Source organism: Benincasa hispida, chromosome 12 (genome assembly GCF_027475165.1).
Source record: "Benincasa hispida cultivar pf3 chromosome 12, pf3_genome.v1.1, whole genome shotgun sequence".
Lineage (NCBI taxonomy): Eukaryota > Viridiplantae > Streptophyta > Magnoliopsida > Cucurbitales > Cucurbitaceae > Benincasa > Benincasa hispida.
In genome coordinates, this window is record NC_143489.1 from 2637201 (window position 1) to 2709289 (window position 72089).

Sequence of the window (72089 nt, forward strand, 5' to 3'; positions counted from 1 at the left end):
ATTAAAATATATAAGAGTTTTTTTTTTTTTAATCTTTTGACATCAGCAGGGAAAAAGGAAAAAATAACTTTTTAGTTTAGTGAAAAATCACAAACAAATAAGTTGAACCTTATATTAGCAAAAGAAAACAAAAGATTGAAGGAAAAAAGAGAGCGTTAGCTTGTAATTAATTATAATATTAATTTTACGACTAAACAAAATTATAATATCGTTTTTTTTTTGTTAATTTTCTAATTATTTTTAAAGCTAAATTATAAGAAAAAAGTGCCCTTGATTTTTGTACTTTGCGTTAAAAATACACTTAACTTTCAAAAGTTTCAAAAATACTCTTAAAACTTTAAAAAATTAAAAAAAATATCAGTTAAAAAATACTTTTGCCATTAGTTTTGGATGGAAATCGTTAAAGTTTGTTTGAAAAATATCTCTAAACTTTTGAAAGTTAAGATACTTTTAACTTAAAAAAAAGTTCATAAATACCTTCACCGTTAATATATAAACAGAACGCTTTAATATCTCGTTACAAAAATAACTCTAGAATTTAAAAAAAAAAGTTTAAAAATAATTCTATTGTTAATATGGTGTTTGAAGTTTTCTCAAGTTAAACAAGAATCAATTTTAAAACAAGCTATATAGATTTCCTATTTTTTTTCATATAAATACTCATTTTTCTCTTAATTTGACTTACACCAATTTTTTCATCGACCAAACTAAAAATCAAAATTTTAAGTTAAAACATAAAATCTCACATAATTTCAAAATAAAAATCTTCCTTTAAAACATTAAAAAATGATAATTAGTCAAATAAAAAAAAATTGACTATTAACATACAATCAGCTACCAATGTACAACTTTGTTAAAACTTTTAAATCTCAAAATTTCTTTGTGCTTCCTTTATTCTCTTTCTTTTTATTATAGTCCATGTACCTTAATTGAACTGTGTAGTTGTATTTATTTATTTATTTTGGATAAAAAAAAATGTCATACAATTAACAAAAAGGGGAGTACAAGGGTATTCAAGAAGGGAGAGAAGAAAAAATATGGAAAATAGAAAAGTAAGACAGTATTGACGATTTATGTTCATATAATCGTAAGAATATTTTTGAACTTCTTTTTTAGTTTAAGGGTAATTCTAAAGATTTTGAAAGTTTAGAGGTGTTTTTGAATAAAACACTAACAGTTTCCATATAAAACTAACGATAAAAAGATATTTTTAAACTCATTTTGGAAGTCTAATGATATTTTTTGAATTTTTGAAAATTGAAGGGTGTTTTTTTTTTTTGCCCAAAGTACAAAGTTTAAAGTATTGTACGTAATTTAGCATAATTTTAATATTGGTTCGTCTCATTTGTCGGGTTTAAAAAGAATTTACATAGACGGAGAAAAAATAAAATACATGTAAATGAACTAATTCATAATGATTCTAGTGTTGGATAAAACTCCTTTTGATCTATATTAATAATATTTATCCCTAAGATCACTCACGCTAAATATTGTCGAAAATAAATAACATATCGGATTTCATTATAAGATTGATGGTAAATTATCTTCTTCAACCAAAACTTTGTATGCCTATGTGAGATCTCTCCTTAGATGGGATTATAGAGAGGCTGAGTGTGTATTTTCTTTGATATATTAGGGACCATAATCCTAAAGTCTCTTTATATTCTAGTTCAATTATGATTTCCATTAACCCCTACTTAACTAGAATTAAGCTTCCTACCAATTAAGTCCATACGCATTTAGGAATTTAGGGTCTTAATCAAATAGAGTTCAAACTAATAAAATAACCCAATGTGATAAAATATTAACACACATACATAGTCCCTACTTAGATCATGCTAGTTATAATAAAACAGGTCTAACATCGAGACATCATTTCAAATTATTTTCTAAACTTTAAATATGATGGAGTAATTAAAATTGATGTATAAAGGGTCAAATTTCAAAACGTTTAGTGATAATAAAATTGATATATGCATGATATATGATTAAAACATTTTATGGTAAGTGTTTTATAGTACGTGAATTGAATTAAATGAAAGAAGAAACGTACCCTAGACAATTTTGATGTAGAAAGGAAAAAAGAAAATCATGAGTATTAAATTTTAATGTAGTGTTTGTTAACCTCTCGCTTTTGATTTGATTTCTTTTTCATAGAAATTTCTTTTTTTAATTCAATTTACCCACGACATAAAAAACTAACTAATTTGGTGGGTTTTTAATTATGTTAAAAACTTGAGATAAATACTGTTATTGGTTAGCGTTTTCAACAAGAGAAGTGCACTATTGATGTTGACATAAAAATTAATTAAGTGATAAAATTACTTAAAAATATTTATAAATAATAGCAATGTGATAGATTGTAATAGACTAATATCTGTGTCTATCATTGAAAGACATAGATATTAATCAGTCTATGGCATCTATATATTAAAATTTTTGTTATATTTATAAATACTTTGTTTCATTTTCCTATATTTGAAAACAACCTTTAATGAAAGTATTATTACTGTCGACAATTTTAGAACGCAACTAACTATAGTATTGATATTTTTTCCTTCTGTGTTGTCGATAATTTTATCTCTTATTGAAAATTATAATTCTTCCTTTGTTGTCGAGTTTGACAAAACATTGTGATTGTGATAGAATGTTAACCATTTTATATTTTGATAAATTTATTGGTGAATGAATGCATTTGAAATCAAATTTTTAAGCAATCACCCTAAAAAATTTAAATAAACCACTATATCCTGTGAATACTACAATAGTAAGATTTTCATATTGATTAGTTGAATAAAACTATATTTAATACAATTTAATATAACAATTGTTTCTTCTAATATTTGAATATACCGTTTAGAGTAAATAAAATATATATATTGAAATTGAAAAAATGCAGCAAAATCGAGCATAGCTCAATTATTCGAGTGTTAGAGAACCTGAGCACCCTAAGATTCATGATTCAAATCTCTCTACCTATTATTGTAAAAAAAAGAAATCGAAAACAAATACTTTGTTTTTTAAAAAAAGATGTCTGTCTAACCAATTTATAAATTATATCAATAAAAAATGTATGGACATTTTATTCGTGTGATTGTTTTCTTTTTTAATAATTATAGCTAAGTTGCAACAATATGGTTTAATTTTACTAAACATATATTTGGTATGTTTTTTCATGTTTAAATTTAAAATTTAGTATAGTGTCATGTTACGACTGAATTTTCTCAAAGGATATTTGGCAATCTCAAACTTAAGCCGGTTTAAATAATATTTTGATTCATATATTTTTTGTTTTGGTTCATTTTATAGTCTTTAGACTTTCAAAAAACTTATTTTAGTACCTAGACTTAGGGGTGTTTATTCGACAAGTTTTCCAAAGAAATTTAATTTTCCAAATTCGAACATTGTCTCTATATTAATTTGTGGTATGTAAAGGTATAATCTCTAATATATATTCCTACGTTACAATAAATTTAGGTCTTCCAAATCTTCTTACAAGTTTAGTTCTGAAGTCCTCAGGAGCTTTGGGCCTTAGTCTTTCAAGTTTTTGGTCTTCAGATCTTTAGGGCTTGGGAGCTTTAGTCTTCAAAGTGTGAGAGCTTAAGAGCTTTGGTCTTTCGAGCTTGAGAACTTTGGAGCTTGAGAACTTGGGAGCTTCAGACTTCAATTCTGTAGAACTTAAATCTTCAGAACCGTGAATGATATTGATATACAATATGAAGCACATGTATTTGTTTGGATTGCCGAAGTAGTTGGAATTTGATTTCCTTTTATTATTTCAACAAGTGCATCCTCGGTCTCCTATGGGAGTGACAACAGATCATTTATGCTGAAAGAAGGTAGTTTCTCTAGCTTGGTTGTCGCTTCTGCAGATCTTGAAGGGGTTCCATCAACTTCAGTCGTACTGATGACGTGACATGAAATTGTTTCAACTGAAAACTCTTTAGAAAAAAGTCTTTCAAGGTTATTGGTTGTCAAGGTCAAGGAATCTCTTCGCTTTCTTCAATAACTAAAAGAAGTCTTCTCGTATTCTTCCTTGCTTTTATTTTTTGAGACTTAGTCTTCCTTTTATAGTCTCGATACATATGAGATTCTTTCTGAACAAAATTTTGTTCGCGCCTCTTCCAACGAGTTACTAATGTCCATCCCTCATCTGCATCTTTCACCTTTTCCTCTTTTTTCCAGGAGTCAACTTTCTGGAAGTCGGTCTTTCGTGAGGGCTTCGGTGAAGAATATATAATGACAGGCTCAAGAGATCCAAATTGGATCAAACTCCCTATCGTAGGTAGTTGAATATCAAGATGAATCATTACTACAATGTGATTTGTTTGTGCCATGTTGTCGAGGTCTAGCTTAATTTTCTTCTCTTGAGCTAACTTCAAAATTAACTCCTTTAGTACAAAACACTTTTCTACTGCATGACTTACAACTCGATGATACTTGCAGTAATTGGGATCATTTACTCTCCCCACTGCAAGTCGTTTACACTCAGAAAGCTCAATGAGTTAATTCTCCAGTAGTTGCTCTAACATATCAAGCAGATCTGAGTCTGTCTCTCTTTCAACATCCCTATCTTGGCATTTTTTGGTATTTTTCTCCTTGGAGATGAACTTCAAAGGGGTCGTATTGATGATCATGACTTCTTTAGTGGCACCCTTCAATAACTTCTGGATGCTCTTCACTTATTTCTTTTCTTTTTTTTTACCTCTAAGACTAGTAAATTGTTGCTTCCTCTATTAGCAATGCTTAACTCCATATAATGAGCTCAGGTTGCCAACTTTTCAAAGGTGCGGGGTTTTATCCCTTGTAGAATATACAGAAGTCCCTAGGGCATTCCTTGAGAGCACATTTCCACTGTTGACAGTTTAGTTAATCTATCTTTGCAATAAAGACTTAATGCTCTCCAATGATTGATGTAATCAATGACTGACTTGCCTTTTCGTTGTTTGGTGGTCGTGAGCTCTATCATGCTGATGATACATCTCGTGCTGTAAAAGTAGTTGAGGAATTCTCTTTCAAGTTGCTTCAAACTCTTAATAGTTTCATGTTCAAGGTTGGTGTACCAGTAAAAGGCATTTCCCTCCAGAGTTCAAACGAACTATTTGACCATCAAATCTCCTTAAGTACCAGCATTTTCACATATTTCGATGAAATAAGCAACATGTTGTTTTGGGTTGTCCTTCCCGTCAAACTGTTGGAATTTGGGTGGCTGGTACCCACTTCGCATTCTTAAATTTTTTATCCTCTTCATATATGGATTAGAATATAAGAGGGAAGTCTGAGTAGGTCCACCATATTGAGCCTTGACGGAGTTGGTAATCATCTCCTTGCATTACTGAATAGACAACAAAGTAATTGACGTTGAATTTTGGACCGTCTTGCAGAACAGTCCTCCCCTTGTCATCATTCCTGGCTACGGGTGTATGACTTGATTTAGTTACATCATGACTCTTGATGTGATTCTTGAGGGATGAAATTTCATAATCCCTTTCTTCAACATCCTTCATCAGCATGTTAACTTTCATTTTAAGTTCGACCATCCTTTTTCCACTTGTTCCCACGTCAGCCATCATGACTGACATTATATTTGGGTATGATGCTTCTTCACTTGATTGTTCAGAAGGTGGAGTATGCTTATTAATTGCAAGGTTTTCTTAATTAATGACAACTCCACCTTGCGATTGTTTTGAAATTTGTTCCCATATAATCCTCAAAATCTCAAAGGAAGGCAACTCTTCAGATTGTTGAATCCCCTTAGAGCAGCTACAAGTAATTGGTGTGTTGTGGACATCGCTTGAAGTTTTGGGAGCGCTGTTTTTGGATGCCATGACTTCTTTAGGTAGATTGTGTTGTAGAGAAAGAGATGAAAGGTAGAAAGGGTCCCACCGGGTGTGCTAAACTGTTCGACAAGTTTTTCAGAGAAATTTAATTCGCCGGATTCGAACTTTGTATGTATTAATTTTTGGTATGTAAAGGTAGAATCTCTAATTATATTCCTTTGATTCTTTCTCACTAATGTTACAATAAGTTTAGGTCTTCCAAATCTTCTTATAAATTTAGTTCTGAAGTCTTTAGGAGTTCCTTAGTCTTCCAAGTCTTTGGTCTCTAGATCTTTAGGGCTTGGGAGCTTTAGTCTTCAAAACTTGAGAGCTTAAGAGCTTTGGTATTTCGAGCATGAGAACTTTGCAGCTTGGGACTTTGGAGCTTGAGAACTCGAGAGCTTCAGATTTCAATTCTACAGAACTTCAATCTTTAGAGCTTCTGATCTTCAGAACTCTCTGCCCCTCCCCCCTCCAAATGAAAGGGCAAGGTCTTTACTTATAGAGGATTTCCATGGGCTTTAGGTGGGGCTTTAGCCCTATTTGGCTTTGGGCTTTTGGGCTTGGGCTCAACTACTTTTTGGGTCTAAACCAAAGTTTGGTTTGAGCCTAATTACTTTTCTTTGGCCAAAATTTTCCATTGTGGGCTTGAATTGAGTCAAATTTTGGACCTGAGCAATTTTAAATACTTGGTTCGATCCAATTTATGATTCAAAGCCCAATCAGTTATCACCCAGCCAAATTAATCTGGTCTTAGGCTTTATCACCTTTGAAGTTGATGGGCTCATTATTGTGATCAAATGACAAGATTGTTGACACGTGACATTTATGATTGGACGAAATTTCTTATCCAATAGTGTTAAAAAGAAACTGATGACCCGAAAGATCTAATCAACTCAACCCAACCCGTAAGATTTAGATTGAGTTATCTACTCATTTGGGTTGAGTTGGATTTAAATGAGTAAAAATTTTATATGTTGGGTTGGTTCTTGGATTCACCTAAAATAACCCAAAACAATCTGAATCAACCCGAGCTTATTATTAATTTTAAAAATTATGTTTCTTTTACTTATGATACAATTATATATATACATATGTTTATTTAAATTTCATTTAATTTCATGGTTTTTTTAAAATTATTCTTCAACAACTACTCCTAAATTTAATTTTTAGCACAATGGAAAAAAAACTTTAATCATCTAAATTGAAATTGAGTTATTAATCTTAATTCAATATATTAAAATAATCCAATAAAATATTTACATATTAACATTTTATTTATTTTTAGAACAAAATTTAAATAAATGACCCGAACTAATGGGGTTGATGCCCTAAATCTTGTGAGTCCTTGTAATTATAATGAACAAAAAATTTGGTAATTTAATAAAATATGAGATATTTTATTCGACATTTAGTAGCATTAACCCACAAATTAGTAAACTAACATCCAATCTTTTGTAGCTTAAACATGTATGTAGAGACATTAGGTAGATTATGTTTAAGTAATAACCTAAATGGTCTATAGTAGATGGATAAAGCTGGGTACTTTATCCTGGTGGTACTATGAATACGACCCGTTTTATAAATGTTACAATTGTTATAAACTGCTACAAATGATCTGATCCTGATCATTCATGTAGAGACATGTGAGCAGAGGTATTCTATACAAAGGAGTTTGTATAAGACCGGATCACGAAATGAATAGTCTCATTATATAACACCGTTAATAATAGAGACTTACATTTCACTAGGATGACCATAGGTGATATGACCTGAATTCTGAGTGAGTTGTGAACTTCTGCCTATGAAGGCAGTCATTTGATTTGTATTAGTGAGAGTGGCCAGATCATTGACTCAATAAGCTTATCATTTTGGGGATTCATCTGATTGAGGGGCTAGAATACAACTACATAAGACAGAATTACTTATTTTCCAATGTTTGGGTAAGTAGATAAATTGCTTCCTTAAGGGCTGATTCTGAGGCTTGAACAATGTGATGCCACACTCTCTCTTACCCTGAGAGAGGTTTAGTCAAAGTTGGACTTTGAATTATTGTTCATGAGAAAGATTAGTGGTACTGAAGAAGTTAGATGTTGTTGGGATTCGTGTTCTAATTCTCCCGTAGTCTCGTTGTTTGTAATGATACACATTGTTTTAGGAATAAAATAACTATTATTTCATTCTAGCATTTATTCATATACAGTAAACAAAGCTCCATGGTTATCTTATGTAAACTTAAGCATGTATATGTGATATACAAGTGGATCATGCCTTAAGTGATAACTTGAATAAGTCTGTAGTATAAGGATTAAGGTGGGATACCTGATCCTGGTGACACTACGGATACGATCCACTTTGTAGAGGTTTGCAAGTATTGCAAACTACTACAGATGGTAGATCCTGACCATTCATGTAGAGACGTGCGAGCGGAGGTGTCCTATACAAAGAGTTTGTATAAGACCAGACCACAAGATGACTAGACTCTGTATATAATGTCGTTGATACTAGAGACTTATATCTCACCTAAACGACCATAGTTGACACGACCTTAATCCTGAGTGTTTTGGGAACTCCTTCCTTTGAGGGCGGTCCTTTGATTAGTATGGGTGAGAGTGACCAGATTGCCTACTCAACATGCCTACCTTTTTGGGTACTTGTTTGATTTAGGAGCTAGAAACTCAATATACAAGATTGAATTCACTCCTTCCCCAAAGTAGGGAAAAGTAGAGAGATTACTTCCTTAAGGGCTGATTTTGAGGCTTGAACATAGTGGCCACAGCTTCTCTTTGGAAGAGAGGACTCAGTCATAGTAGGACTATGACTTATGTTCATTAAAGGGATCAGTGGTACTTAAAGAGTTAGATGTAACTACAGGGGCATAACAGTTATTGGCCGAGTTGTACTTACGAGTGATCTGTGAAGGGTTGTCGCACTGTTGATTGGTTAAGATGGACACGTAATATATCCGTGGTAAGGAGAGTTCAGCTGTCGGTCTTTAGTGGAGTGCCTGACAGTTAACGGATGGTGGATCCCGTAACTAAAGAGTTTAGCAAGCTATTCACGTACCGTTGGAGCTTCGAGTTCAGCTGTCGGTCTTTAGTGGAGTGTCTGGTAGTTAACGGATGGTGGATCCCGTGACTAGAGAGTTTAGCAAGTTATTCACGTACCATTGGAGCTTCGAGCTACAGGTCCATAAGGTCCCCTTGGTAGCTCAATGGATTCAGTTGAGGATCAGTTCTTGGTGTTGATTTGAAATATTCAAATTGACAAGGGGTAATTCGATTATATATGATATGATCGATATGATGTATGAGATACATCTAGTGGAGGATTAATGTAAATGAGATTTACATTAAGTACCATGGAATAGAAAAAGAATTATGATTTATATGTTTCATGAGATGAAATATTAAAACTATAGGTTATAAATATAGTATAGTAAGTTAGTTATCATTTATATTTATAATAATATTAATTATTGGATAACTAACTCTTTTTCTCTAATAACCAATTAAGTGGGAGGTTATTGATGGTTTCATGGTAACCGTGAGATAAAAGGAAAAATGTTTTTCTAATTTTAGTAATATTGAAAATTGTTGATTTAAGATTTCCTCTCTCAGAAATATTCTCATGGATGTTGTCAAGTAAATTGGATTTACTAAGCGACAGCTTGGAGTTAGCTAAACGATCGTGAGTGTTATTAGGTGATAGACACTCAACTAAGTGATGAGCTAAATGATCGCATAGCTTTTGCTAGACGATCGCTTAGCTTTTTCTAAACGATTGAAAATCGACCTATATGATAGGTTCTTTCCATCTCCCACTTGTTCAATCGTTTACACGATTGTGTTTCCTCTGGCTTTTTGCCTCAAACCAAGTCCACACAGAGCCCATCCTTTGGATTTTTACACCAAGAATATCAAGGTAGCCTTCTTGCTGGTGTCATACTCAACTTGACACTGTCGAGATTCTGTGGAGGCCATTCATGTTATTGAGGTGTTCGTGACTGAGGTGATCACTGAGTTCGAGTGTGCAGTGATCGTGTAGTGTAGTGATCGTGTTGGATGAGCATTCGAGTGTTGCTGTGATTGAACGTTTGGGATCAAGGAGCATTGTGATGAGTTGACAAAAGTGCGTTACTCTTGTCCTTGATCATTTGTAGAATATGCAAGAATTTTTGTATTTAAATGCATAATCGTATGTTTCTGTTTGATTAATTGTAAAGTTCATATATGATTGTAATTTGGAATGATCTCTCCGCTGCTCATGGAAATCCTCGTGTTCGATTTCCTTCAATTGGCATCAGAGCTAGGTTATTCTGATATTCCAAATTTCAATTTAGTTTTGAACTTCTTTTACAATCTTTGTGGGTTTCTGCATTTTTGTTTAATTTTTAAATGCTTTTGTGGATGGAGTTGTTGAATGTTTTCGGGTTTAATTCCCTTTGTTTAAAGCTTTCTTCAATTACAAGTGTTAATTTGTAAAGGCCCCTGTTTTTTTTGGCATAATTAACTTGCAATTGAGTCTGTAATTCAAAGGGTTTGAGTTAGTCGAGTCGTTCGTGATGAAATTTCGAAGCATGGAGATGCGGTTCTCAACGAAGAAGAAGACCAAGTGTTGGTCGTATCGTGTAGCCTAAGGTAAATGATCATTGGGATTTATTTAAGTGATCATGTAATATTTACTAAATGATCGTTTAGCTTGCTAAACGATGGGGTAAATCGTTTACTCTATCGCGTAGCATTGGTTGCCTGATTGCATAGATGCTGGAGGTAGACGATTGTAATGGGAGCATATGATGCTCATCGTTTAGTAAAAGGCACGCGCTAAACGATCGTGTAGTTAGCAAGCCTCATGGCTCAGTTACTACCTACACAATCGCACGGTATACGATACTAAGGCTTTCGCTAAGCGGTCATTTAGGCGATGGTGCTTTACCGCATCGTAATCATTAGACGATGGCGTAAGGCGTGCACTGTGCGGAGCGCGCTACGCGATCGCGTACCTTGGGCTTCATTGCTTAGTAAAAGGTACACGATCGTTTCGCTCTGGGAGCATTGGTAAACATTGGAGGGAAGCGTTAGTTCTTTTGTGTAGATGATCGTAGGGAGTTTAGTATACAATGGTTGTATTGGATCGATATGACAACCCTAGAGGGGGTGAATAAGGTTTAATTAAACGTTTTTTTTTCTAAATTAACCCAATTAAACTAATTAATACACTTTTTATAAACAATAAGAAAAATTCAATTTATGCAACAAATAAGATGACAAAAATATGATAATTTAATTCTATCAAATTTTAGCAAATAAATAAGAAAAAATGTGATAATTTAATTCTATCAAATTTTAGCAAATAAATAAGAATAAACTAAAACATACAATAAATTGCTTAAATTAATTGCAAAAAAAAAAAAAAAAAAAAAAAAGAGTTAAAGAAGAAGACACCGTCATTTTTATAGTGGTTCGGTCAAAATCGATCTATTCCACTCCTCAAGTGCCTCTTGGGAATTTGAATAAAATCTTTCCGACTCTTTCCACGGATTAGAGCCCAACATTACACCACCGCTTCTTTTACGGGTTCAAGAGCAAACCCAATCCTTTCCACGGTTTAAGGATCAAACCGTTATAAATGTTGGAATTTTTGAAGAACACAATATAACTCTCACTAGAGTGGATTTACATGTTTAAGCACTCAACAAGTTTATCTTCACAATACAATAACACTCTCTCAAGAATAAGATGAAAAGAAAAAAAATTGGGAACTTAGAGAGAGCAACAATGGAACTTTTGAGTTTTAGAGGATTATGAAATGTAAAATTTGTTGGTTTAAAATTTGGAGAAGAAGATGGTTTATATAGAGATGGAAAAATTTTTAGAACCACAATTAATTTGGACCATTGGATTTTGGAAAAGAAAAAATCAATGATGGAGGTTTTAAACTAAACTAGTCGTTATATACAAACAAAATATAATATTAAATTCCTTTTCTTTTCAAAATTAATCCAAAAAATAAAAAACTAGGCGTTAGACACAAACATAAAATAATATTAAATTTATTTTCCTTTTAAATTTCTTTTTAATTTCAATTTTGTTATTTTAAATCAATCAAAAAATCAAAAGTCCATCATATGTTAATCTCTTAATGATCCATCATTCAACCAATATGCTGCCACGTGTCTACATGCAAATGGTCTGGTTATGCCACGTTATCCACCACAGTATTTTCTCTATAGATTTGTTTCGGTCATATTGTCTTCGTTTTAGCTCCGATTTGAGTGATTCAAGAGGTGTTGGAATCGTTGTTCCGAACCCTACGCTATGGACATATTAAAACACTAAGATTTTCAGTAATTAAAAATTAAGTTTGTTATCATCAAAACATTGATTAATTAATTAATTAAAATTAAGGGCCAAAAAGCCAACAATCTCCCCCTTTTCGATGATGAAACACCATTAAAGAAAAATAGCTTGAAATACATGTAAACCATATGTAGCACATAATAAAATTCAACATATCACCATAAAGATCATTCTTGAAATTCACTCAAAGAAAAAAATAAATTCTCCCCCTAATTAATACAATCAAAATCATAATAAATTTATAGCATATTTTTCTTAAACTTCTCTCCCCTTTGGAATCATTAAAAAGAATAATTAAGAAAAATTTAGAACTACATAAATGTTTCCTTTAAAAACATGAACATAACTTTAGCACAACTCCCCCTAAGAATATTAACACATGCTTTCCATATCTCCCCCTATCAAAATGCCTTCTAAAAGATTTAACAAGTAAAATTATAAAATCAAGAGGCATCACATCGAATAATACCGAGCTCAAGCCTATTTTTGCAAAAATTTTCTTCATTCAAAGGCTTGGTAAAAATATCCGCTAATTGATTATTAGAGTCTACAAATTCAAGAGTAATATTATCATTTTGCACATACTCTCTAATAAAGTGATGCCTAATATCAATATGCTTAATCCTAGAATGATGTATAGGATTTTTAGTCAAATTAATAGCACTAGTATTATCACAAAATATAGGCACATTATCAAACTTTAATCCAAAATCACAAAGAGTTTGTTTCATCCAAAGAATTTGAGCACAACAACTAGCAACTACAATATATTCCGCTTCGGTAGTGGATAAGGCAACCGAATTTTGCTTTTTACTAAACCAAGAAACTAAGGAACTACCAAGAAATTGACAAGTCCCACTAGTACTCTTAAGGTCAAGTAAACTACCCGCAAAATCCGCATTGGAATATCCTACCAAATTAAATTCAACATTTCTAGGATACCATAAGCCTAAATTAATAGTACCAAGAAAATATTTAAAAATTCTTTTAACGGCATGTAAATGTGATTCCTTAGGACAAGATTGAAATCTAGCACAAAGACATACACTAAACATAATATGGGGTTTAATAGCAGTTAAATAAAGTAAAGATCCAATCATACCTCTATAAGTTTTTATATCCACACACTTACCTTTTTCATCCTTGTCAAGCTTAGTGGATGTGCTTATAGGAGTTTTTGCAATTTTACCTTCATTGAATTTGAACATTTTGAGCAAATCCCTTGTGTATTTTTCTTGACTTATGAAAATACCATCCTTGAGTTGTTTGATTTGGAGTCCAAGGAAGAAGTTAAGTTCTCCCATCATACTCATCTCAAATTCACTATGCATACACTTATAAATTCTTCACACAAAGATGGATTGGTAGAACCAAAAATAGGATCATCCACATATATTTGTACTAAAAGAATATCATTTTCTTTACTCTTAATAAAAAGAGTAGTATCAATTTTACCCATTTTAAATCTATTCTCAAGCAAGAATTACTAAGTCTATCATACCAAGCTCTTGGAGCTTGTTTTAAGCCATAAAGAGCCTTTTTCAACTTATAGACATGATTAGAAAATCAAAACTTTCAAACCTCGGAGGTTATTCTACATAAACTTCCTCCATGATATAACCATTTAAAAATGCAGTTTTCACATCCATTTGATACAAAATGAAATTCTTATAAGAAGCAAAAGTAAGCAACATTCTAATAGCTTCTAATCTAGTAACGAGTGCAAAAGTTTCTTCATAATCTATTCCTTCCTCTTGACAATAACCGAGCTACAAGTCTAGCTTTATTTCTAATGATATTTCCATTTTCATCCATTTTATTTCTAAAGACCCATTTAGTTCCAATTATAGAAGCATGAGAGGGCCTAGAGACTAACTCCCAAACTTTATTCCTTTCAAATTGATTTAATTCTTCTTGCATAGCTAAAATCCAAAATTCATCATTTTCGACATCTTTAAATTTTTTTTATTCAATTTGAGAAACAAAAGCAAGATTATTAAACATATTAAGAGAGGAACGAGATTTCACACCTTTTTCGGGATCACCAAGAATTAATTCTTTGGGATGGGAAGGAGCATACCTCCACTCTTTAGGCATGGATGAAGAACCAATTTCGTTCTTTTCGATTAAGCTCACCTCTTGCTTACTTGAAACAATTTCCTTGCCTTTGTCACTAACAAGTAAATCTCCAAAATTTTCTTCTAAAACATCACTATAAATAGGCTCATTAGAAATAACATTGCAAGATTCATCAAATACTACATGCATAAATTCCTCAATTACTAAAGTTCTTTTATTGAAAACTCTATAAGCTTTACTAGTAGAGGAATAGCCAAGGAAAATACCAACATTCGTCTTAGAATCAAATTTTTCAAGTTTTTCTTTATTATTCAAAATAAAACATTTGCAACCAAAAACTTTGAAATACCCAATATTTGGAATTTTGTTTTGCCAAAATTCATAAGGAGTTTTATCCAAAGAAGGTCTAATTAAAACTCTATTTAAAACATAACAAGCGGTGTTAACAGCTTCCGCCCAAAAGTATGTAGGTAAACCATATTCATGCAACATTGATCTAGCAAATTCTTGCAAATTACGATTTTTTTTTTCAACTACACCGTTTTGTTGAGGAGTTCTTGGAGCGGAGAAATTATGAGAAAAACCATTTTCTTCACAAAAAGTTTCAAAAGCATTGCTATCAAATTCTCCTCCATGATCACTCTTTATCCTTTTCAAATTTAAATTTGGGAAGACCTCTAACCAAAGAATTCTTGGAAATATTTGAAATTAAGTGCATGCTAGCATGTCCTAGTCTTCTATGCCATAACCAAGAATCATTATGCAAAGCCGATAAACATTTATCATTAATAGGACAATCATTCAAATCAATAGTATAAACATTTTCATCTCTATTTCCAACAAATATAACTTTTTTATCACTAGCATTTTCAATGATGCAATTTTTTTTATCAAACACAACTCTAAAACCTTTATCACACAATTGACTAATACTAAGTAAATCATGCTTCAAACCATCAACCAAAAGTACATTTTCATTAAAATAGAAGATTCATTACCTATACTACTTTTACCAATTATTTTACCTTTCTTGTTGTCACCAAAGGATACAAGGTCTCCATCCTTTTTTGAGAGAGAGACAAACTTGGATGGGTCTCCCGTCATGTGCCTCGAGCAACCACTATCCAAGTACCACTTGTTTTTCTTAGAGGCTTTCAAACAAACCTACAAACACAAATGTTCAAGTTTGATTCTTTGGTACCTACACTTGTTTGGGTCCTAGATGGTTAGCATTGACAAACTTGGGAATCCATTTCATTTTTACATAGACATTTAAGGCATTGGATTTAGACAAGTAACAAGAATAAGTTGTATGTCCAAACTTGCCACATGAGAAACAAACAACATTATGCAAAGATTTATCTCTTACAACAAATTTATGCACTCTACTTTTCTTGGAGAAATTATTCCTTGGAGCATTGTGAAACTTTGCCCTTTGAGAAAAATTTCTTCTTGGAGAAGTAGTATGAGCATATTTCAATTTAAAACACTTAGGTCTAATATGGCCTTCAACACCACAATATTGACATATAGGCACAAAGTTAGATTTAACATGCTTAGACACAACCTTAGGCATATAAAGCTTAGGCATATTATGAGATGTTTTAACAAAGATAGTTTTAGAACTTGAAGGAGTAGAACATTCATCAATATAGCCTAAACCTCTTTTATCATCAAAAGGCTTGCCTACTTCAATTATCTTGTCTAATCTTTGAGCACCTATTGTCAACTTTTTAATAGATTATTTAGCCTTATCAAGTTCTTGCAAAACACTAAATTCCTTTTCTTTGAGTAATTTAATCAAATTATCTTTTTCACAACTATCATGCTCAGAAATTTAACTTTGTCAAGTAAGGCATTTTTCTCATCACAATCAAAAGCATGCTTATCACAAGAGATATTCATTTCATCAATATACATAGCGTCATGCTCATTCTCTTTTAAGCAAGTAATTTCTTCAAGTAAAGACTTATTTTTACTAGATAAAACATTGTATTTCTTTTTAAGCACAATATACTTAGAACTAAGTTTTTCTAAATCATTTTGCATATTTTCAAAAGCTTCGAACAATTCATTATAAGAAAGAGGTTCTAGAGTTACCTCATCATTTTGTTTATCCTCTTTGTCACTATGAGCCATGAAGAAAAAATTGACCACTTCTTCATTATCACTCTCACTTTCGCTTTCATCACTATCTTCCCAAGTAGCTTTCATTGCTTTCTTCTTGGATTTCTTGGATGATTTGAGAAAAGGACAATCGGTTCTAATATGACCCGGCTTCTTGCATTCATAGCATATTACCTCATCCCTTTTGTTCTTTTCACCTTTTGACTCTTTTTGGTTGGAGAGATGCTTCTTGAATTGCTTCTTTCTCTTGATGAAGTTCTTATACTTACATGAAAGATAGGCAACATCATCTTCATCAAGGTCATTTTCATCTTGGGAGTCAACTTCTAAAGAGATGGTCTTTAAAGCTATACTCTTTTCTTTCTTTTTCTTCTCATACTCCATGTTTTTCTTGATATTTATCTCATGTGTCAACAACGAGCCCATGAGTTCATCAATGGAGAGAGATTTGAGATCCTTTGCCTCTTGAATGGCGGTGACTTTAGGCTCTCATTGTTTAGGCAAAGACCACAATAGCTTCTTTATCTTCTCAAGATTTGAGTACTTTTTCCCAAGTCTTTCTAAAGCATTGAAAATGTTAGTAAATCTAATAAACATATCGAAAATAGTTTCATTTTCATCAATTTTAAACATTTCATATTGATGAACAAACATGTCAATCTTTGTTTCTTTTACTTGACTAGTTCCTTCATGAGTAATTTCTAATTTATCCCATATCTCTTTAGTGGTTTTGCAAATAGATACTCTATTATATTCAACTTCATTCAAAGTACAAAATAAGCAATTAATAGCTTTGGCATTTAAAGAGCATGCTTTCTTTTCATTTATTGACCATTCTTCCTTAGGTTTTATAGTGCTAACACCATCAACATCTTTTGTTGGAATTTTAAAACCTTCCTCAACAATATCCCATAAATCATAATCAATAGAAAGTAAGAAAAATCTCATTCTATTTTTCCAATAACTATAATTAGTACCATTAAAGAAAGGAGGCTTTGTAATAGATTGACTATCGGTAAAAGGGATAAAACCTAAAGTTGTCATAGCTCAAAAATAATTAAGTTTATCAAGAAATAAATATTTCAAGAAGAGCAACCCACTCTGATACCAATTGTTGGATCAATATGGCAACCCTAGAGGAGGGTGAATAGGGTTTAATTAAACACTTTTTTTTTTCTAAATTAACCCAATTAAACTAATTAATACAATTTTTATAAATAATAAGAAAAATTCAATTTATGCAACAAATAAGATGACAAAAATGTGATAATTTAATTCTATCAAATTTTAACAAATAAATAAGAACAAACTAAAACATACAATAAATTGCTTAAATTAATTGCAAAAATAAAAGGAAAGAGTTAGAGAAGAAGACACCGTAATTTTTATAGTGGTTCGGTCAAACTCGACCTACTCCACTCCCCAAGCGCCTCTTGGTAATTTGAATAAAATCTTTCCGACTCTTTCCACGGATAGAGCCCAACCGTTACACCACCGCTCCTTTTACGGGTTCAAGAGCAAACCCGATCCTTTCCACGGTTTAGGTCAAACCGTTACAAATGTTGGAATTTTTGAAGAACACAATACAACTCTCACTAGAGTGGATTTATAAATTTAAGCACTCAATAAGTTTATCCTCACAATACAATAACACTCTCTCAAGAATAAGATGAAAAGAAAAAAATTTGGAAACTTAGAGCAACAATGGAACTTTTGAGTTTTGGAGGATTATGAAATGTAAAATTTGTTGTTTAAAATTTGGAGAGAAAGATGGTTTATATAGAGATGGATAAATTTTTAGAAACCACAATTAATTTGGACCATTGAATTTTGGAAAAGAAAAATCAATGGCGGAGATTTTAAACTAAACTAGTCGTTATATACAAACAAAATATAATATTAAATTCCTTTTCTTTTGAAATTCATTTTCTTTTTAAAATTAATCCAAAAAATAAAAAAACATACCATGTGTCAAAAACTAGCCATTTTCTTTTCAAATTCATTCTCTTGAAAGTCAATCCAAAAATAAAAAACATACCATGTGTAAAATCTAGCCGTTAGACACAAATATAAAATAATATTAAATTTATTTTTCTTTTAAATTTCTTTTAAATTTTAATTTTTTATTTTAAATCAATCCAAAAATCAAAAGTCTATCATATGTTAATCTCTTAATGATCTACCATTCAACCAATATGCTGCCACATGTCTACATGCAAATGGTCTGGTTATGCCACGTCATCCACCATGGTATTTTCTTTATAAACTTGTTTCGGTCATATCGTCTTCGTTTTAGCTCTGATTTGAGTGATTCAAGAGGTGTTGGAATCATTGTTCCGAGCTCTACGCTATGGACATATTAAAACACTAATATTTTCAGTAATTAAAAATTAAGTTTGTTATCATCAAAACATTAAATTAATTAATTTGAGATTAAGGGCCAAAAAACCAACAAGTTAGAGGCGCATTGCTTCACTCAAGCGGTTCAAGATCCAATTTTCCTGTTTAAACTGAAGACTCCTTGTTTTTGTAATAGTTAGCTTTAATTTTTGTGGTTTTAAGGCAATTTTACCCCGTTCATCAACATTTGTTTATTATACATGTAATGTATAGTGCTTATATGACAAACTGTTTGACATATAATTTAAAACCCACCTTAGGTTGTGCACTTATTCATGCATCATGTATTATAAATGTTATAATCTAGCATGAAGAAATTACGTGAAAGCATGCACGTGCATCATGAAATATAAAAGTTATATTGTGCATGCAGTGAGCATTATCATGCATCATCCTTTTATTATAAATGTTATAGTCTAAGGGTGAATGGAAACATGTTGTGCTTGTTTCATTGTTGTTTTGTATAAGTGTTATATAAAAGAAGTAGCAATGAGTGAACAATGCATTGAGCATGACACTTAGGCTGTTTATAATTGTTATGAATGCCTTGCATGTGTTAGCTTTGCATTGTGGTTTTGGTTATTTCATTTATAAGTGTTATAAAGGAAATTAGAACTAAAATCAATAAGAAAGAGTTGCATGCAGACTAGGGTGAACTCAAGTTTTTTAAAAGGGTTTTAAAATTGGATTGAGATAGACCTAAGTTCATATGGTTCTAAAGAGTTTACTAACCTAGATTAATTTTTTAAAATCGGTCTAATAGGATTAAATTGGTTGGCATAAAAGATTAAATTTGTTTTAAATCTATCTATAAGGGACCTTTTGTCTAAGGTGGGTTCTGACTAGGCCGGGGTTCTTAAGTTGATGGAAACGTAACACCCCTACCTGGGAACCTACCTGGAAAGGTGAATTAGATAGATTTTCAACAAGCATGCGACAATTTTGGTCAAAGACCGCGTTAAAAAGTTTAATGGATGATGATCAAAAAGTTGTTTAACTATCAAAGGTAAAAATTACTCTTGGACAAACCTAAAGTCACTTAGTTAAAATCCTTTGCCGTGTTTTTTCTAAGTAAGCTAAACCCTAGGTTATAAAATACTCAATGGGAGGAAGAGATGTATCTGATATGTCTATGATTCCACTCACATTTCTCCCTGTATGTTCACACCATGAGATTCATGCTTGGCCTCGTGGTGCCCTGGGAGCATCCTCCTTCAGATGTTGTTTGCATGAGTCAATATCAAGGTGGACGGAGAGAGTGTTTATAGTAAGTGGGTGAAGGGTGTGTATCAACACGTCCTATGGTCTCTGTCATTGGTTGACACCGTGAGATCATTTTGTATTCCCTCATGGCACCCTGAGAGTGTCCACCTTCGGATGGATTTTGTGCAGTTGGTCAAAATAAAGATGAACTCCAGAAATGGATAGAATCGCTTTAGGTTTTACCCAAATCGGATTTTTCCCTTTGGATTGGCTCCTTGGGACGGATCTCTAGGGCCTAAAATGGTGGGTCACACATATGGTAATTGTTATATAAGTTAATGATCTCTTGACCAAATCAATGATGGCTAGTCTTTATAGGAGCAAAAGTTGTTCTGGTATTAATGACTGGTTGAAAACTTCTCAATTCAGCGGAGGGATAATTGACCTCTCTTCGGCAGCTTTTGTCCTAAACCTTTGAAGCGTCATTGCGAAACTAGATGTCACACGAGGTTCATATTAGTTTTGCTAAAATCTTATTAGATGTTGTTTGTTTTACAAAGAGTATTTGTTTAAAACCTAACATAGGTCAATGTATTTTTCTTTCAATAACTCGTTAGTATTTTCGTTTAGTGCTTTTAATATGATCGAATACATACAGTGGAAAGAATCGTGTGAAACGTATTTTGTGGCAAACAACCTCGAATTTGTCATTGTTGAAGAGTGTTCTCAAGTCCAGACCCTTGATACACCGCGAAGTGTTCGTAATGCATATGAGGTGTGGATTAAGGCTAATTCGTTGGCCTAACTTCATATTTTGGCTAACATATCTGTTGTTTTGGCTAAAAGGGTTGAGAACATGGTCGTTGCACGCGAGATCATGAACTCATTGCAAGATATGTTTGAACGTTAGTTGTTACTTTTCAAGCATAAAGGGATAGAAGACAAAACCAATAGTGTCAGTTATTCTGACACAGATCCCACTACTCTCCAAAAGAGAAGGAAAGACAGTAAACTGATTTATTGGTCTTAGAGACGTGTTTGGTAGAGAATGATGATTCTGCCTAGATCTTAGATTCGAGTGCTACCAATCATGTCAATTCATCTTACCAAGGATTCAGTTCCCGACAAATGTTGCCACAGAGAGAGATGACTCTACGAGTCGGTACTGGTGAGGTTGTTTCAGCTGTTGCTATAGGCAGGCTGAAGTTATTTGTTGATAACAAATGTTATCTATTACTGGATAATGTTTTCATAGTTCCTCATATTAAGAGGAACTTAATCTCGGTTTCTTGTCTCATTGAACAAGGTATACCATCTCTTTTTCTGAGAATAAAGTGTTTATTTTCAAGAATGGAACGGAGATTGGTTATGGTTCAATGGAAAATAACTTATATGTGCTAAGGCCGTTAGTCATAAAAGCCTTGTTTAACACTGAAATGTTCAGTACGACAACAACAACTAAAAGACCAAAGGTTTCTCCTAAAGAAAATGCACATCTTTGGCATCTAAGGTTAGGTTACATCAACCTTAATAGGATTGAGAAGTTGGTGAAAAGTGGACTTTTAAAGAGTTTAGAAGAAAACTCCTTGTCGGTATGTGAATCATGCCTCGAAGGCAAGATGACCAAACGACCTTTTACTGGAAAAGGTTACAGAGCCAAGGAAGCCTTGGAGCTTGTACATTCAGACCTCTGTGGTCCGATGAATGTTAGAGCTCGGGGTAGGTGTGAATATTTCATCTCTTTCATAAATGATTATTCAAGGTTCGGGCATCTCTACCTAATGCAACATAATTTTGAAGCCCTTAACAAGTTCAAGGAGTATAAGGCTAAAGTTGAAAACTTGTTAGGTAAGAAGATAAAAAAACTATGATCTGATCGTGGTGGAGAGTATTTGACCCTCCAATTCCATAACTATATGATAGAACATGAGATTGCATCCCAACTCTCGGCCTCTGGTACACCTCAGCAGAATGGTGTATCAGAAAGGAGAAACAAAACCTTGTTGATCATGGTTTATTCTATGATGAGTTATGCTCGTCTTCCAGACTCGTTTTGGGGTTTTGTAGTGGAGATTGCATGCTATATTCTAAACAACGTTTCATCGAAAAGTGTTTCTGAAACACCTTTTGAGTTATGGAGAGGCCGTAAAGGTAGTTTATGCCATTTCAGGATTTGGGGCTGTCCAACACATGTGCTTGTGACTAACCCAAAGAAATTGGAACTGCGTTTGAAGGTTTGCCTCTTTGTAGGCTACCCCAAGGAAACAAGAGGTGGATACTTCTATGATCTGAGTGAAAACAAAGTGTTTGTTTCTACAAATGCTATCTTCTTGGAAGAAGACCACATCCGAGATCATAATCCACGGAGTAAGCTCATTTTGCGAGAGATTTCTAGTGAGACTTAGACTATTGAAGGTTCAACAAGAGTTGTTGAATAGGCTTACAGATCAACAAAAGTTATTGAGGTCGGAACATCTAGTCAAGCAGCTCAAGAGTTGAGACTGCCTTGACGTGTGGGAGGGTTATGAACCCAGTGGATCGCTACATGGGTTTAACTGAAGCCCAAAACGTCATTTTGAATGATGGGGTCGAGGATCCGTTGTCTTTTACGAAAATAATAGAGGATGTTGACAAAGATGAATGGGTTAAAGCCATGAACCAAGAAATGGAGTCTATGTACTTCAATAACGTCTGGGAGCTTATTGATCCACTGATGGGGTGAGACCTATTGGGTGTAAGTGGATCTGTAAGCGAAAGAAAGGTGTAGACGGAAAAGTGTAAACCTTTAAGGCTCGACTCGTGGCAAAAAATTATACTTAGGTTGAGGGAGTTGACTATGAGAAAAAATTTTCACCTGTTGTCATGCTCAAGTCTATCAGGATTCTCCTGTCCATAGCCACATTTTATGATTATAAAATATGAAAAATGGACGTCAAGACTACCTTTCTTAATGATAATCTTGAAGAGACCATCTATATAACTCAATCAGAGGGGTTCACAGTTCTAGATTAAGAGCAAAAAGTTTGCAAGCTTAATAGGTCCATTTATGGGCTGAAACAAGCATCTAGATCTTGGAACATCAGATTTGACACCGTAGTCACGTCATTTGGCTTTGATCAGAATGTTAATGAGCCTCGTGTATACAAAAAGATCATCAACAGCTCCGTAGCTTTACTGGTACTGTATGTGGATGATATCCTACTCATTGGGAATGATGAAGTGTATCTAACTAACATTAAGAAATGGCTAGCTGCCCAGTTCCAAATGAAAGATTTAGGTGAGGCACAGTATATTCTAGGGATCCAGATCATTCGAGATCCTAAGAACAAACGGTTTGTCCTGACTCAGTCATCGTACATCGATCTTGTTGATCAGGTATAAGATGCAGGATTCCAAGAGTTGTTTGTTACCCTTTTGGCATGGAATCATTTTTTCTAAGGATTAATATCATAAGACACCTAAATAAGTTGAGGAGATGAGACAGATTCCCTATGGTTCAGCTGTAGGAAGCTTAATGTATACAATATTGTGTACCAGACCCGACATTTGCTATGCAGTAGGGATTGTCAGTCGGTATCAGTCCAATCCAGGATTTAATCATTGGATGATGATCAAGACGATCCTCAAGTATCTTCGGAGAACGAGGGACTACATGCTCGTATATAGAGATAAGGATCCGATCCTTACAGGATACATGAACTTTGACTTTCAGATCGATAAAAATTCTCACAAATCGACATCGAAGTTAGTTTTTCACTGAATGGAGGGGTTGTAGTGTGGTGAAGCATCAAGCAAGGATGCATCGTGAACTCCACTATGAAAGCTGAATACGTAGCTACTTGTGAAGCAGCTAAGGACGCTGTTTGGCTGAGGAAATTACTTTTAGATTTGGAAGTTGTTCCAAATATGGATTTGCCTATCACTCTTTATTGTGATAACAACGGGGCATTTGATCAGGGAGATTTTGCATCGCGGTGATGTGATAGTCATGAAGATCGCATCAGAGCACAACGTTGTTGATCGTTGGTCCCTTTACAAAGGCTCTCACGGATAAAGTGTTTGAGGGTCACCTGGAAAGTCTGGGTCTGCGGGACATGCGACATCTTGTTTATGGCAGGTGGGAGATGATACTGGGGTATGCCTTAGTCTATTGTATATTGTACATGTTTTATATTATTGTACATTAGACTCCCGAGGCATTAGAACAAGTGAGAGATTGTCGAGATTCGTGTCCTAATTCTCCAGTAGTCTCATTGTTTGTAATGATACACATTATTTTATGAATAAAATAACTATTATTTCATTCTAACATTTACTCATATCCAATAAACAAAGCTCCATGGTTATCTTATGTAAACTTAAGCATGTATATATGATATACAAGTGGATCATGCCTTAAGTGATAACCTAAATAGGTTTGTAGTGTAACGATTAAGGTGGGATACCTGATCCTGGTGACACTACGGATACGACCTGCTTTATAGAGGTTTACAAGTGTTGTAAACTACTAAAGACGGTAGATCCTAACAATTCATATAGAGACGTGCGAGCGGGGGTATCCTATACAAAAACTTGTTATAAGACCGAACCACAAGATGACTAGACGCTGTATATAACGCCATTGATACTAGAGACTTATATCTCATCTAAACGACCATTGGTGACACGACCTTAATCCTGAGTGTTTTGGGAACTCCTGCCTTTGAGGGTGGTCCTTTGATTAGTATGGGTGAGAGTGACCAGATTGTCAACACAACATGCCTACCTTTTTGGGGACTTGTCGAATTTGGGAGTTGGGAACTCAATACACAAAATGGAATTCACTCCTTCCTCGAAGCAGGGGTAAGTAAAGAGATTGCTCCCTTAAGGGTTGATTCCAGGGCTTGAACATAGTGGCCACAACTTCTTTTTGGAAGAAGGGACTCAGTCATAGTAAGACTATGACTTATGTTCATTAGAGGGATCGGTGGTACTTAAGGAGTTAGATGTAACTACAGGGGCATAATGGTTATTGACCAAGCTATATTTACGAATGATCTATGAAGGTTTGTCGCACTGTTGATTGGTTAAGATGGACACATAATTTATCTGTCGTAAAGAGAGTTCAACTATCGATCTTTAGTGGAGTGCCTGGCAGTTAACGAATGGTGGATCCCGTGACTAAAGAGTTTAGTCAGTTATTCACGTACCGTTGGTGCTTCGAGCTACAGGTCCATAAGATCTCCTTGGTAGCTCAATGGATTCAGTTGAGGATTAGTTCTTGGTGTTGATTTGAAATGTTCAAATTGATAAGAGGTAATTCGATTATATATGATATGATTGTATGATGTATGAAATACATCTAGTAGAAGATTAATGTAAATGAGATTTACATTAAGTACCATGAAATAGAAAAAAGCTATGGTTTATATGTTTCATGAAATGAAATATTAAAACTATAGGTTATAAATATAGTATTGTCAGTTAGTTATCATTTATATTGATAATAATATTAATTATTGGATAATTAACTTTTTTTCTCTAATAACCAATTGAGTGGGAGGCTATTGGTGGTTTCATGGTAACCATAAGATAAAAGGAAAAATGTTTTCCTAATTTTAGTAATGTTGAAAATTGTTGATTTGATATTTCCTCTCTCAGAAATATTCTCACGGAAGTTGTCAAGTAAATTGGATTTACTAAACGACAACATGGAGTTAGCTAAACGACCATGGAGTGTTTGTAGGCGACAGACACTCAGCTAAGCGATGAGCTGAACAATCACAGAGCTTTTGCTAAACGATTGCTTAGCTTTTCCTAAATGATTGGGCATCAACCTATATCATAGGTTCTTTCCATCTCCCACTTGCTCAATCGTTTACACAATTGTGTTTCCTCTTGCTTTCTGCCTCAAACCAAGTCAACACAGAGCCCACCCTCTAGATTTTTACACCGAGAATACCAAGGTAGCCTTCTTGGTGGTGTCATACTCAACTCGACATTTTCGTGGTTCTGTGGAGGCCGTTTGTGTTGTTGGGTGTTCATGACCGAGACGATTGCTGAGTTCGAGTGTGCGATGATCGTGCAGTATAGCGGTTGTGTTGGACGAGCGTTCGGGTGTTACTGTGATCGAGCGTTCGTGATCAAGGAGCATTATGACGAGTCGACAAAAGTGCATTACTCTTGTCCTTAATCATTTGTAGAATATGCTGTAATTTCTGTATTTAAATGCCTAACCGTATATTTCTGTTTAAGATTGTAATTGTAAAGTTCATATGCGATTGTAATTTGGAATGATCTTTTCGTTGCTCATGGAAATCCTCGTGTTCGATTTCCTTCAGATGTAACTACAGGGGCAAAACAGTAATTTTGGACTACTTGACTATTATTTTGTAATAGTTAGTTTTTCCATTAATTAAATTTGTATAAAGTTATACTAATTTAATTAATTACTTAGGAGTCCAATCCCGGTCCAATAATTGTTGTTTAAATTATGCATTTGATTTATGGTTAAATTTAATTTATATATGTCATAATGTATGCCATATAGTAAAATCCCACTACAGGTTATACATTATTCATGCATCATTTATATTATAAATATTATAATATATAGTTGTATAATTTAATTTTGTAGCATGCTCGAGCATCATATAATATAAGTGTTATAATGTATGCTTGCATGCATTAATAACTTAGGCATGCATCATTTATATTATAAGGGTTATAATATATAGTTTGAATGTATGATATATGTATGTTATTAATTATTTAATTACTTTAGTATATAAGTGTTATGTATGTTTAGTAATGAAATGAGAATTGCATGATGCATGACACTACTTTAAATAATCTTATACTTATTATAATTTTATTAAGTATGTCATTTGATGCAATAAATGATTCTAATTTGCTTCATTTAATTTATAATTGTTATAATTAAAAGAAATTAGAAATTAAAATCAATAATTCAGAGTTGCATGCAAATTTAGGTTAAAATTATTTTGTAAAATAGTTTTAAAATATGAATTACATAGATCTAAGATCACAAAATTTTTAATGATATTAGAAATTAGTTTAATATTTTAATCAATTTAATAGGATTAAATTGGTTTTAATTAAAAGATTAAATTTGTAGCAAACGTATCTATAAGAGACCTTTTGTCTGAGACTAGTTCTGTCTAAGCTGGGGTATTTAAGTTCAAAAAAACAGAACACCCCTACCTGGAAACTGTCTTGGAAAGGTGAATTAGATAGATTTGCCACAAGCATGCAATTATTGATTAAAGTTTATTAAAATGCTTAATGAACATTAATCAAAGTTGTTTAACTATCTAAAGTAAGTGTTACTTTTGGGCAAATTTAAACAATCACTTAGTAAAATAATTCGCCGTATTTTTCTAAGTTAAATTAACCATAAGTAAAACACCCAGTGGGAGGAAAATTGGGTATATGAAACTTCATTTTTCTTTTTCACGTTTCTCCCTTAAAGTTCACAGCGTGAGATCTATACTTGGCCTCGAGACATCTTTGCTTGTGTCCCCCCTATTGGTGATATTTGTATAGGTCAATATCAAGGTGAATAGAGAGAGTGTTTATAGTAAGTGGGAGCAGGAAATGTGTCAACACATCCCACGGTCTCTCTCGTTAGTTTGTAGTAACTTTTCATGCTTAGCCTCGAGAAACCTTTGCTTGATCCCCCTACGAATGACATTCGCATGACTCTTTACTCAAACTCCAGAAATGGATAGTATTGCTTCAATTTTTTTTTACCCCAATCGGTTTTTTCCTAAGGTTGGCTCATTGGGGCAGAACTCTAGAATCTAAAATGATAGGTTACATTTACAAGAAAATGTTAAGCGAGTTTAAAAATTTCTAGATCAAACAATGGTGACTGATAGTTACAGTAACAAAGAGTTGTTTTGTATATTGGTTGAGATGGTCTCATTTCAGTAAAGGGGTATCTGATCACCCTACGATGACTTTTACCCTACCTCAATAAAACATCATTGCAAAATAGATGTCACATAAGGTGCATTAAATTATTTGTCTAAATTTGATTGATATTACCAAATGGGCAATGCTTGAATACTAATATAAATAATTATATAAATAAATTGTATGTTTAAGGAATTTTTACAAAATGACTACCTCAACGGTAAACATGCTCTTCGCCGATAAGTTAACAAGCGATAATTACATCACCTGGAAAAATACGATTAACACGGTCCTAAATCATTGATGACCTGGGATTTGTCTTGGTAGCGGAATCTCCTCCAATACCAGTTCTAAATGCCGCTTGAATTTTTTAGGAGGCACACGTACATTGGGTACGGGCAAATGAAAAGGCCCGAGCGTATATCTTGGCAAGCTTTTATGAAGTATTGGTCAAGAAGCATGAGCCCATGCTCACTGCCCATGAGATCACGGAGTCCCTGCGAGGGATGTTTGGATAACCGTCCGTCCAACTCAGGCATAACGCTCTTAAATTCATCTTCAATGCCTAGATGCAAGAAGGGGCATCTGTTCAAGAACATGTTCTCAACATGCTGGTCCACTTTAACGTGGTGGAGATGAATGGATCTGTCATTGATGAGGCTAGTCAGATTAGCTTCTTCCTGGAAACTTTACCTAAAAGTTTTCTGCAGTTCCGTAGCAATGCTGTTATGAACAGAATTGACTACAACCTGACCACTTTGCTCAATGAGCTGCAGACTTTCTAGACCTTGATGAAAGTCAAAGAACATAAAGGAGAGGAAAATGTTGCCTCATCCTCTAAGAAGTTCTTCAAATGTTTGACCTCGGGAATCAAGTTTGTGCCTTCTTCCTCCGACATCAAAAAGTGGAAGAAGAAGAAAGGTGGAAAGAGGAAAGCTAACCCACTAGGTACTGCCTAAAAGGGCAAGAATGCCAAGGTTGCAAAGGGACTATTTCCATTGCAACCAAGATGGACACTGGAAGATGAATTGTCCCAAATATTTAGAGAAAAGAAGAAGGTCAAGCAAGGTAAATGTGATTTACTTGTTTTGGAGACTTATTTAGTGGAGAATGATGATTTAACCTGGATAATAGATTCAGGCACTACTAACCATATTTGTTCTTCATTTTAGGAAATTAGTTCCTGGCAGCAACTGGAGGCAAGGGAAATGACGATGCGTGTTAGAATTGGGCATATCGTCTCAACTAGGGTAGCGGAAGGATTCTGGTTGACTTTATAAAAAAGTTATATTTTGTTGGACAATGTATTTGTAGTTCCTGATTTAAAGAGGAACTTAATTTCTGTAAAGTGTTTGATTGAACAAAATTATTCTGTACATTTTTTAGTAAATAAAGTATTTATTTACAAAATTGGTATCAACATTTTTTAGTGTTGGATAAAATTCCTTTTGATCTATATTAATAATATTTATCCCTAAGATCACTCATGCTAAATATTGTCAAAAATAAATAACATATCGGATTCCATTACAAGATTGATGATAAATTACAAGGCGGCTATTGTCTTCTTCAACCAAAACTCTGTATGCCTATGTGGGATCTCTTCTTAGATGGGATTATAGATAGACTGAGTGCGTATCTTTTTTGATATATTGGGTACCATAATCCTAAAACCTCTTTATATTCTAGTTCAATTATGATTTCCATTAACCCTAATTAACTAGAATTGAGCTTCCTACCAATTAAGTCCATACGCATTTAGGAATTTAGGGTCTTAATCAAATAGATTAGATAGAGTCCAAATTAATAAAATAACCCAATATGATAAAATATTAACACACATACATAATCCCTACTTTGATCATACTAGTTATAATAAAATACATCTAACATCTAGACATCATTTCAAATTATTTTCTAAACTTTAAATATGATGGAGTAATTAAAATTGATGTGTCAAGGGTCAAATTTTAAAACGTTTTGTAATAATAAAATTGATATATGCATGATATATGATTTAAAACATTTTATGATAAGTGTTTAATAGTACGTGAATTGAATTAAATGAAAGAAGAAACGTACCCTAGACAATTTTGATGTAGAAAGGAAAACGGAAACTCATGAGTAATAAATTTTAATGCAAGTGTTTGTTAACCTCTCGCTTTTGATTTGATTTTTCGTAGAAGTCTCTTTTTTTCAATTCAATTTACCCACGACATAAAAAACTAACTAATTTGGTGGGTTTTTAATTATGTTAAAAACTTGAGAAAAATGCCGTTATTGATTCAAGCGTTTTCAAGAGAGAAGTGCTCTATTGATGTTAGACATACAAATTAATTAAGTGATAAAACTACTGAAAATATTTATAAATAACGATAATGTAATAGACTGTGATAGACTAATCTCTGTGTCTATCATAGATAGATTGTGATAGACTAATATCTGTGTCTATCAATGATAGACACAGATATTAATCTATCACAGTCTATCGCATATAGATATTAAAATTTTTGTTATATTTATAAATACTTTGTTTCATTTTTCTATATTTGAAAACAACCTTTAATGAATGAAAACATTATTATTGTCGATAATGTTAGAACGCAACTAGCTATAATATTGATATTTTTTCCTTTTGTGTTGTCGATAATTTTATCTCTTATTGAAAATTATAATTCTTTGTTTGTTGTCGAGTTTGACAAAACATTGTGATTGTGATAGAATGTTAACCATTTTATATTTTCATAAATTTATTGGTGAATGAATCCATTTAAAATCAATTTTTTAAACAGGTTGATCGTGCAAAGTCGATTAATCTCCTTAAAAAATTTAAATAAACCACTATATCCTATGAACACTACAATAGTAAGATTTTCACATTGATTAGTTGAATAAAACTTTATTTAATACAATTTAATATAACAATTGTTTCTTCTAATATTTGAACATATTGTTTAGAGTAAATAAAAAATATATATTGAAATTAAAAATATACAGCAATATCGAGCATAGCTCAATTATTCGAGTGTTAGAGAACCTGAACACCTTGAGGTCCGTGACTCAAATCCCCCTACCCACGATTGTACTAAAAAAGAAATTGAAAAAAAATACTTTTTTTAAAAAAAAAAAAAAAAGAAAAAAAGATGTCTGTCTAAACAATTTATAAATTATATCAATAAAAAAAATGTATGGACATTTTATTCGTGTGATTGTTTTCTGTTTTAATAATTATAGCTAAGTTGCAACAATATGGTTTTATTTTACTGAACATATCTCTGGTATGTTTTTTCTTTAGGAACTCTTACTCTAGAGTACCTATGAGCGGAAGCGGATCTTTCCAATTCATTGTGACAGAATTATCGCATATACATTGAAACATACTTTTATAATGCTAAAGGGATCAAGAAATCATACCAGATGAAGATTTCTCGAGTTTGAAGCCCAAACGTCTACTTCGAACAGTCACCACTCGAACAGAAGGAAACGGAAAAGACAACACCACTTAGAGCCCTCAGTATTCTTGGAGCGAAAATCCAAAGTGTGGGCTTTGTTCGAATTTGATAGATGGAAGGAGGTAGAGGGACCGTATACAACGATCAAGCAAGTGGGAGATGCGGTCGTCTATCGCATAGACAATATGCTTGATCGTTTAGGTAAAGTGTACGATCGTGTAGTAAAAGTAAGCGATCGTCTAAATGATCGTGTAAGAAAAGGTAAACGATCGTGTAGGATAAAGGGAAAGCGATTGTACAAAACGATCGCGTAGGAAAAACTAAGCGATCGTCTATACGATCGTTTAGTAAATACCGAGAGCTAAACGGTTGCTTAGGAAAAGGTAAACGATCGTTTAGATAATAGCGCCCGACGATGTAATCGGTATGCGATCGTTTAGCAATATCGTATATGTAAGCGATTGTGCAGTCCTATCGTATAGGCACCGATTTTCTAAACGATGACACTATCTTTTTCACAATACTCGTACACACTGAGATCAACATACCGTCTGCTATTTATAATACACTCATCCGTTATTTTAAACGAAGAGGCGTGTTCCCATTTCCTTTATAACCGTCCAATTAATGTGATCTTATCACATTCATAAATTATAAATTAATATTAAATATTAATTATAATATATTTTTTTATTAGATATAAATCATATTTATATCCAATTTCCTTCAAATTAATGCATCTCATATATAAAGTTAATTATATCATATTTAATTAACTCGTTCAATTATATCATATATAATCGAACTCCCTCTTGTCAATTTGAACATTTCAAATTGACCCAAAAATTGACTCTCAATTTGTATCAAAGCTACCAAGGAGACCTTATGGACCTATGACTCGAAGCTCCAACCGTACGTGAATAGTTGACTAAACTCTTTAGTCATGATATCCACCATCCGTTAACTGCCATGCATTCCACTAAAGACCAACAGTTGAACTCTTTTTGCCATAGATATATTTCTATGTCCATTAGATATAACCAATTATCAGTACGATGACCCTTCATAGATGCTCGTAATTACAGCAGGCCAATTTACTATTTTGCCTCTATAATTACATCTTCTTCCTTAAGTACCACTGATCCCTCTAATGAACAATACAACATAGTTCTACTATGTGTGAACACATCTTGGGCCATGAGAAAGTGTGTGGCGCCACATCGTTCAAGCCCTAGAATCAGCCTTTAAGGGAGCTATCTATTTACTTGCCCCTGCCTCGGGGAAGGAGTGAATTCCATCTTATATGGCTAAGTTCCCAACTCCCAAATCAGATGAATCCCCAAAATGGTAGGTTTGAGTCGGAGTTCTGGCCACTCGCACCCATACAAATCAAAGGACCGCCTTCAATGGCAGGAGTTCCTAAGTCATTTAGGATTGTGGTCATGTTACCTATGGTCATCCTAGTGAAGTGAAGTCTTAGTTATGAATGGTGTTATATAACAAGACATTAACACTTCGTGGTCAGGTCTTATACATACTCTTTGTATAGGACGCTCCAGTTCGCATGTCCCTTACACGAATGATTAGGATCAGACCATCTGTGACAAGTCACAACACTTGTGATCATTCCACAAAGCAGGCTACATCTGTAGCGTTATCAGGATATGGTTTCCCTCTTATATCTATATACTACAGACCATTTGGTTATCACTCAAGACATGATCCACTTGTATGTCACCACATACATGCTTGAGTCACATACAGATAACTAGGGATTTTATGTTTATTGGTTTGTGGTAAAATCTAAATGTGCAAAGTCAAGTAGCGAAGTAAATATCATTTATATTATACATCACAAGTGTTCGTACAAAGTTGTTTACAAACTACTGGACACGAGACTTTAGGGCACAAACCCCATCATTTTCATGTTTAAATTTAAAATTTAGTATAGTGTCATGCTACGACTGAATTTTCTCAAAGGATATTTGGCAATCTCAAACCTAAGCCTGGGTCTCAGTACTCCTTATCGGTAACTTCAGTTTGAGTATTTAAATTTAGGTTTAAATACTATTTTAATTCATATACTTTTAGTTTTAGTTCATTTTAGTCTTTGTATTTTCAAAAGATTTATTTTAGTACCTAGACTTTGGGGTGTTAAAAAAACCCGATGACCCGAAAAATCCGATCAACTCAATCCAACCCGTACAGTTTAGATTGGGTTATCTACTCATTTGAGTTGGGTTGGATTCAAATAAATAAAATTTGTATAAGTTAGGTTGGTTCTTGAGTTTACCTAAAATAACCAAACCAATCAGAGCTTATTATTAATTTCAAAAATTATGTTTTTAACTTATGATACAAATATCTACATATACATATACTTATTTAAATTTTATTTAATTTCATTATTTTTTTTGAAAATTTATTTTTCAACAACTACTCATAATTTAATTATTTAGCACAATGGAAAAAAACTTTCATCATCTAAATTGAAATTGAGTTATGAATCTTAATTCATAATATTAAAACAATCCAATAAAATTTTTACATATTAACATTTTACTTATTTTTAGAACAAAAATTTAAATAAATGACCCGAACTGTTGAGGTTATGCCCTAAATCTCGTGGATCCTGTAGCTTGTAATTATGATGTACAAACAATTTTATTTATTTAATGAAATATGGGATATTTTATTCCACGTTTAGTAGCATTACCCACAAACCAATAAACTAACATCCAAGGTTATCTTCTGTAGCTTAAACATGTATATAGAGACATATAGGTGGATCGTGTTTAAGTGATAACCTAAATGGTCTATATTAGATGCATAAGACTGGGCACCTTATCTTGAAGACACTATGAATACAACCCGCTTTGTAGATGTTACAATTGTTGTAAAGTGTTACAAACCGAAATGATCCTGATCATTCATGTAGAGACATGTGAGCGGGGTATTCTATACAAAGGAGTTTGTATAAGACCGGACCAAGAAATAAATAGTCTCATTATATAACATCGTTAATAATAAAAACTTACATTTCACTTGGATGACTATGGGTAACATGACTTGAATTCTGAGTAAGTTGTGAACATCTACCTATGAAGGCGGTCCTTTGATTTGTATGGGTGAGAGTGGCCAGATCGTCGACTCAATAAGCCTACCGTTTTGGGAATTCATCTGATTGGGGAGCTAGAACACAACTACATAAGATGAAATTCATTTCTTTTTTTTATATTGGGGTAAGTAGATAAATTGTTTACTTAAGGGCTGATTTTTGGACTAGAACAATGTGGTGTCACACCCTCTCCTAGCCCGAGTGGGGTTTAGTCATAGTTGGACTATGACTTATTGTTCATTAGAGGGATCAGTGGTGCTTAAGGAGTTAGATGTAACTACAAGGACAAATGGTAAATTTGGCCCACTTGTACTTACGAGCAATTTGTGAAGGATCATCGAATTGTTGACTTGTTATATCCAGTGGACACAGAAATATATCTGTAGTGCGAAGAGTACAGCTGTCGGTCTTCAGTTGAGTGATGGACAGTTAATGGATGTTTAGTAATTTAATTAAAGAAGTTTAATTAATTATTCAAATACAATTGAAGTTTCAATCTACAGGTCCATAAGGTCCCCTCTATAGCTCAACAAGGATTATTATAAATTAATTTTGGATTAATTTGAATTGTTCAAATTAATTATGGGAATTAATTATATATTATATAATTAATTTAAATTAATTACATGTGATATAATTAATTTAATGTATTCGAAATATTATAATATAAAATTTATTTGAGGAAAATTAAATATTTGAATATGATTCAAATACCGCAAAATAGTCACTTTTGCTTTATAACACCGTTTACTGTTAAGACTGACTATTTCAATACGATCATCTAGGTAACTCGATTTTAATCCTAAGCTAACAATAAACTCTTATTTATTCGAGATTATCCTTTAATCTGCCTAGGTGAGAGTGGGTCGAGTTTGCCAACTCAATAAGCCTCAAATTTTAGAGGTAAGTCTGAGTAGATAGCTAAGGACATAATCCTACAAGAAGTATACTCCTATTTGATTCAAGTGATAGTAGATAGGTGTTCTCTTAAGTGCTGACTTTTGGTCTTAAACAAGGGGCCCTACCCATTCATTGATCTGAGTGGGACTCGATTTGGTGGTTGACCACAAACCAATTGTTCATTAGAGGATCAGTGGGACTTGAGGAAACAGATATAATTACAGGAGTAAAGCGGTAATTTTGACCTAGCTATAATTACGAACAACTAGTGAACGGTCGATTTACTAATCAATGATTATATCGCGTGCGCAAAAATATATCTATCGCGAGGAGTGCAGCTGCTAGACTATAGTGGAGTGTCCTAGTAGTTAACGAATGTTGATTAACTAGGTTAAATAGTTTAGTTGGTTAATCTCAGATCGTTGAAGCTCATATTTGTAGGTCTATTAGGTCCTCCTGTTAGTTCATATCGGACTAAACCAGTTCATATCGGACTAAACCTTAGAACAGTGTGATGAGAGAATTTGAAATTCGGCTTAGAGAGTAAGCATTAATTGTATCTGATATACTTAATGTTTTATTGTTTAATTATGAATTAAGCAATTTGGAGAATTGAAAATATTTAAATATAATTTAAATATTAATAACATGAATAGGGAATCATGATGGAGATTGATGTTAATAATTAATTTAATATTTGATATTAAATTAATTTTATTAACTAATTTTATTAATTAATTATTTAAATTATTTTAAATAATTTAACGTTTGATATTAAATTATTTAATTAATTATTTAAAATTAATTTAATTTGAAATTAATTATTAGAATTATTTTTATTTAAAATTTATTTTATAAACATTAATTTTAAATTTTGAATTTTTTGAAATTCAAAATTAATTGAATTTTAGATAGTGGGTTTTCTCCACATTTTGAGTTTATTCAACCTCTCAAATCCCACTATTTTATGTTCAACCTGCTATCAATTAGGGATAAAATTGAAGTGCGTGAATTCTTCTTTCAATTGAAAAAAGATTTGCCGAGAATTGGCTGATCTCATTAGCTTTGGAAGCTGAATTCCATCTTCAAATATATAGCTTCAAAACTCTTTGAAACACATTTTCCTTTAGAATTTATCATAAATTTGGATCTCACAATTCGTTTTAAGTCCAGAGAATAGTGGAAAAGACCCTAACCATGGTCCATAAAGTGTTGTGATGAAAAATTTTCAAAGGACAACTTCAATTTTGAGTTACACCAAGGTTTGTTCATCAAATTTTTTTTTTTTTTTTTTGAACAAACATGCTTTATCCTTAAATTAATGTAATTAGAGTACTTAAGATCCTGATTGCTTTCTCATGCATGTTCCTTATTCCATCAACTTGAAAATAAAAAATGTTTAGAAAAAAGATGTCTGGAAATCGAAAATGACCATGTTTTGTTGTGTGTAAGAAATACTATTAGAATTTTATAAACAAAAATTATGTTTGTATTTGATTTGTTAAATTAAGCATGAAAATTTTATATAGTTTTAATAGATTAATTAATTAAACCATAAATATTATTTAATATATTGATATAAACTAATAAATTAAGAATCAATTGTAATTTTGATTATAAATATTTAAAAATGGAGTAATTCATAATTAAAATCAACCAATTAACATACTTAATGAATGTTATCTAATGCTTAATAAGTTTTATAATTAACTAAATTTAATAAGTTTTATAATTAACTAAATTTAACATTAGTATTTCCAATTCTAATTACATAACATAAGAAAATATATTTTAATAAAAAATATTTTATATAAAAAGTGAAAATGAGATAAAAATACAATATGTTAATAATGAATGAAGTAATAAAAATTAATCACAATAAATAATTAACTGATTATAAATAATCAATAATGATTATATGCTCATAATGAATGATCAGTTAAAATTAAGCTCACCCACTACAAGAAACAGAGACTCTCGCGATGCCTAAAACAACCATTGAGAGATATATTGTTGGGAGAGATGATCTCGCCCAACTACAAAAGGATAGTGTTGGGAGTTAGCAATAACTCTCAATGCCATATATAATTCATCGAGAGATAGGTCCTCCAAACTCCGGACGAATAGACAATATGCGTTGGGAGTTCAGGAGATGGAAGCCAGCATGACCAAACTCCCGACGATTTAAGTAATTCATCGGAAGTTTGGTAGGAACTCTTGACGGAGCTTCTGACGGCTCACGGTAGCCATCGGGAGATGGATTTTAAAACCCCAAATTGAGATCTGCCTTCTTCAACCCTAAGGTAAGTCAACAAGACTAGAGAACAGCGTTGTTCGTCCATCTTTCGTCGTTCATTCGTGCGTCCATCTTCCACCGGTAAGTCAACCGTTCGTCCATCATTAAGCCATTCGTTTGCCCGTTGTCCGTTTGTCCGTCGTCCAGTAAGCCTTTCTCCATTTTTTTTAATTGGACCTAAAATACTTGATTAATTTTAGGAGGATCAACCCATGCACTGCCCTCCATGATGTTATCTAATTTTATCTACACTCTCCAATCCTCTCAAACAAACAAACTTCCACTTTGTTGTTTATGTTTCTTTATTTAAACGTCTAGATCCAATTCATTAACTCTATTGGATTTATATTTTTCCATATATTCTTTGTTGAAAACAACAGATTAATGTTGGAAATTTTTTCAATTAGGTGTGAATGTGATGTAAAACAACAAAGTCAGAGGTTGGATGCTTTGTTTTTCTTTACAATATATATTATTATATCATATTTGTCAAGTGAATCAAACATAGTTCAATATAAGATATTACCTTATTTGAAATTGAAACTTACATTAAACAATTCAAATTTCAAATGAATTGAAACATCATAGTTAATGAGTTTAAAAACAGAAAAATTTCTAGTTATATAGTAGAATGGAAAATCTCCATTTGTTACTTGTCACAACAACAAAATTTAAGAATTATGTGGAGTTCACGAAATAAACGAATGATAAATAGTACTAGAAATTTTCTGTTTAAAATTATACATGTGAAAATATTTCAATTGAGGTATGCTTAGGTTTAACAAGTATGACAAATTATAACAAGATAGTTGCCAAAAGCATAAAATATTCATCTTAACTTTAACTATAATATACTTGTGGAAGCATTAATATGTGAATGAATAACACATAGTATCAATTTAGCAATTGAGTCTTTTTGTGATTATGATCATAGTTTAATTTTGTTAGATTAAATTTGTAGTTTGGGGTCCTCTTTTTTTATGGGTTTTTTTTTTATGTCCTTGTATATTCTTTTATTCTATTCAATGAAACCTCAATTTCGTTTTATGAGTAATATATAAGTCTCTAAAAGTTAACCACCATTCATTATGTACACAACCACGAAGGCGGATCGAAGTTGTTCCTGCAAATTCAATATAAGCCGTAGGAAAAACAAGGTCGAGAAGTAGGACGTGTTGACCTAATTAAAGAAACACGCTCTAAAGGTGGCAAGTTCATGAATCAAGCAACTGAGGATGCATATGTAATCAATTTTGTTTTATTTTTATTTTGTTTTTCATTTGTAAGTTTAGTCGCTTGTACTTATACACTTAATTAATATTTGCATAATCAAATGTTAGAATTACAATCTAACCCCATTCCAAAAGATTCCCAACTACTAACTGTTGGGGTTGATGCCCTAATTCTCGTAGGTCCTGTAGTTTGTAATTGTATTGTATAAATAATTGATTTATTTAAAAAAATATGAGATGTTTTATTTGACATTTAGAGTATTAAACCCACACACCAATAAACTAACATCCAAGGTTACCATTTGTAGCTTAAACATGTATATAGAGATATACAGGTGGATCATGTTTAAGTGATAACATAAATGGTCTGTAGTAGATAGATAAGGTTGGATACCTTATCTTGGTGACACTACAAATACTATCCGCTTTGTAAATGTTACAACTATTGTAAAGTGCTACAAATGATCTGATCCTAATCATTCATGTGGAGACATGTGAGCGGAAATTTTCTATACAAAGGAGTTTGTATAAGAACGGACCACGAAATGACTAGTCTCATTACATAACACCGTTCATAATAGAGACTTCATTTCACCAAGATGACCATAGGTGGCATGACCTGAATCTTGAGTGAGTTGTGAACTTCTGCCTATGAAGGTAGTCATTTGATTTACATGAGTGAGAGTGGCCAGATCATCGACTCAGTAAGCCTACCATTTTGGGGTTTCGTCTGATTGAAGAGATGGGAACATAACTACATAAGACAAACTTCACTCCTTCCCCAATGTCAGTGAAAGTAGATAAATTGCTCCCTCAAGGGCAGATTCCAAGGCTTGAACAATGTGACGCCACACCCTTTCTAGCTTGAAAGGGATTTGATCATAGTTGGACTATGATTTAGTATTCAGAAGAATATGTGGTACTTAAAGAGGTAGATGTAATTACAGGGGCAAAACGGTCATTTTGGTCCAGTTGTACTTACGAGCAATTTGTGAATGGTCATCGCACTGTTGACTGGTTATATCCAATGGACACAGAAATATATCTGTAGTACCAAAAGTGCAACTGTCGATCTTTAGTGGAGTGTCTAATAGTTAATAGATGTTGAATAATTTAATTAAAGGAGTTTAATTAATTATTCAAGTACCATTGAAGCTTCAATCTACAGGTCCATGAGGTCCTCTCTGTAACTGAATAAGGATTTAATGAGAATCAATTTTGAATTAATTTGAATTGTTCAAATTAATTGAAGGAATTAATTATATGTGAAATAATTAATTTTTTACTTAATTATATATGATATAATTACTATAATGTATTTGATACATTATTTGAGAGGAAATAAATATTTGAATTTGATTCAAATATTAATTATGTGAATTAGATTAATATAATTAAGTTTAGTATAAATAGGATTTGTATTAAATATCATGCATTATTGAGATAATGAAAACTATAGGTAATATTGTATTTGATACAATATTAAACTATAAATTATGCGTTATATTTGATATAACAAATAGTTTAATATATATTATATGATCAGATAGTTATCATGTAAATATATATTAAATGATTTTTGAAATAATTTTTAATTTTTTTAAATTTTTTTTGGAACTCCCTCCCCCTATTTCTCTCTATTAATGTGTGTGTGTGATGGTGTGCAATGTGTGCTCTTCCAATTCCAAAAAAAACAAAAGTTTTTCTCTAGAAAAACATAATTTTCCTCTCAATCCCTTCCTCTCTTCCAAAAATCTAAAAGCCCACTACTCCTTAGTGATTCTCATCCCGAAAAGAGAATACATGAGGTTCTTATTGTGGTGGTGTTCATTTGGATCACTTTTACGTTCGTGATTGTTCATGACAAAATTGGAGAAGGGAATTGGTTTTCGAGAAGAAAGGTTCTTCAAGGGTAAGTCATTTCTCACCCTAATTCTCTCTTTTTTATTTATGATTGCATGTTGTACATTTGTGACTATGCATAATGTTTGTATTTTGTGAAAATAAAACTTGGACCAATCTCCACGCTTCTGCTCAATGACCTTCACAGTTTCCTTCACTTACAGGGGACGAAATTTGTGAGACGATTTTGGGTAGAAGACCCGGTCATGTAAAAGGCCTAGGTTGGAGTCTTAAATCTAAGTCAATAAGGGGTGGTGGCTCATCGAGTGTTGGGTTTTATGTCCTAAAACTCGTGGTTTGTAAACAATAAAACTTATTCTGAAAATTCATTAAGATGTTATTGAATATATGAATTGCTTATTTCGTTTTAGAAATAAATCCAATAAACTAAAAGATCCATGACTATTACATGAGTACTTGAACTTTATATGGAGGCATAAAAGTTGATCAGGATCGAGTAAATAGTCAAAATGATCTATAGTATATGAATAAGGTTGGGTGTCTTATTCTAGTAATACTATTGGATGCGACCCACTCTGTAGTTGTTACAAGGAGTTGTAAAGTGCTACAAATGATATGATCCTAATTCGTACATGTTATGACATGAGGAGTGGGGGCATCTTATGTAATGGTTTTGTACAAGATCGGACCATGAAATCAGTCACTCTTACTTTATAATGATGTTTACCATTTAAGACTTACTATTTCAAAGCGATGACCTAGGTAACTTAACCTTGATCTTGAGCTAACTATGAACTCCTGTTTATGCGGGATTATCTTTAGATTTGCATAGGTGAAGATTGACTCAACAGCATTGGCTCAATAAATTTCCATTTCATGGGTAAGAATGGGTAGATAGTTGGGGACATAGGGTGCAAGATGGAATTCACTCTTACCTACCTTCAGGGATAGTGAAGAGGTTTTTCCTTTAAGTACTAACTCCAGGTCTTGAACAAGGGGTCATACCCTCTCATTGGCTCGATAGGGATTTGATTTGTTGATTGGATCATAAACCAATTGTTTAGAAATTCAGTAGGACTTAACACTACAAGAATTTTGGGCTTTAATGTCAGTTGAAAAAAGTGAAATCGGATGTATAATGTCAGTTTTTTTTTTTTTTAAAAAAAAGAAGATCTTTATTATCGGTTTTAAACCGACATCAAAGACCCGCTTAATTTGTCCCTCTTCACTCTCCTCCTATTTTGAATTTTCTATTTTCCCCCCATTTTTTTCATTTTTCCCTCTTCACTCTCCCCCTATTTTCTTTTTCCTCTCATTCTCACACTTCCCTCTTCAGACCCTCTTCTTTCTCACTTCTCTCTTCCAAACCCTTGCCATCGTCCGTCGATTGTGGGTGAAGAGTCTATTGTGGTGTAGATCTGGCTTCCGTGGAGGTCTGTTCGTCGTGCAACCCATGCTGCTGCACCCAGCCGCCACACCCAGTCGTCATGCAACCCGCACCTATTCGTCGTTCGATCTGAAGTTCACCATTCGTCGTTAGTCTAGATCAGTATGCTCTTCTTCTCTTTCCTCTCGTAAACTCACAGCAATTTTTGTTCTTATATTACGACACTCAACTTTTTGTATAAATGTCTCAATGAAAGCCAGCTGCAGTTTCACTTCAATATGTCTCTTTGCTCCTAGATTTGGGCCTTTTTATGTGTCTATGGCCTTTGAAATTCGATTTGATTAATGGTTTTGTTGTATATGATACATTTGTTGAAGTATGGCAAGAGGCGTTGCCAAGGGTTGCTCCTGCATTGGGTATGCGTGAGCAAGAGTAGTGAAAGCGAAATGTTGAGTGCAAGGCGCTGGGTAGACGATCGTTTAGTAAATGGGTAGCGCTACAAGATGAAGTAGGCGATCGTGTAGGCGGGCGTTGGACAATCGTGTAGCAATGCGAGGAGCTAAACGTGAAGTAGACGATCATATAGCAGATGCGTGGAGCTAAGCTATGCACTAGACGATCGTATAGATATGTGCGGGTGCTGAACGATCATGCAGGCGGGCGTTGGATGATCGTATAGCAGATGAGCGGGCATTAGACGATCGTCAATCATGTAGGCGGGCGCTGGACGATTGTATAGCATATGCGCAGGCGTTGTACGATCGTGTAGGTAAGCGCTGGACGATCGTATAGCAAATGTGCAGGTGTTGGACAATCGTCGATCGTGTAGGCGGGTGTTGGACAATTGTATAGCAGATGCGTGGGCACTAAGCAATAGGCTACCCGATGGCACTCCGTGATGGGCATGAGCACTAGACGATAGTCGTGCTACGCTAGACGATGAGCAAACGCACTACACAATAGGCAGAATGCTAAGAAATAGGCGATGACGTTAAGCGATAGGCGAATGTGTTAGATGATAAGGTATCAGAGCTAAACGATGGGCGTGGTAGCTAAACGATAGCCTATGCGCAAGATCGTTTACTAAATGATTGAGCTACACGATGGGCCGCTGGAGCTAAGCGATAGATGCAGGAACTAAACGATTGATTGGCTTGAGACCATGTGCATTATGCTAATTAAATACATTAAAAGAATGTTTGACTCATAGTTTTAATAAGTTTTAGTTGATGACTCACAGTTTTAAAGAGAATATTCTCTCATTTATTCAACTATTGAGTTTTCTTGTTTTGCAGGTGCAACAAAGGAGTAAAGATTTGGTATCGTAACCTCTTTATGCTTTTTCTTGGGGAACTTTAGTAAAGAATTTTGTCTTGAATGTACCCTTTATACAAATTCCCAATAAACATGAATTCTGATCACATTTTCACTTTCAATCCTTTGTCTTAAACCTTTTTTGTTTGTGATCCTTTAAACAACAGTGGTCAGACAAAGATACCTATAACCAGACACTGTTGAAGCTGGGGGGGGTCTGTTCAAGAAGAATTATGAAGGGATTCATACTTACCAAGTGGAGAAGGAGAGTAAACTCATAATGTTTGTATTACTTGTAATTTGTGTTTTCAAGGGCTGAATTATTGTACGACCTTTTAAATTATAATTTTATAAAAGAATTTGTGGATTAAATGTAATAGATTTGCAATCCATATATAAATAATATGTCATAGTCACAGTGTTCGATGATGATGTGTCATGTTATACTTTTTTACCAAAAAAATGGATTCGACAACGGACAATAATTGATAAAACGAACAGATTTGGGGCTTTAATGTCGGTTGGAACTGACATTAAAGGGCATTAATGTCAGCTGTAAATTTCATTAAAACCGACATTAAAGCCCAAAATTCTTCTAGTGTAAGAAACAAGAGGTAATGGCGGGGGTAAAACGACCATTTGACCTAGCCATTATTACGAACAACCTATGAAGGGTTAACATACTAATCATGGTTATATCGAGTGGACATAATATATCTACAGTGAGGGGAGTGCAACTATGGTCTTTAGTGGAGTGACCCATTAGCTAACTAATGGGGGTTAATTCGGTGTAAAGAGTTTAGCCAATTAATCTCGGATCGTTAGAGCTCATGATTTATAGGTCCGTGAGGCCCCCTACTAGCTCGTAAATAGATTAGCCTTAGAGTAGCGTGATAAGTTAATTTGAAACGTTCAATTTAGAATTAAGGAAATTAGTAATTATATGTGATATAATTACACGTTTAATTTTGGAATTAAACAAAATTTGAGAATTAATTAAATTTTAAATATGATTTAAATATTAAATTCATGAATAGGGATTCATGTGGTAGAATTTGTGTAAAAATAATTTAATATTTGATATTAAGTTAATTAGAATTAATTAAATTGTTAATTCATTATTTATTTTTAATTTCATTGAAAAATTAATTAATGAGTTAATTTTGTAAAATTAATAAAATTTTCAATTTTGGAAATCAGTTTGAAATTGGAAAAGATTGAAAAACACAAATGGAAAAAGTGGGAGAGCTCCACTTTCTCAACAAAGTAGCTCACACAATTCACACAATTCCCACCTTATGAATGAGGTGTTCTTCATGCAGCTTTCTTTTTTGCATGATGGTCTTGCAATAAATAGGGAAGATTGAGCTGAGAATCGAGCATGTATTAGTTGAGTTTTTGCTGAAAAACTTGAGTTGGAGAAATTGTTCTTCCAAAGGTGCACCAGTGAGCTTCTTCTCCAAATTCCCTTTATTCAAGCTTATTTTGAGTCTCACAACTCAATCTAAGGCTTCAAGAGAATAGTAGGAAAGGCCTTGAGGTGGTTCACAAGAAGATTTAGAGAAGATTTGCAGCAGAATTTGAGTTTCAAAAGGTTTTACAAAGGTGAAACCCTCTTATTATTGTATGAGCATACTTTATTTATAGCCAAAATTAATGAATTAGAATGCTTATTGATCCTTGTTGCTTCTGCTGCATACTGGTATATCTTACATCGAGTTCGTCATATACTCAAGGAACGAAAAGTAGAGAGGTGAGGGAATTGAAAGCCAATTTCGAACAGTCTCAATTGAGGATTAAGGAACTTGAAGAAATTACAAAGAAAAAAAAAGGGAGAGAGAGGATCATGAAAGACAAATGGAAGAAATGAAAAAAAAAAAATGATTAAAAATATGATACGACCACAGAGAGAAGGGCCATCGAATTATGTATGATTACTTCATTATCTAGTTGTCTAATATGTTGCTATCCTAAAGTTATGGTAGCAAAGTAGTTATGTCTTACGAGTAGCTTTATGATAATGTGGCTATCCTGCAATTATGGTAGCCAAACAACTGGATTTTAATATGTTTTCTAGAGTTATTATGTGTTTGGGATGTTTATGAATTTTGAATGTTGTGTGGGGTGGGTTAAGATTGGTTATAGTTGTTTTGGAGTTCAACTTGAAATTTTTTGTGTTTGTGGATGTTTATGAAATTTGATTTTTGTGAAGGGTGGTTGAGATTGGTTATACTTGTTGTAGAGTTCAACATGAAATTTTTTGTTTGTTTGTGGAAGTTTATGAATTTTGAATGTTGTGTGGAGTGATTTGAGATTGATTATACTTGTTTTGGAGTTCAACTTGGAGTTTTTTGTTTGTTTGTGGAAGTTTATGAATTTTGAATGTTGTGTGGGATGTGTGGGATGAGTTGAGATTCTTATACTTGTTTTGTGGAAGTTTATGGTTTTTGAATGTTGTATGTTCATTTTCTTCGTTTTATAGGATTGTAAGATTCATCTAATGACTTTTGTTTGATTGTAAATATTTATGAATTTTGAATGTTGTTTGGGATGGGTTAAGATAATTTATTCTTTTGGAGTTTAACTTGTGGTTTTTATGGGTTTGTGGAGGTTTCAGGTTGAGAACACATAGTGTTGGAAGTGTGTTGATTTTTTTTTTTTTTTTTTGTAAGATTGTTACTCATTTCTTTGTTTTGTAGGATGTAGGATTTTAGGATTTTATTTGTTTTGCAAGATTTGTAGGTTGGAGATGTTGTGTTCGAATTTATGTGTTGGAGATGTTGTATTGGAGATGTTGTGTTGAAGACGTTATTTTCATGTTCTTTCTTCTATGTATTTGTGAAGACATATTTCTTTTGTAAACCATTTTGCCAACTTTTCTCTATTTTGGGTAATAACGAATACTATGGATTTTTTTGTTTGTTTTATTTCTTATGTGAATATATTTGAGTTACTTAATAATGTTATATAGGTTATTCAGATCAAATTAAAAAATAAATAAATAAAAAATAAAAATAGAAAAAATGAGTATCCCCAAAAAAAACATCGGGAGTTTAAATTCATATTTTGAATTTCTAAAATTAAACTGTCAAGAGCTCGAAGAACTCCCAACGATGTCTCTACATGCGTCAGAAGTGTCAAACTCCCAACGCCGTACAATAGATGTTGGGAGTTCGTTCAAAACTCCTGATAGTACATGTTTCCGCATCGGGAGCTATACTCCCGACGGAAATATCCTTGACCAAACTCTCGATGAAAAGTATGTCGTCGGGAGTGGATCTCCTAACGTGTTTTTTACCATTTCCAGGCGGTTTGACAAATCGGGAAAGGGGTGATTTCTTGTAGTGACTAAATAATTGTTTGATTATAAAAAAAATATAAGTAATCAACAGTTATTGAAAAATAAATTTTAATACTAACTAAATCTAACTAATCTTAATTTACTAATTAAATATATTTAATATATTGTTAACTAATTAATTAATAATTTTTGTAATTACGTAATCGCATTTATTAAGATATTTTACTAGATTACTATTGGTTTATTAAAACAAATATTTATATCAATTTTGTTAAATTAATATTAATTATTTAATTAACTACATCCAAAATGAAATAATACATTAAATGAAAAACCGAAGAAGAGGGAGAAAAACCACAGTTTTGGAATGGAAAAGAAAACCCTTAGCTATGACAAATGTAGATGCTTAGAAATAGTTTATTCAAGTAAAGTGTTGAAAGTTTTGAAACAAACATGAGCTTTGGATGTTTGTATCAATTCCTATCTTCAAAAACCTCAAACCAAACAATGCCTAATACTTTTATAGAGTGACTATTTTGGTTAATTCATGTTTATTTTTATATCATTTTATGAAAGCTCAAAGACTAAAATGAACTAAAGTTGAAAGTATAAGAACCAAAATAAATATTTTAAAAATATAAGAACTAAAATGAACCAAAACCGAAATTACCAATTCCAAAATATTATATAAACTTTAAATTTAATTTTAAATTTTTTAGAAGTTATTGTTATGATTAAAATATTTTGATTATCGGGAGTATTTAGTGAGTGCTTGATATAATGTTGCTGTATAATTAAGCTAGACCAAACCATGTAAGTTCTAAACATTACAATTTTTTTTTTCTGTCTCCTAATTATATTTTAACATTTTCATAAGTTATATCTAATTAATTATTCCAATACGTATCATAAATGAAATTACTTACAACACTCTATTATATCAAAGATAATCCAAACACAACTCAAATATATTTAGTTTAGTAGTAATAATATAACATTACTTTCTTCACAGAATAAAACATTTTGGTTCGAATATGCGAGTTCTCTACTTCTTTGGGAGAAAATTACTATGTTGATTTTGATTTTTAAAAAATTATGGTCAAAATTACATTACAAAAGAGATATATATTGTTCAATATATTATTATAGATCTACTTAAGTAAATTTTAAGCCCATTAATTATATATTCATGCTCATCATTTTATGACCAACAATAACAAACTTCAACTTCTTAAAACATTTGCTTCTTTTCTTTTTTTTTTTTAATTTGAGGTTCAACTCTCTAACTCAAGAGAAAAGGATTACTGATTTATTTATAAAATAGGTATATATTAATTGTTTGTTTCTACGACATAAATCTCAATTGAGATCAGGTATAACTTATAAAGTGTGATTGAGCATAGAAAAATAAGACATATACCAAAGTGAGCATAGCTCAACGTTAATTGACATGTACTGCTGATCTTTCCCTTTAGGTTGAAAATTTTTAGGTTTCTCATGCATCCTCTTGTTGTATTAACAATAAATAATTAATTAATTAAAACATATTTTTCAATATATATATATTGCAAATAGGTTCAAAATATTATAAAGTTTGTTTTACTGCAATAATTGTGAAGATGGAAGATCAAATTAAATTTCTAACTTCAAAAGAATGAGTACATGTCGATTACATAAATTAATTCACCTACATTATAATTTATGGGTTATTAGATACAATATTTTTCTAAAATAATGCTTTTGTTGTTTACATGGTGTTAATCTTTTATCTCTAATTGGAAACTTTTTTTATCAACTCCAAGGGTATTCAACATTTTTAAGTGTCATTCATATCTGAAATGTCAACTTTGATATATAAATATAGACATATACGCATAGGCATGCAAATGCACACGCATATGCACATACACACACATATACGTACATGTTAGCGCGCACACACAAATAATTAAAATTTGACACTTTTAAACGCACATGCACGCATACGCTCACAAAAATAATTAAAATTTGACATTTTAAAAACTGCACACACTCTCTTAAATAAGTTAAAAGTACCTATTATTAATAATTAATCCTCCTGTGTGGTTTAGGTTCCATGATCAGTGTGAGCATGTGGACCTGACCCATTTGGTTTTTGCAAACGATTTGATGATTTTTTGTGCAGCTGAGAGAGATTCTTTGGAGTTTGTGAGGCAGGTCCTGGCAGATTTTACAGGATTGTCTGGGTTAGTTACTAATGTTGGAAAGAGTTTCATGTTTGTTGCAGTTGTGGAGTTTGGGGAGGCAGAGGAACTAGCTGCGTTTATGGGTTTCTCTCTTGGTTCGCTGCCTGTTAGGTATCTGGGTTTACCTTTATTGGCGGGTCAGTCGAGGGCTGTGGATTGTGCTCCTTTGATTCAGAGGATTACATCTCGTATTAGAAGCTGGGCAGCACGATCCCTCTCATTTGCTGGGAGGTTACAGCTTGTTAGGTCTGTCTTACAATCCTTTTAGGTGTTTTGGTATAGCATCTTCGTATTGCCTGAGTGTGTAACTCATGAGATTGATCGTTTGTTACGTAGTTATTTATGGAAGGGTAGTGTAGTAAGTCGGAGTGGTGCACGGGTGACGTGGGATGAGGTGTGCTTGCCGTTGGACGGGGGGGAGGTTGGGTATGAAGCATGTGGCATCTTGGAACCAGGCTGCTATTATGAAGAAGCTCTGGCTTCTCTTAATTAAATCAGGTTCATTATGGGTGGTGTGAGTGGTATGGGTGGTGGCTTATGTTTTGCGTGGGCAGTCTCTGTGGGCTGTTCGAAGTGAGGTTGGGAGGTCTTGGTGCTTAAGGGCTAACTTGTGAAATAGAGATAGATTCAAGCATTTGGTTCGTTTGATGGTTGGCGATGGTCAGTCTTGTTATGTTTGGTGGGATCCTTGACTGCCAGGGGGTGCGATTTTGGATTCATATGGGTCTACAGTGGTTTATAATGCAGGGAGTAGTTTGGAGGCGCGGTTATCGAAATTTATGGATGGTGAGGGAGGTTAGAGTTGGCCTACAGTGTCTTGGGAGCTTCTTGAGATCTAAGGTCTTATTCAAGTAGTGGGGCCGAGGGTGAGGAAGGAAGATTATTGGGTGTGGGTACCGAATACGAGTGGTCGATTTTCTATCGCTAGTGCGTAGGAGAGTTTGCGTCCTCGTCGTCCTAGGATGTCTTGGGCCAGTATTTTGTGGGCGGGGGGTAGTATTCCGCATCACTCCTTCTGTGTGTGGTTAGCTATAAGGGACAGGTTCGGTACGCAAGATTGGTTGAGAAGTTGAGGTGTGTTGTCAGAGAGGGGGTGCCTTCTGTATTGGGGAGGTGTGGAGTTGCGAGATCATTTATTTTTTGAGTGTGGATTTGGGAGAGAGGTGTGGTCTGGTGTGTTACGTCAGTTGGCTCGTCGCATCGGGTGGCGAGTTGGGATGTGGAGTTGAGTTGGTTGTGTTGAGTGGGGTCGGGTAAGGGGGTGCGTAGTAAGTTATTCCGTGTTTTCTAGTGTTCTTCCATATATTACATGTGGCAAGAACGTAATTGATGATTGCATGGAAATAGACCGAGGTTAGTGTCAGCTCTGGTTCACCTTATGGTCTCTACGGTTCGTGCTCGTGCTTCTTCCTGTCGGGTGGATCTTCTTGGTCTTATATAGTATGTTTATGGATGTTTTTTCTTGTTGTACTTCCCGTTGTTCTTTGTTTTTGCTGTTGTCCTTTGTTTGTGAGATTTTGTTTTCTTTTCTCTGGCTTTCTCTCTAGTGGTCTTCGAGTTTGTTTCCTGTTGTGTTGGTTTTGTTCTGATCTTATCTTGTAGGCTATGTTTTGGGTTTTGTTACCATGTCTTTGCTTGTGCTTTGATGCTTTGTTGCTTTGATGCCTTGATCCCGGGCTATGAGATCTTCCTTGTTGTTGTATAAATCACCTATTCTAAAAAAAATTATATTTTATTCACCTTAATTACATTTCTTGGTATTTTTTTTTATTTAATATTTTTTTACCATATACTTTAATGTATATTCATTCCTTCTATAGATGTTAAGTGTTAAATTCATATTTTGATAAGAATTTGACACGTGGACAAATGTTTATGTGATAATGAAGGTGGTTTTTGGTTATTTCGTTTTCAATTTTGTATGAAAGTTAGTTTTAGTAAATTGTAATACTTGGTTAGATTCAATCTCTCATTTTCTTTTTGAAAGACTCAATTTTATTTTTTACCGTTTGGGTTTAATTTCAAGTTAATCACAATAATATTAGAAGTTTTAATTTGGACTATATAATTTTAATTAAATTTCACCATCATTGGCTACTTGAAGCATCTAACAAAATCAAACTAAAAATAAACTCAAACCATAAAAATTAAATTTAGAACTTCCAAGATGTCGAGAAGTCATACTCCAATACTTGGGAAGACATTATCACGTAGGTTGTCTTATGGAGTAAAAAGATCTCCTATTTTCAATAGCTATGATGTATCTTTTACCGCACTAAATTGGAAATTTTTTTTCTAGCTTTTATATATGTTTTATTTATTATTATTATTATTTTTGCTTTCAAGCTCTCCTTTAACTTGTCTTGTACAGAACTATCACTTTTATTGGAATGCATCGCTTTTGATATTGGAGTAGGATAAATGTATTACAGATGTGTCAAACTAATTGAGATATCTTTGTGCACCTCACGATCCCTTCCACCTTGAATATCTTGTTTAAAAAAATAAATAAAATTTGTTGAGTTAGAATGAGCATAACTCAATTAATATAGTGCTTGTTCTATCTATCTCGAAGTGAAAAGTTCGATTCTCCCATCTACTCATTGTCAAAAAAAAAAAGAAGAAGAAGAAAGAAGGTGTAAAAAGTTTGCTATTATCATGAATATTAAATACAATGGTAGCCTCCTAGAACAAATTGCCATTACAAAGACGATCCATTTACGTTTCATCTAGTAAAAATAGTACTACGTGAATATCATTAACTTTCTTATTAAATGATCAAAATTTAAAGCTCCTCTACTTCCCTTTTTATTTCTCTTTTGTCATAGTCATTGGGTTTTGCATATTTCTTTGTTCATTAAATTTGTGCCTAATTCCGTGTGTATTTAAGAAGGATTTTTTTTTCAAACTTTCCGATATTTCAAATCATGATAGATTTTAGATTAATTCCTTATCTTTGTTATTACAAATGAAAAAAACAAAGGAAAATATCTTTTTAGATTTTTGGTCAAGTTTTCATTTGGTCTCTAGGCTTCAAAATTACTAATTTAGGCTTTGTTTTATAGTTATTTATGCCTGATTTGGTAATTATTTAGTTTTGTTTTTTAAAATTAAGACTATATTTAATCCACATTTCTTATCATTGCATCTTTCTTAAGTATAATGATTAAATTTTTAGTCAAATTACAAAAACAAAAAAAACTTTTTTAATGTTACTTTTTTAATTTTCAAAATTTGGCTTGGTTTTTTAAACCAGTAGTGAAAAATAGATAACAAAGAAAGAAATTCGGAGGTGGAAATATTATCCATAGACTTAATATTTAAAAACAAAAACAAAAGATAAAATGGTTACCAAATGAGGCCTTAATTTTTCATTTATCGTTTTTTGAAAATTAAGCATATAACACTTATTCCAGTTCTAAATTTTGTGATTTGTTTTCTATTTTTAACCAAAATTTTCAAAAACCAAGTCAAATTTTGAAAACCTAAAAAATAAGTTTTTTATTTTTGGAATTTAGCTAAAATGAAACACTTATACTTAAGAAAGATAAAAATCATTGTAAAAACTGAAAAGAAATATGCTTAGTTTTAAAAAACCAAAAAAAAAAAAAAAAAAACAAAATTGTCAACAAACGGGGGCTATTGTCCTTAAATTTTGAGTTTGGTTTCAATAGTTCATAGATTTCAAAATGTTATAGTTTTACCTATAAGATTTGAGTTTTGTTTTCATTAGGTCTCTAGGTTTCAAGGTTTGCACTTTTAACTTCAACTTCACTAAATATTCAATTTTTGTCTTTAATATTAATGTCTATTCATTAATTTAAAGAAATTAAAAGGATTATAATTAATGAAGTAAAACTATTTTTCATCATTATTAAAATTAAGTTTAAAATTTTATTTCATAATTATTTTTAATTAATTAATAGACACTGACATCAATGACTAAAAGTGAGTATTTAACTGTAAAAATCAAAATGAAAAGTATAAATCTTGAACCTATAGACTAAATTAAAACAAAACTTAAATTTCAAAAGTAAAAATTGCAATATTTTGAAACTAGATTAATTGGAATTAAACTGAAGACATAGGGACCAAAATCCTAAAGATGCAACATTAGTGACAAAAAAAACTACTTTTCCAAAAAAAAAAAAAAAAAGAAAAAAGAAAAATCGAATCATATTTTTACATGTTTGCTATTTAAACGGTTAGTCAAACTCTCTAGAGTGGGGCGCTGTCCTTTCAAATTCGAAAATCGCTGATTATCTCAGAAGGTCTTTCCATAGCTCATTCATAATAGATGGCAAAACGTGTAGGAAAGGAGCTATCATTTCACTGTAAATCCTGGAATAAGCAGGTGCTCAAAAAAGACCAAAACAAGCAATTGTTAAAGTCATAACTGAAATTGATGTCAAAGAAGAACATAATCTTCCTACTGAAGTTGACTGTAATCATAGCATTGCACTGAAAGTGGATCTACGGGCAATTACTTTTTTTGAAGCCAAAAAGTGGAGACAATTATGCAAATATACTTGCCTCAATCAAGGAAATGAGAACACAACCACCGCAACGAGAGTTGATTTACAGATCGAGATATTGAGAATGCATTTGTTGAGTACTTTAAAAATGGAAGAAACTTTGACCCAAATTCTCACATTTCTGTTTGTTTATAACTAACACATGTAACGGTTAACTGGTATATCCTTATAAATACCATTGATTTCGAATTAAAAAACAAAGCATTATCATTTTCTTAGTTTTCTGCACAACAAATTTGTAAGCAATCTTCATTAAGTAAAAGATTTTATATCTTCCCGTGGACGTAGGCATTCTTGCCAAACCACGTAAACACTGTGTTTCTTTTCTTCTTCTCTTATCTTTCTTGTTCAATCGAGTAAATCTTTACTGCATATTGCGCGCCAATCGTTTACATTACAATCGCATTGAGTAATCAAGTTATCGAGTCAATCGTGCATCGATTCATCGCTATCGAGTAGCTACTAGTACATCACTTTCACCTTCGAGTTGCACCGGGTATCATTCAAGAACCGTCGAGTACGATCGAGTATTAACTCTATTGACATCGAGTTGCATCGAGGATTTAATAGAGACTAGTCAGACGAAGAAGGGAATTCTGATCGAGGATCGAGTAGCAAGTAGTCGAGCATCGAGTTTCGAGTATCGAAGATTTGGCATAATTTATTTGAGTCATTTCTTCATCTCTTCAACGTTGATCTTGAGCATTTGCGACTTGTGAAGGGTCATCAGCCAACAATTATTGGTATCAGAGCGTTTAAAGGTCATCAAGGTCTACTTTTTTGGAGCTTCAAGATTCTCAAGAAATCAAGATTCGATACACGTTCGATTCAGAAATGGTTGTTGCAAGGTATGAGATCGAGAAGTTTGATGGGAAGGGCGATTTTGGCCTATGGAAGATCAAGATCAAAGCCATTATTGGACAGCAACGAGCACACAAGACCCTTTTGGACCCATCAACACTGCCAACCACCATATCAGCACAAGAAAGATAAGACATGGAGCTCTTAGCATATGAACATAGTGGCCACATCCTTTCTTTGGAAGAGAGGATCCAGTCATAGTAGGACTATGACTTATTGTTCATTAGAGAAATCAATGGTACTTAAGGAGTTAGATATAACTATAGGGGAAAAACGATAAATTAGCCCAATTGTACTTACAAGCGATCTGTGAAGCGTTATTGCACTGTTGATATGGACACAGAAAAATATATATAGTGAAAAGAGTGCAGTTGTCGGTCTTTAGTGGAGTTCTCGACAGTTAACGGATGGTGGATCCCGTGACTAAAAAGTTTAGTCAGTTATTCACATACCTTCAGAGCTTCAAGCTATAAGTCTATAAGGTCCCCTTGGTAGCTCAATGGATTCAAGTTGAGAATCAGTTCTTGGGGTTTGTTTGAATTGTTCAAATTAACCAGAAGAAATTCAATTATATGTGATATAATTGGCGTGATGTATTAGATACATCAAGTGGAGGAATTAATGTAAATATGATTTACATTAAGTACCATAAAATAGAAAAATAACTATATTTGTATGTTTCATGAGATGAAATATTAAAACTATAAGTTATAAATATAATATGGTAAGTTGGTTATCATATTTATTTATAATAAATTAATTATGTGATAATTAATTCTTTTTCTCTAATAACCGATTGAGTTGGAGGTTATTAGTGGTTTTATGGTAACTTTGAGATAAAAGAAATTTTTTTTTCCTAAATTTAGAGAGTTGCCTCATTCGAAAAAAACTCACAGAGAAAAGCTATCAAGTGAAAAAGTTTCACTAAGCGATAGCTGACAGAGATTAAACGATCGTGCATCTTTGACTATATGAGTCATTCAGCTGATCGTAGCTAAACGATCGAGTGGCATAGTCTATACGATAGGCTGCCATTTACAAAATGATCAAGCACATCGTCTAGACGATAGACTGTGTTCTTATCTCCCACTTACTTGATCGTCATTCTCCAGTCTCTTCCTTAAGAAAAGATCATACAGAGCCCATAACTCCTGGATTCTCACACCGAGAATACTAAGATAACCATTGTGGTGGTGTCCTCACTCAGTTCGTGGATCGAGTAAGACTCGATTGGTTTCGTGGAGGCTATATTTTTTGTGTTCGTGTTGTGTACCGGTCGTTCCGTTCGTGTGTTGCTGTCTTTGGACGCATTGGGAGATTGATCGAAGGATTTGTGAAGAATAGTTCTTCAAAGGTATGCATCCTCTATCCCTTGATTCTATGGACACATGTTGTAATTTCGTTTCGTGCATAGCCTGTTGGTTTCCATTTATTGACTATAATTGTTAGTGTTCAATTCGAATGGAATTTGGAACGATCTCTTTCGCTGCTCATGGAAATCCATGTTTGATTTCCTTCCGCTAAACTTGTGAGTTTACTCATTGCTCAACACTTTAAGCTTTCCTCAGCTAACTCTCCTAAGGATTCTAACCAAGAACATAAAAGACAGATGGTTGTCATATCCTATAGTCAAGCTATCAGAAGCCTAATATATCTAATGATTTCTACCTGATCGGATCTCTCATATTCAACTAGCTTAATTAGTAGATATATGTCTAATCCTGGTAAGAGACACTGAGAGGTTACTAAATGGATCCTAAGGTATCTAGTTTGGTCTAAAAACTCTAAGTTAGTCTACCAAAGGTCAGCTGAACCAAAACTAGAGCTTTATGGATATGTTGATGTTGACTATGCTGGTGATTTGGACAAAATGAGGTCCTTAACAGGTTACCTTTTCCTTTTTGGTCCTAATCTAATCAACCATAAAGTATCACTATAGCCTATAGTAGCCTTATCTAAAATTGAAGCTAAATATATGGCTCTAACTGAAGCAAACAAAGAGGCTTTGTGGCTCAAGAGACTGATGAACGACTTTGGATTAGATGAAACGGTAGTGAAACTCTACTGTAATAACCAAAGTGCTATCCATTTATTCCAAAATCCACAATTCCATACTAGAACAAAGCACATTGATATCAAATATCACTTCATTAGAGATAAAATTGAGACAGAGGAGATAGAAATTTTAAAACTCCATACTTTTAACAATGCAGCTGATTTGCTAACAAAACCTATTACAAAGCTTAAATTGTTTAAATGTTTTAAACAGGTTGGTTTTGAGCTTACAAACACAGAGTATTCAAACTAGTCAAAATCAGGAAGATCATGAAGATTGCAATGCATTAGAGACAAGGTGGAGAATTTGAAGAAACTTTGACTCAAATACCTCAGATTTCTGTTTATTTATAACTAACTTATGTAACAATCAGCTGGTATATCCTTATAAATACCACTAATTTCGAATTTAAAAACAGAGAGTTATCATCATTTTCTTAGTTTTCTGTAAACAACAAATCTGTAAGCAATCTTCATTAAGTAAATTTCAGATCTTCCCGTGGACGAAGGCATTCTTGCCGAACCACGTAAACATTGTGTCTCTTCCCTTCTTCCCTTATATTTCTTGTTCAATCTAGTAAATCTTTACTGCAAATTATGCACCAATCGTTTACATTACAAATCGCATCGAGTAACCAGGCTATTGAGTCAATCATGCATCGATTCATCACTATTGAGTAACTCTGAGTACATCGCTTTCACCTTCGAGTTGGATCGAGTATCATTCAAGAACCGTTGAGTACGATCGAGTATTAACTCTGTTATCATCGAGTTGCATCGAGGATTTAATAGAGACTAGTTAGACGAAGAAGGGAATTCTGATCGAGGATCGAGTAACAAGCAATCGAGCATCGAGTTCCGAGTATCGAGGATTTGGCAGAATTGATTTGAGTCATTTCTTCATCTCTTCAACGTTGATCTTGAGCATTTGAGACTTGTGAAGGGTCATCAGCTCAACAATTATTGGTATCAGAGCGTTTAAAGGTCATCAAGGTCAACTTTCTTGGAGCTTCAAGATTCTAAAAAAATCAAGACTTGATACTCGTTCGATTCAGAAATGGCTGTTGCAAGGTATGAGATTGAGAAATTTGATGGGAAGGATGATTTTGGACTATGGAAGGCCAAAATCAAAGCCATTCTTGGACAGCAACGAGTACACAAGGCTCTTTTGGACCCATCAACACTGCCAACCACCATATCAGTACAAGAAAGAGAATACATGGAGCTCACAGCAAATGGGACTTTATTAATTACTTTGTGCTCGTCAATGGCATAGATTGTTTAGATCTATGCTTGCATTTTCAACAAAAAAATATGATCTCAATTTTCCTAAAGTTTGTTACAAAATCGACAATTAAAGAATACATAAAATGTAAAAAGATTAGAGAATTGACACACAGATTTACGTAATTCACTAATAATGTGTTAATTACGTCCACCAGACAAAAGAAGAATGATTTTATTAGAGAGAGTATTACAAATTATAGAATAAATAGCGAATCTAGAGTTAGATAGTTTATATAGAGTATTAGTTGTTTGAAGCACTAGATAACAAATTCAAGAAATTCCAACAAATCTCCACATTAACTTGAATTCTCTCACAAATAACAAATGTACCAGACGCAACATAAATAACATTATCAGATGTATCCAAATTTCTTCTTCATGCCTCAGAGCATCCCAAAAGGGACCACTAACAATTCAGAACATTAAGTAAGTTTAAGCAATGTTGAAACTTGCCATGTGGAATCGGCTTAGTGAATATATCAGTAGGATTATCAGCAGTACTAATTTTCATCACCTTAATCCTTAGCTCACTTCTCAAGAAGTGATATCTCACATCTATATGCTTGGTCTTCTCATGATGAACTTGATCCTTGGCTACACATATTACACTTAAGCTATCACAATAGACAATAGCCTAATCATGGTGTAAACCAAGATCACCAACAAGCTCTCTCAACCAAATTCTCACTTTAGTAGTTTCTGTCAAGGCCATGTACTTTGCTTCAATAGTAAACAAAATAACTGTAGGCTATAAAGTTAACTTCCAACTAACAATAGAACCACCCAGAGTGATCACATAACCAGCCATAGACCTCCTACTATTAATATCTCCAGCATAATCAGAATCAGAATAACCGGTCACCAAATACTTTGTATCATTCCCATAAACAAGACCAACATTAGACATACCTTTAAGGTAACAAAAAATCCTCTTAACAGCTTGTTAAAATTTCTTTTCAGGTTGACCCATGAACCTACTGATAACATTTACATCATGGGCGAGATTATGCCTAGTACAAACCATAGTAAACATCAAACTTCCTACTACACTAGCATATAGAAGTCGAGACATATACTCCTTCTCAGCTTCAGATTGTGGTGAAAGTACATATAACAAACGAATATTTTTAGTACTAGGTGTATCTATCGGCTTAGCTGATGACATAACAAACCTAGACAATATCTTCTAAATATAGCCTTTCTATGACAAGAAAAGTTTGTTTTTATCTCTGTTCCTATAGATCTCCATATCCAAAATTATCTGAGCAACACTTAAATCATCCTTCATATCACATTCAACACTGAGAATATTCTTCAACTTCTGAATATAAGACTTCGAATTTGCAACTATGAGCCTATCATCTACATACAAAACCAAATAAATCATTGAACCATCTTCAACTTTGTTTTGATATACCAACAATCATACGAACTCCGATTATAACCAAGTCCAACCATATAGCTGTCAAACCATTTATACAATTGTCTTGGTGGCTGCTTTAGTCCATATAAAGACTTCTTCAACTTGCAAACATAATCTTCTTTCTCATGACATTGGAACTCATCTGCTTGGGTTATTAAAATCATTTCTTCTAACTAGTAATACCCTGATAAAAGGATGTCTGACTACTGATGAAAAAATCTCATTATAATCATCTTTTTCTCTTTGTGTGAACCCTTTAGCAATAACCCGAGCTTTATACTTAATACCCTTTGTAGATAAGATTTTTTTTTCATGGAAACCCATTTACAAGTAACAAGATTTCTCTTCTTATGTCATATAACTAATTACCAAGTTTGATTTTTACCAAAGGATTCCATCTCATCCCTCATAGCAACAAACCACTAAGCAAACTCATTGCACAAAATAACTTCTTTATATGTGGATGACTCAAAAGGATCCACTCCTTCAGCAACCTGTAGTGCATAATTTATGATATTTTCAAAACCATACCTCTTTGGAGGCCTAACTGTTGGGTTTTATCCTAAAACTCATTGATAATAAATGTAAATAATTGAATGTCATTAATAAAGAGTTATTGATGTTATCTCAATAAGTGTTATTGATTGTGTTGTATTTATTTTGTCTTATTAACCCTAAAATTCAATAAACTAACATCCTGGGTTGTCTTATGAGTCTTGAATAATATATAGAGATACACGTGGATCAATGTTCAAGATACAGCCCAAAAAGTCTATAGTATAGGGATAAGGTTAGGTACCTTATCCTTGTGACACTATGCATGCTACCTACGTTGTATTTGATACAAACGCAATAATCAAAGGCATTCGTGTAGAAGACATGCAAGTGGAGGTATCCTATGCAATGAGTTTGTATAAGTCCAAACCATGAAATAGTAACCACTAAATGTAACCTTGTTGACTAGTTACTAGGATGACCTAGACAATTTAGTTTTAATCCTAAGTATATTATGAAATTTTGTTCACAAGGGATTGTCTTTTGATTTGTATGGATGAGAGTGGCCGATTTGTCGACTCAATATGCCTACCATTTTGGGGACAAGATTGAGCAGGAAGTTGGAACATAATTATACAAGATGGATTTCATTCATTCTCGACTTTAGGGTAAGTAGATGAGTATTCCCTTAAGTGGTGTCTCTGGGACTTGAACAAAGGACCGTACTCTCTCATTGGTTCGAGAGGGTTTCTGTTTAATGGTTGGACCATAAACAAGTTGTTCATTAGAGGAGCATTGATACTTAAGGATATAGAAGTAACCTAGGGGTAAAATGGTAATTTGACCCAACTGGTGTTACGAATACTCTTGAAGGACTAACTTGTTGTTACTGGTCTATATCCGTGGGCACAGAAATATATCTGCAGTGAGAATAGTGCAGTTGTGGGTCTTTAGTGGAGTGTACCCACAGTTAACAAATATTGATTGCTCTAGTTAATGAGTTTAGATAATTAATATCACATCGTAGGAGCTTCTAATCTGTAGGTTTATTAAGTCCCTTTCTTAGCTCATAAAGGGTATTGAGGTTATTATGTCTTGAATAGAATTTAAAATGTTCAAATTCACGTAGGGAAATAGTACAATGTATATTGGTACATTATAATATAAAGTTTACTTTTTAATTAAACTTTATTATATAAATTTTGACATGATTCAAAATTAATCTATGAGAGAATTAAATATTTGAAGGAGTTCAAATACTAATTTAATATGAATTGGAGTCATATTAAAACTATATTTTAAAATTTAATGTCTATTGGATACAGATTAAATCTATAGATTATGAGAAAAATACAATTCATTATGATTCAAATGTAGGTTAAATTAAACATGTGATATTTAATTAGGTAATTAATTAACTGGAGAATTAATTAATTAATTAATTTTATTTGATTTAATAAACCATAGGTTATGCAAGATATGTTCATTTAAATATGATATTAAATGAACTTTTTTATTAAATTGGATTTAATTAATTAATTTTATTAAATTAATAAAACCTAATAACTCCCTTATGTGGGAAGGGAGTTATCTAAATGTGGATCTCTACCTACATTCCTCTCTCATGCCTATTAGATCTGCAAAAAGAAAAAAAAAATGGAGGTTTTGACATAAAGGTTCTATGAAAAAGAAAAAAATCTTCTCTCTAATTCTCTCTGCAACATCTCAAAATTTATATGATTGTTTTTCCCTTTTTTTAAGATTGGTTTCTACAAACCTTCAACCTCATGTTCTCAAAGATTAAGAAGGTAGCCATTTTGGTAGTGTACGTGATCAATTGCAGAATTGATTCCATCCTGAGTCTTCAACGAAAGTGAGTAAAGAAAATTCTTCTCCCTATAGTTCTTTTTTAAAATATGTTTATTCTGTATAATTTTGCTAGTGTAGTATTTATGTTTTCCAAATTAATCTTGAGTATGGTTTCGTGTTATTCTTTTGCTGCGTTAGGGATTTCAACATTTCACTAACACTAGCTCTTCTAGCTATATCACGAGCTATACTTGGCTGATTTACTTGGCAACTAGATTTCTCAGGCACAACAACTTCTGAAATTTTAGTCACCTTAGTTTCCTGCAGCACGATAGTTTCTATAGTAACATGTTAATCTTCTCTAACTTAGTGTTGTAATTCATTCACAGTTGAAGTGAATTTCCTTTCCATTTATTTATCAGCACTGCTACTCTCTCCTACAATAGTAGACGTCACAATAGATTTCACATTTGAGTTAAAGATGGAATTATTATAGATGATCACATTTCTACTAAGTATAACTTTACTCTTAAAAGGCGACCAGATCTTATATCTCTTAACTCCATCCTCAAAACCCACAAATACTCCTTATTAGCTCTCAGTTCTAATTTACCCTTATTAACACGATAGTAAACAATACAACAAAAAACTCTTAATGAAGAATCATCTATAGGCTCATCAGACCACACCTCATAATGTGTATTATAATCAGTACCTGTGTGAGGTCCACAGTTGATCAAATAACATGTTGTATTTATCGCTTCTACCTAAAAGATTCTAGCTAACCTAGCATTAGAGAGTATACACCACACTCTCTCCATGTTAGATTCATACCTTCTGCAACCCCATTATGTTGTGGAGTATCGGTGACAGTATGATAGCGAACAATCCTCTTAGCTTTATAGAACTAATTGAACTCACACCCATAGAATTCTAATACTTGATCTTCTTCTCATTTTGTTTTTCAGTTAAAATCTTCCAATACTTGAATTCGTTGAAGGCTTCACTTTTATGCTTCATCATAAATACCCAAGTCATTCTTGAGTAATCATTAATTATAGACATAAACTACTTATTGCCTCCAAAAGACTTAATCCTGGAAAGGCCCAACAATTTGAATGAATGTAACCAGGTATCTCTTTTGTATGATGAGAATTCCTTGGAAACTTGCTACAATGAAGCTTTCCAAACACATAATGTTCACAGAATTCAAGATCCTGCACCTTACGCCAACACAAAAGATCTCTCTATGATAGAATTTGCATCCCTTTTTCACTCATATGACCAAATCTCATATGTCATAACTTAGTCATATCCTCCTTGTGAACAACAGACGATGCAACAACAGCATAACCTGTTATTGTGAAACCTGACAGAAAATACAGTATCTCACAATTTATGCTTCTCAGAATCACCTCTTTATAAATATACATTGCTCCACCTTTACCTTTGAAACTATAACCCTTACTATCAAGCACATTAAAGGATATCAAACTTTTCATCATTAATGGACCATGTCTAACCTTGTCAAAAGTGTAGAAGACCATTAGTCATCTTGTGTTCATATCTTGACTGAGTCGATTTCAACTATCTTATGCACAACACCATTAGTCATGCTAACATTCACCCCATCTATTTGCTGATACGTTGAAAATCACTCTTTATTTGAGCACATACGATAAGATGCCCTAGAATCAAGAATCCACACATCATCAGAATGTGAATGTTCATTCACAACTAAAGCTAGATCTCCTTTATAATCAACTTTGACTTATCCAGGATCAATCTTAACTTGTGCAACAGAGGCAGAAGCTTCCTTCTTGTTATTCTTTTCCTTCTTGTCCAGCTGCCTTTTTAACTTAGGATACTCGATTTTCTAATGGCCTTTTCCTTTACAATAATGACAAACATCATTTGACTTAGAACCCTTGGACTTCGAAGATTATTATTCTTATTCAACTTTTGTTTACCAAAATTCCCACGTTCCTTGCTCCTTGTAACAACTAACCCAGATGCCTGACTTTTTGTACCTAAACTAACTGTATCTGACAGTTTTCTTTTGTAAGCAATGTGAACTTTATATCATCTAAAGTCAGAGTTTCTTTTCCTCCAATATACAAGTCAACGAAAGTATCACATGATGGGACAACGAATCAATAGAATAAAGGTAGAATCCTCACCATCATCCTTAATCTCTACGTTATGTAGATCTAACAAAATTTTATTTAACTGATCAAGATGATCTCGAAGAGACGTACCTTCCTGCATACATAAATGATATAAACGTTTCTTTAGACACAACTTCTTAGTTAAATACTTTGTCATGTAAAGACTTTCCAACTTCAATCAAAGACCAGCGGCAGTTTTGTCATCTAGAACCTCAATGATGATGTTATCGGCCAAACATAGCATGATCGTCAAATGAACCTTCTCCTCAAGAGTCTGCCATTCTTTATCATCGGTAGCAGCCTTCTTCAACTTACCAGCTAGTGGCACCCACAACCTTTGTTGGTTTGGTATGACATTGTCAAAAAAATGTGAAATTTCATAACTCTAATGATTAGCTTTGATATCAGTTTGTTATGAAATTAACAATTAAAGAATAAAGAGAACAAAAAAAGCAATAGAGAATCGATGTATAGATTTACATAGTTCACTAACAATGTGTTAGCTACGTCTATGGGGCAGAGGTAGAATAATTTTATTACATAGAATGTTACAAACTATAGAATAAATGGCACCTATAGGGTTAGAGAGTTTATATAGCACACTCTTCTAAATCCTGTGGTCATAATGGTACTAGCGAGACTCCTGTACTAAGCCGTTCGATGCGCCAAATAAAAAATTCAAGGTATTCTAACTATACTATTCCTGATATTTGTAGGTATAAAAGTTGAATGACTCCTTGGTTCCATATATCAAAATTTGGTGACGTTATGATGGCTAAAATACAACGAGTCATTCGAAATGGCAACTCCACTTTATTCTGGTAACATCACTGGTATATGAATGGATTACTTTATACTTTATATCCCAGATTTTGTTGCTTTGTATGAGATGGGACAGATCACTACCAACGACACTTGGGATGATGAGTAACAAATTTGGAATCCTAGATTTCATAGAGTCTTATTTCCCCATGAATAGGAACAATAGTCGTAGATTACTAGCAGATGGTCTCCTCCTATTCATGAAGCTAGTGAGGATTATATTAAATGGTCCCTAATACTAGATGGTTCTTTCAATGTCAGCCCATGAAAAATCACCGTACTGAACCCATCCTTCTCCGCCATACATTGGATGTCGATCATCATCCTCCCCAAAAAATGCAAAATTTTCATTTGGACCCTCCTACACAAAGACCTTAACACTATAGTCAAATGCCAAATCTAATCTCCTAATATAAGGCTCAATCCTAGCTGGTGCATTATGTTAAAAAATTATGAAGAATCGGTTGAGCGCATCTTCATCAACTGCTCATATTCCCAACACATATGGTACAAGCTTAATGTTGTTCTTGTACCTCCCTTCCCCAATACACTAAATGATATGTTTGAAGGAACTCTATTTACAAAGAACCTTTGAGCGAAAGAGGATCGTCCAAATTCCATTGTAAATTAACACATACATTTACAGTCATGCTAGAACAGATTATGCATAAAACATAAATTATAGCATGCTTTGAAATAGAAACAAAGGATCAAGAGATTATATCTTTCAAAAACTGTTCTTCAAGTAAATCCCTCGATCGTCCACGAACGCTTCGAACAACACGATCTCCTTCGAGCAGTAACAAGCAGCAACTTGATCCTCGAACCAACCGAACACTACCACTTGGTGACCTTGGTATTCTTGGTGTGAGAATCCAAGAGTGGTGGGCTCTGGTTAATTTTGGTTAGAGGGAAAGTTTGATGTGGAGGAGGAAGACGATCGAATAGACGAACAACACTATCGTATAGATGAGAAAGTCTATCGCATAGACAAGCTACTCGATCGTTTAGTCTCTCAAGTGATCATATAGTAACTCGATTACTAATGCATTATCTCTTGCTCCCTTCTCTTTGGAATAATTAAAACAATTCTATTTATCCCAATTTTCCATAAAACCAAATAACTACCCACTAAGGGTGGTTATGGAGAAAAAGGTGATAATTATCAAATAATTAATAAATATAAATAAATATGATAACTAACTTATCATATTATATTTATAACATATAGTTTTAATATTGCATCATATACAATATATAAACCATAATATTTTTCTCTATTTTATGGCATTTAATATTAATCATATTTATATTAAATTTAATAACTATGAATCTTATTAATAGAATATATATTTGAATCATATTCAAATATTTGTTCTTCCGATTAAACAATAATGTATCAAATACATTATATCAATTATATCATATATAATTGAATTAATTTAATTATATCATATATAATCAAATTCCCTCCTATTAATTTGAACATTTTCATGTTAACCCAAAAACTGATTCTCAACTTAAATCCACTAAGCTATCAAAGGGACCTTATAGGCATGTACCTTGAAGCTCCAATGGTACGTGAATAAGTGATTAAACTCTTTAATCACATTATCCACCATCATTTTATTGTTCTGACTATTGGATGTAACTAATCAACAATACGATGACCCTTCACAAATCGCTCGTAAATACAGCTGGGCAAAATTACCCTTTTTTCCTTGTAGTTACATCTAACTCCTTAAGTACCACTGATCCCTCTAATGAACAATAGATCATAGTCCCACTATGACTAAACCCCTCTCGGGCCAAGAGAAGGTGTGGCGCCACATTGTTCAAGACCCGGAATGAGTCTTTAAGGGAAAAATTTATCTACTTACCTCTGCTTCAGAGAATGAGTGAATTCCATCTTGTGTAGCTGAGTTCCCAACTCCCAAATTAGACGAATCCTCAAAATGGTAGGCTTATTGAGTCAGCGATCTGGCTATTCTCACCCATGCAAATCAAAGGACCGCCCCCATAGGTAGGAGTTCACAACTCAATCAGGATTAAGGTCATGTTAGTTATGGTCATCCTAGTGAAATGAAAGTCTCAATTATGAACGACGTTATATAATGAAACTAAACATTTCGTGGTCCGGACTACGCGATGAGTATGAAAGTCCACACGATCGTGTAGCGCACTTCGAGTAATGCATGCCATGCGATCGTGTAGCTAACGACTATGTGATGAGCATGATAGTCTATATGATCGAGTAGCAAGCGCCAAGTATTGTATACCATGTGATCGTGTAGCTACTGACTATGCGATGAACATGATAGCCTATAATATCGTTTAGCGATCATGCCTTGCGTCGATTATCAAATACTATGCGATCATTTACCCCGAGCGTCTACACGATCATGCAGCCAATGCAATATGATCGAGTAAACTCTTTACACGATCGCGTAGCATTAGCTATGCGATTGTTTAGCAAATACTACACGATCGAGTAGAACATTTCTACACGATCGCATAGCCAAATCTAAATGATCGTCAAGATTGAGCTACACGATGCGACCATCATTTCGTCTTCTCCATTGAAGCGAACAACAACTCTTTGCATTTAAAGCTTCTTCATGAACGACTCAAAAACACAAATGAATACAGACTCGATTGCAAGTTATTATGCCAAAAAACGTAAAGGCCCTTATAATTAAATTTTGTAAAAGTAAATGAAAGCATGAAACAAAGACAATTATCCCGAAAACATCCATAAACAATATCGACAAACATTTAACACTTAAGCGCATTGAAGAAAACTTAAAACCCACCAAAACTGTAAACGACATTCAGTACAACAATGGAATTTGGAAATCAGAACATAACCTGGCTCTGATACCAATTGAAGGAACAGTAATTACAGAGAACCTTTGAGTGGAAGCGGATTGTCCAATATCCATTGTGAATGAACTCATGTGTTTACAGTCATACATAACAGATTATGCATATAACTTAAATTACAGCATGCTTTGAAAATAAAAACAAAGGTTGAGAGATTATACCTTTGAAGATCTGTTCTTCAAGATAATCCCTCGATCGTTCACGAACGCAATGAGCAATATGATCTCCCTCGAATAGCAATGAGCAGTAACTCGATCCTCGAACAAACCAGACACTACCACTTGGATACCTTGGTATTCTCGGTGTGAGAATCCTGAAGACAATAACACTATCGTGTAGAAGAAACTAGTCTATCGCATAGGCAAGCTACTCGATCATTTAGATCTTAAGGCTATCGCATAGTCTCTCGATTACTTCTTTCGTCCGTTGTTTCTCGTAGAATTATTAAAAGAAAACAATTTTCATTTTTATCCCACTTTGCCATAAAATCTATCACTACCCATTAAGGGTGGTTATGGAGAAAAAGAATTTAATTATCAAATAATTAATAAATATAAATAAATATGATAACTAACTTATCATATTATATTTATAACCTATAATTTTAATATTGCATCATATACAATACATAAACCATAGTTCTTTTTCTTTATTTTATGACATTTAATATAAATCATATTTATATTAAATTTAATAACTATGAATCTTATTCATAGAAAATATATTTGAATCATATTCAAATATTTGTTCCTCCAATCAAACAATAATGTATCAAACACATTATATCAATTATATCATATATAATTGGATTAATTTAATTATATCATATATAATTCAATTCTCTCTTGTTAATTTGAACATTTCAAATTAACCCAAAAAAACTGATTCTCAACTTGAATCCATTAAGCTACCAAGTGGACCTTATGGACCTATAGCTTGAAGCTCCAACGATACGTGAATAACTTATTAAACTCTTTAAACGCGTTATGCACCATGCGTTAATGGTCGAGCACTCCACTAAAGACTGACAACTGCACTCTCCCTACAGATATATTTTTGTGTCTATTGGATATAACCAATCAACAGTATGATGACCCTTCACAAATTGCTCGTAAGTACAGTTGGGCCAAATTACCGTTTTTCCCTATAGTTACATCTAACTTCTTAAGTACCACTGATTCCTCTAATGAACAACAAATCATAGTCCCACTATGACTAAACCCCTCTTGGGGCAAGAGAGGGTGTGGCGTTATATTATTCAAGACCCGAAATCAGCTCTTAAGAGAGTAATTTATCTACTTACCTCTACTTCGGGGAAGGAGTGAATTCCATCTTGTGTAGTTGAGTTTCCAGCACCCAAATAAGACAAATCCCCAAAATGGTAAGCTTGTGTAGTCGGCGATCTAGCCACTCTCTCCCATGCAAATCAAAGGACCACCCTCATAGGCAAGAGTTCACAACTCACTCAAGATTAAGGTTATATTACCTATGGTCATCCTAATGAAATAAGAGTCTCAATTATGAACGGTGTTATATAACGAGACTAAACATTTCGTGGTTCGGTCTTATACAAACTCCTTTGTATAGAATATCCCTACTCGCATGTCTAATACATGAATGATCAAGATAAGATCATTTGTAGCACTTTACAACATTTGTAACACCTACAAAGCAGGCCATACTCATAGTGTCACCAGGATAAGATATCCAGCCTTATCCATAGACTACAGACCATTTAGGTTATCACTTAAACATGATCCATCTGTATGTCTCCACATACATGTTTAAGTTACAACGATAACCATGAATCTTAGTTTATTGGTTTTTGGTTAAACCAACTAAAATATCAAATATTTCATAGACAATGTGAATAAAATACCATATATTATAAATCACAGAATGTTTGTTCATACAAATGTTTACAAACTACAGGACCCTGCGAGATTTAGGGCATCAACCCCAACAATGTTATTTTTAGGATCTCTTAATAAAGAGAACTAATGAGCAGAAGCAGATCGTTCCAAATCCCATTGTGAAAGAACATCAACATTTACAATCTAACATATAATAGTTATGCATCAAGTCTAAATTATAGCATGCTTCATAAAATTAATACTAAGAGATCAAGTGAACATACCCTTGAAGAACTTTTCTTCTCGTATCCCTCGACCAAACTCAACAACGCGTTCAACTGCACGAACGCAACGCAAACAAACTAGCAAATTGCACGAACTGGTAGAATCTCGAACATAATCAAGTAACACTTGACCCTCGACCCTCGAACAACAACTTGACACTACCACGAGGCTACCTTGGTATACTTGGTGTGAGGATCCAAGAGATGTAGGCTCTGTATGGATTTGGTAGAGGGAAAAAGGAACTGAACGATCATGTAGACGATTGAGTAAGTGGAAGAAGACAGAAATCTATCGTGTAGATTTGGGTACTCGATCGTTGAGCTGTGAGTAGCTATCGTATAGTATACTCTTTCTTTGATCATTTACTCTCTTAAGGCTATCGTATAGCTTTTCCTTTATGCACATTGGATTATGGAAAAATGAAAACAATTTTCATTTTATTCTATAGTTACCATATCTGATTATAACTTCCCACTAAGTCGGTTAATAGAGAAAAGGATAACCAACAACAATTATCTCATTGTTTTGTTATAAATAAATATAATAACTAATTTATCATATTATATTTATAACTTATAGTATTAATAACACTTCTCATACAATATATAAACCATAGCTCTTTTTCTCCTTTTTTCATATTTAATATAAATCATATTTATATTAATTCTGCCAATTAATGTATCGAATACATCAAATCAATAATATCATATATAATTGAATCAATTTAATTATATCATATATAATCAAATTTCCTCTTGTTAATTTAAACACTTCAAACTTACCCAAAAACTGATTCTCAACATGAATCCATTGAAATACCAAGGGGACCTTATGGACCTGTAGCTTGAATCTCCAACAGTATATGAATAACTGACCAAACTCTTTAATCATGATATCCACCATCCGTTAACTGTCAGGCATTCCACTAAATACCACAGTGCACTCTTCGCACTACAAATATATTTCTGTTTCCATCGGATATAACCAATCAATAATACGATGACCTTTCACAAATCGCTCATAAGTACAACTGGACCAATATACTATTTTGCCCCCCTAGTTACATCTAACTTCTTATGTACCACTGATTCCTCTAATGAACAATACATTATAGTTCCACTATGAGTAAACACGTCTCGGGCCAAGAGAAGGTACAGCGCCATATTTTTCAAGCTCCAGAATCAACCCTTAAGGGAGCAATTTATCTACTTACTCCTGCTTCGAAGAAGGAGTGAATTTCGACTTGTGTAGTTGAGTTCCCAACTCCCCAATCAAACGAATCCCCAAAGTGGTAGGTTTGAGTCGACGATCTGGCCACTCGTAGTCATGCAAATCAAAGGACCGCCCTCATAGGCAGGAGTTCCTAACTCACTCAGAATTAAGGTCATGTTACTTATAGTCATCCTAGTGAAATGAAAGTCTCTGTCATGAACGGCGTTATATAACTAGACTAAACATTTCGTGGTCCGATCCTATACAAACTCCTTGTATACTGCATCCCCGCTTGCATGTCTAATACATGAATGGTCAGAATCAGACCATTTCTAGCACTTTACAACACTTGTACCATCTACAAAGCGGGTCACACTCGTAGTGTCACTAGGATAAGGTTTCCCTCCTTTATCCATATACTACAGACCATTTAGGTTATCACTTATAGCATGATCCACTTGTATGTCTCCACATACATATTAAGTTACAAAGATACTCAGGGATATTAGTTTATTGGTTTATGGTTAATGCAACTAAAATAACTCATATTTCATAGATAGAAATGAATAAAATATCTCATATTATAAATCACCAAATATTTGTTCATATAGATGTTTACAAACTACAGAACCCTATGAGATTTAGGGCATCAACCCTAACAATCTCCCACTTTTCCTAAAGCTAGTGGGGTGTACAAGATAATTACAAGTACAAAACAATAAACTAGAGCACAAAGGCCCAGTACAACAATACTCCCACTTGTCCTAGTCTAGCCGCGGTCGATCCTGTAGACCCATGCTTTATAGGTGACCCTCAAACACTGTAGCCGTGAGAGCCTTCATAAACAAATCAGTAACGTTGTGCTTCGAAACTATCTTCATAACAATCACGTCCCCTTGATACAAAATCTCTCTTATGAGATGGTATTTGCGCTCAATATGCTTGCCTCGTTTATGACTTCGAGGCTCTCTGGAATTCGCTACAGCACCTTATTATCACAATAAAAGGTGATGTGCCTAGACATGTCTAGAACAACTTCCAGATCAGTCAGGAATTTCTTGAGCCAAATGGCCTCCTCAACAGCTTCACAAGCCGCTACATACTCAGCCTCCATAAGGGAGTCAGAATGCACCCCTGCTTAGTGCTTCGCCAAACTACAGCTCTTCCGTTAAGAGTGAACACTGATCTTGAAGTGAATTTTCAAGAATTCTTATCAATCTGAAAATCAAAGTTCGTGTACACAGTAAGGATCAAATCCTTAGAACCATACACAAGCATGTAGTCCCTTGTTCTCCGAAAATACCTAAGGATGTTCTTGACGGTTGTCCAGTGACCCTGTCCTGGATTAGACTAATATCTACTAACTATCCCCACAGCGTAGCAGATGTCAGTTCTAGTACATAACA